The following is a 72,089-nucleotide window of genomic DNA, read 5'->3' on the forward strand; positions in this document are numbered from 1 at the left end:
CGACAGGCATGTGTAGTGTTGCCCAGAACATAACCATACCGCCAACACTAACTGTATCCAATTATAATTGTCATAAATATACTTGACGGAAGTGGACCTGATTGAAATCGAGCATCGCGTTAGTTCAGTCAGGCCATGTTAGTCACGCTTACATCAGCTGACAGTCAGCTGTTCCTGACGTGTACCAATCCAGTCTTGACACCTATCACCTGCGGTCTATTTAAATTCCCATTATTCGGTGTCTCTTCCATCGCATTGCTGCTTGCAATTAACTCCCTCGTCCAACCCCAACTCCACCAACTGAACCTGTAATCCGATTTAACTTATTCTTTCTTTAGTGTCTTCATTGGAAGCAGTCTCTATCACATTTTGTTTACAAATCATGTTATTGTGAATTGTAATTATATATGCTTATAATGGTTCTGTTCTGTACCCCAGGGGGGTTTGTCTTGCTGCTCTCCCCGCTCTGTCCAAGCATGGCTGCATGGACAGGCATGTGGAGTGTTACCCAGAACATAACCATACCGCCAAAACTAACTGAATGCAATTATAATTTTCATAAATAAACTTGATGGAAGTGGACCTGATTGAACAGAATCTGAGGTAGCCCCTACTTTTTACACGTACAAAAGAAAAAAAAATGATCTAGGCACCTCTTGCCTAGGCCTGATCCCAAATCTGAACACAAAGTGCATAAAACAAAATAATACACAGTAGTAGGCTTTATTTTAAATCACCACATGTATGATTAGGCATAACTATGCTACACATATTGATGAAGGCCACAGTTACCCTGCTGACTTAGTGGGAGAAGTGACATTTTTTGTTTTTAACGAGAGATGTGACTTTAGGCTCATAAGTTGTCAATGCAATCCAAAGGCATTGGTGGAGAGTACTGTCAGTCAGGGAGCAACGGGAGTTGCTTTTTAAGGAGTTCATGTGTAAAAAAAACTTGACTCACATGTGTATGTTGATCCAAACATACTGAGAATGACGATCACTACTTTCTTAATGTTAGGGAACTGATGTACGTTGACATCAGTCCAAAACATTGCAGGCCCTTTAGTGCAAATCTCCTGTGCCATGTTTACAGATGATTGCATGTCAACAAGTTCCAGTGTGAATTTCCCCTCGTCAATGGAAGGGACTACTTTCTTTGCTCTGATGGATAAGTCCCCTTCTATTGCATCAGTGAACGGGTCTCTGATAAAAACGGCCACCTCTGTGGGCAGAACAAGTCCATCCAATCGATCAGCAGTTCTTTATCAACCTCGCAGCGAAATCTGTCATCACATCCATGATTTGTGCGGGGGATGAGATGCATTTGCGGAGGTTTGTAAAATGCAGCATTCGGCCTGTGCTCAAATCAGTTGCGAAAAGGTCCAGTTTAACTTGGAATGCGCGCATCTGTTCCACAAGGTCGATTACAGTTTTGTCTCTGCCTTGTAGTCCCAAATTGAGATCATTCAGGTGTCTGAATATGTCGCTCAGAAAGCAGGCATCGGCCATGAAGTTGTTGTCCAGTATGCAAATCAGATGCGTTTCTGCCTTTTTTTGCTTGTTGCTGCGGAGGAAAGTTACGATCTCCTCTCTTAGACCACAGAAACGCTCCAGTGCTTTGCCTTTGGACAGCCACCTCACGTCATTATGCAAAAGCAGGTCATTATGCTCAGCAGACATTTCTGACAACAGCATGCGGAATAAGCAGTGTTGGAGGCTTGATGTGGAGAGAAAATTTTTTTTTGTAGCCATCACGCTGTCCATTGTCGTTTTGAGCTCCCCGCACAGTTTAGTGCACATGCACTGATGCCTGATGCAAAATGCAGTGTAAGGAGATCAACTGAGGCGCAACAGCGGACCAACATGCTGCCAAACCATTCACTTTCCCTGTCATGGATGGAGCCCCTTCTGTCACAAGGATGCACACACGCTTTATATCCATACCATTGTCTTAAAAAAAAAATTCTCATTGACTATATTGCCAGTTGTGTGTCCTTCTAACAGCAGTAGGCCGAGCAGCTCCTCTCGGAAGCATTTGCTGTAAAAAAAACAGACATATATGCACAACTGAGCAATATACATTTTGTCTGTGGACACATCTACTGCTATAGACATAGTATCAGCTTTCATCAGGTCTCCTAAAAAAGCTAGTTTTAATTGTATTCACCTCATCCACGATGGCCAGCATACAGTCCTTCACGGTTTCAGAGTCTGTGAATGGCCTTTTCTTTTTAGCCAATATCCAGGAAACATGAAGGGATGCTGTGGTAGCTTTCTCTTGGGTTGTGAATGACCGCACCATGGTAATGCTACTCCGGTTGTAAGATGCAATCAAACTCTGCACTTTTGGGCCAGTAAGGGTTGCTTCTGGGCCACATGTGGCCCTCGGGCCGCCAATTGAGTAGCCCTTGTATAGGGTCTAATATACATGTTGTTGGTTTAGATGATTTAACAAGTTTATACAATTACTTCCTCTCCTATAGTAGAAAATGAGTGGAACTGCTCCTCAGGGGTTTATAGTGCACTGTCTGTGATACTGTAGCTGACGGCTGAAAGGTTAAAATTTGATCTCTAGAAGTATCAATATTAGAAGAAAAGTAGTTAATTCACATAAAGTCATTACTGCTGTGATATTGGGAAATGTCAACACTTGTTGAGGCTTTATTTTTCGTTAATTTAGCCATTGTATTGAATAAATACCTGGGGTTATGTTTGTTTTCTTCTAAAAGAGAAGAAAAGTAATCGGATCTAGTTTTTTGCTTTTTTGTAGGATAGGTTACTTTCCCGCCAAGGAATACGAAATACCTCTAGTTTTGTTTTCCTCCAGCTGTGCTGGAACATGTGTTCCCTTGGAATAGAACCCAAAACCTTGTGCTGCTAACACAATGCTCTACCACTTGAACTTTTATTAAGTTTAAGTTTTTAGTTTATTTAGTTTAGGTTAGGGTGAGGTATTTTTTGTACTGTTTAGAAAAGGGGAACGTTGCCTTGGCAATTAGCATAAAATGTACTATGCTTATTTAATAGTTTTTTAAATATATTGTATTATTATTATTATTATTATTATTATTATTATTATAGCTTTACACTCACAGATTTTTTTTCTGTTATGATCTGTTGTGACGCTTTGTTGTTTTACAGAACATGTTATAAGTTCACATTATGATTTACTTATAAATTCAAATCTTGTTCAGATCATCTTATGTATGTATTATGTTATGTCTTATGTATTCTTTGACATCGTGTATGTTCATGTGTATGTTGGCAGTGAACAGTGATTAGGTAGCTTGTCCCCAGTCTTGGGTATTAATACATCAGGAATTATTAGGAATTAATACATCAGGTCTGCAGTATTTATTATTTTTTTTCAATTCTGCTTTGTGAATTATGTAAATTATGTAAAATAATGTGTTTTGTTAGAAGAATTAACATTACAGGATGAATACTTTTCCTTCATGAGAAAGTAGTGAGTACAGTATCTCACATGGTGTTTGTTCTTCAATATTTGGTGAATATGAACTTTGGTTTTATTCGGGTTAAAGCCTCGTCCGCAAAGGAGGCCCGTGAGAGACTTTGTTCAGATGGAAACACTGAGTCACATGTAGGTTTTATGTGACAGATCTCAGGGGCAAAGGTGAGCCATGGTGCATTGTGTCCATGTTTACTAATTTGATAAAACAGGTAGTTTAGAATCTAGATTCTGATTGGATGCCTGTGATGCACATCAGTCTGGTTCTTGAGGAAGCTTATTTCTGTCACAGTATAAAAATATAAAAAAGGTATAAAAATTTAACTTTTTATCTCAGCTCTGAGGGGTTTTCACACAATTGTAAGTCTATCTCTTGCAGAAATTCTAACATTTTAAACAGAATTAAAAAATATATATATTTCTTAACATTTAAACATAATGGAGCCTTCAAATATTTTTCAGAAAGGTAACTTGCTTTGGAAGTCATTAGGCAGTAATAGAATGAGGAACAAAAAATTGCAAACATGTAGTAGAAGAAATGGCAAGTCATCCCATGTAAATGAGATGTTCACACCAATTTTTCCATAATTTCTCCAAAGAAATTAATTGCGAATTATATCTGAAGAAGAGTAAAAATTTAATGATCCAGTTATAAAAAAGCCAGCTGTACCATTAGCAATGCTAGCCTTCCCATCACATCATTGTTGCTGAACTGTATTGGTTATTTACCACTGGATTCAGCTTTAGGCCTTTTTGATGAGACTTGAGGAGTGAAGCGAAGTGATATTAGTCTGTTATCAATGCATCACATGACTTTAGTAAGCTTGAAATATAGGACTTATTGACTGTTTATTTACTTTTATGAAATGTTTTTGTCCTTTTCTGTGTTTGACAGTGTAAATCACCTTTTAGTGTCATTGTCTGGAAAATGCAGCATGGACATTTTGTCCAATATCTCTTTTCTGTGTGTGTTTGACAAAATAAAGATTAAGTATTTTCAAACAGTTGCTCAAACATATTGCACACAGGTGAGACGTGTCTTACATACTTTGGACAGAAGTTCAGCCTGAAGTTAACCCAAAAGCAATGGAAGAGGTGTACTGTGTACCAGGTGAAATATTTCAAACAGGTTTTCACGATTACTAACATCTTCTGTTCTTTTGAGATGTAATGAGAAGTTGTATTTGTTATTGGAGCAGAGATTTGAGGTGTGTCAGAAATCACAGAGGCGTGTGATTGGTGGAGTCTTGGAGCTTTATAATATGAGCTTCTTAGTGGCACGGTGTTCTTTTTATCTTAAAACTAAACCATGAATGAGTGAAAATGGCCTTTGCTGTGCGTATGTTTTGTCATATACAGAGTTAGTTATTCAGGCTGTTGAAGTATTGTAGCAGTTCCAAAAATTCTCTACTTTAATTAAACATACACCAACACTTTAATACACCTCTATATGATCTTCAAATACGAAGAAAGCACACAGAGCATGCTTATGAAATGACTTCAAAGGCTAATATGTAGCAGTATCTCATTTCCATCCTTTAAGTGTTGAGGCAATGATGGAGCTTTCATAAAATGTTTGTGATTATGAGTTTAACGAAATGCATAAATATGGTAGCTATGAACGGACTTCAATGCAGCATTACTCTTTGGGTTTATGGGTCAGAGGAGCTTCAATGGCCCTCTTCATTAATCTATGTGTCATCTGATGGAGATGAACAGTTCAACTTTAAACCGTTTCTTTAGCTTGACTTTAGGTCTCACTGTGTGTGTTGACTTTCATTTTATTATACAGTTTACGTTGCATTAAAATCAGACGAGGATCCCAAATGCAGACTCACCTCTCCAATTTATCTTACGTGAATACTATATGGAAAAAAACACTTAAATCTTGAAGAAGACACTGAAGGTTAAATTCACTTTTACAGAAGTTTGCACATAAATGTAAATAAAATTAAATCCCATTTACTCCTAAAACAGTGTAAATTATTCAATGTTTAGATTTTTTGCACAGTATGGCATCATACTGCTCAGGCCACACCCACTGCCGTTGACAGACTGTCCTGTATTAGCATATCTCTACCAGTATCTCTGCTATTTTATGGCGTTTCAAATTTGGATGTAAAAGTTAATGTTTTCATTTTCATGCAGTGGATTGTTTTGTTTTTGCTGGTAGCTGCCACAGAATACACAAAAACAGAAGAGAGGGGAGGGGTGAGCAGTAGCTCATTATCATTTAAAGAGACAAGCACCGAAACGGCTCATTTAAAGAGACAAGCACCGAAACGGCTCGCTGAGAAACATTACGGTTTCTGACAAGGTAAAATGGGTGATGTTTTACATGACCTCTGAGGAATTTTATCCAAAGTGTGATACAGACATATCAGGAAGACCCTAAAGAATAATACCAAACAGTGGAAAATGGCCAGTGTCCCCTTTTTCATGATATTACAGTACATGAAACATGGATGGTTGAACCTTGAAAGCATTGTAAATTATACTTACCGAATTTATTTATAGAAATAACACCTATGCATAATCTGTACTCTGTTTGTGGTGTATGCCTGTCTTGTTCGAATGCTTTTCATGCTTGTTTTCTATTCTATTTTTGCATTTCCTATCTAATAATGTCAGACGTTGAGCCACTGCAGATGTTTTCCCCTTCCCGTGTCCCACAGCTGCTCCAGTTTGATGCGTGTCGTCTGGGGTCAGGAGGCGAGGTGATTTCTTTACCTCAGTCCCGTGGTTCACACTCAGCACACTCACACTCAGTGCCTTCTGAAAGTATTACCCCCTCCATTTGTTTCTGCTGTTACACCTCCAGATAGCAAACATGAGCAGATTCACATTCGAATTTCCTCTATTATAAAAGCAAAAAACAAAAACAAATATATGTTCTGAGGTGGATCACAGCATTTAAAGTCCCAAAGAACTCTGGGTGTCTCAGGAGGATTTATTATTCAGTTATACTTTTACCACCATCTGGTGGCAGCAAGAGTAATTTCTCCACATCAGCAGTTTTCTATACAACACTTGCAGTTAAATCAAGCACAATTGACTTCAAATGTTGAAGAAAAATGAATTCTAGTGTCCAGTTTTCACCCACTTCCTACAGAAATGGTCCTGCATGAAGCTGCAGAGAGCAGACGAGGTATTATAACTTTGCACACTGTACTCCAGATGAAGTGCAATATTACTGAACACCAAACATTCAGCCATGTGTTCTGCCCTCTCCATTTCTGATTCAGCGTTTCTTATGTGATAGCATTGAATAAAACCACTCATTTCTGAGCAGTTTATTGTGCATTTCTTTCTGAAAGCACATAAATGCATATAATCTGTCAGAGGAAATGTATTAACATGCATATTAGAATCACAATTTATTTTAAATTTAGATTTAAATTTTTTTTTATAACTTTAAAGAGTACTAATAAATAAACCACGTGTTTTGTGGAATAGTAAAGCAGGGGAGGTTTATGGTTTCTAATCTAATCTTTCAGGCGTGAGAATAACAAACCAAGTGACCTCAAAGCATCCTAAGCATGTGACCAAACTAGAAGCTCTTGTCACCACATCCGGCCCTGAACATGAAGACGTGGACGAGGCTCTTGCACTGTAACTTACTTTCATATTCTCCAGAAGCCTTGCATGCGTGTTAAACACAACCACACACACCATCACGCACTATGATGGAGGAATTAATCATGAGCTGCATTAGCAAAACGTGTTTCCTTCATGATTTATTTCATCTATTGTGGAGTATTAGCAAGTGTTCATTTGCATACAAACAAAAATGCAGAAATTAACTCTAGATTTTGGTATTTATTCAATATTCTTTGACATTAGTGTCCAGTCCCTCTATCTGGGCTGAAGATGTTTTTGGGAAGATGTTTGAACTCCTCTACAAGATCCACTTGAGACCTGAAGACATTAAGTTGTGTCCTCACCAGGGTTTTTATCTTTAACTAAAACCAAAACCACAAAGAAACATTTTCATTTCCTGTTACTGTAAATAAACATTAACGGAAATAGTATATATATATATATATATATAAACTAATTTTATTTCAGATAGTGGTCAATGCAATAATTCAAAATTCCCTTTAAAATGACAAAAATGTATAGATATAAAAAAATAATAAAATTTTAGCTAAAAACAAAAAGAGAAATTGTAAAAAATAATTTATAATTCAAAATATTAACCAAAAATTAAAATAGCACTTCAATTATATTAAATCAATTTCTCTCTCTCTCTCTCTCTCTCTCTCTTACATATAGACAAGTTTTTACATATATATTTTAATTTAATTTAGTTTGTCAGCAGTGATTTTGCAAGGCAAACGATCAATGGTCTAAATTCCCCATTAGCCTTGCGCTCAACATTAAACTTTAAAACCCCGACCTGGTCACTTATCTGAAGGGATCGTCTCATCCGAACTATTTAAAGTGATTAATTGTGTTCTGATGGCATGATTTAACTCTGATTATCACTGAAGACTCACACACATGATCGCTGGATAGAGACAGAGTCAGTGAGACACGAGAGAGCATGAGCATTTCATTGATTTTATTGTTTAAAATCTCTTATTTTATTTTTTTACAGAGGCAGACAGGATCTGATGGTGTGGAGTTGTGCGGGACGCGTCGAGGTCTCGTGAACACACACAAGCACCTGCGACTCACTGGAACATAGTGTTTCTGCTCAGCTGCTCCGATCCATTAACACCCAAGAGATTAAATATAACATATAATGCATTTTACTAGCATTTCTTCTCCATTTAGAAACTAATAATTGCACAGGGCATGTTTTGTGCGCTGATTTGTACATATAATGACAGGACCGCTTTCCTCCATAACACCGTGAGAACCCAGCAGACGAAGGCATGGTAAAACAACTCAACATGAAGCGAATCGTCCCTGTACAGGTGGGTGTGTTTGGGGAGCGCTCACATGTCCAGCAGCAGCACCCGAGGGTCCTCCACCACTGACTTGATCTTCCTGAGGAAGGTGACGGCCTCTCTGCCATCGATCAGACGGTGGTCGTACGTCAGAGCCACGTACATCATCGGCCGGATCTCCACCTGGACACCACAGAGCACAGAGACGTTCATTAGATTTGTAGTTCTGCAAAATGTGCATTTATAGTGTTGTTCAGTAGTTTGGGATAGGAAACTAGTTTTGCATTTATTTGATCAAAAACAGAATAAAACTAAGAGAAGTTTGCTGAATATTATTCTAATGTAAAACAGCTGTTAAAGTGTCATTTATTTCTGTGATGCTCCGCTGTATTTTCAGCATCATTCCTCCAGTCTTCAGTGTCACATGATCTTCAGAAATCATGAAAATATGATGCTGTTTCGCCCCTCTCTCTGATTGGTGGAGGCTGCTTTGAGAATGATTCAGCTGTTAAACATGATTATTTTAAAAATAAGTGTTAGGGTAACCACTGATTAACAAAAATGAAAGGAGTATGACTCGACCGATGTAAGGCACAGAAAACACACTAGCGTGACCTCTAACCTTCCCAGCGATGGCCACGGGCCGGTCAAAGATGCCGTGCATGCCCAGGATGGCCGACTGCGGCGGGTTGATGATGGGAGTCCCGAACATGGATCCGAACACTCCTCCGTTGCTGATGGTGAAGGTGCCTCCGTCCATGTCCTCCACGGCCAGCTCGTTCTTACGAGCCTATGCAGAAAACACAGGAGAACTAGTCTAGGAGGATTTGTTCTTTGTATAAAAGCGTCTGTGAAATGCATAAAAGTAAACCGTGCTCTGATTAACGCTCTTAAGCTGTCATTAGAGTCATGAGAGGAATAAACCGCAGCGTTTTTCAGAAATTACACCGTCCGATTTGTTTTCCCCTTCACTTGACATCAGTTTTACCAATGATACCGCTGTTTTTTTAGGTCGTGTCACATATTTAGCTAAATAAAGATTTCTGGTTAGTTGCTCCATTTGCAGCTGAATAAGCGAGTCTTCAGACAGCAGCTCGTCGCTCACCTTCTCTCCCAGCTCGTTAATCGTCCTCTCGATGTCTGTGAAGTTCATTCCCTCCACTCCTCTGATCACGGGAACCACCAGCCCCTGAGAGACGAGGAAGAGAAGGAGTTCAACACACAGGGCCCAGGAGCGTCTGCACATGACTACAGCGATGATGACTGATGTTAGAAGAGAACAAGCTGAACATCTGCACTCATGGAAATCATGTCCCCATTCTAAAGGAGGATCAGTTCAAATGTTTTTGAAAGAAGTCTCTTCTGCTCACCAAGGCTACTACATGCCTGTGATCAGAAACACAGTAAAAACAGTGATAATGTGAAATATTATTTCAATTCAAAATAACTGTTTTCTCCGTGAATATTTAGTAAAACGTGACACAAAGCTGTATTTTCAGCATCATTCCTCCAGTCTTCAGTGTCACATGATCTTCAGAAATCAGAATAATATGATCATTTACTGCTCAACAAACATTTCTGATTATCATCAGTGTTGAACACATTTGTGCTGCACAATATTTTTGTAGAAACTGATACATTTTATTTTTCAGGATTCAGAGATAAATAGAAATTTCAGAAGAACATAGAGTTATAAGATAAATGGCTTGACTGTCACTTTTGATCAATTTAATGCATCTTTGAAGAAAGGAAGTATTAATTTCTGCATAAATGTGTAGGATTTACCTTTGGTGTGGCGACTGCCACACTGATATCCACATAATCCCGATACACGATCTCTTTGGTTGTGTCATCAATGACTGCGCAGATTAAAAACAACAGTTAAAAGCTTTCAATATTTGACTTTCTTGAGTTTATATCTTGCATTTCAATACTGCTTGTAGCTGTCACTTTCTATGACTTTATCTGTGTTTCATGTAAAATTTAAATATTTCATGTAAAAATTAGGGTTGTGCTCAAAGCAGAATCCTTTATTTGGAATGGCACAGATAATGGCTCCAAAAACGATTAACGGACAAGAAATAATTCTGCCTGAATACTCGGCTGAAGCTGACACAGTCTCAGTGCAATATTATACACACAACTCTAAAGTCACCAGTGTGAAGTGAATGAAATGTAAACTTTATGAGTGAAAAGCGCGTAAATCAAACACTGCATTACAGTTTCCTCTCCATGCATCTCTCAGAAATCAGAGTTTGGCAAAAGTAATATCACTTATAATAATACACCATACACGTTATATTATTTGTATATATTTAAAAGGCAATGATTTTAACCATAGGTTATGAAATGATACGAATGAACGAATAAGCACAGCACGCCCACTAATCAAACAGCCACGCTGCGCATCTCAGTCTCTCAAAAATCAAACCAGTTCTCTCTCAAGAGTAGGCTAATAATCAACTTACAGATACAGATACATTTTCTACCTGTCCTACGTTTGCATCTTTATCTTTTGCTGGCATGCGGCGTGGCATGGAGTGGATCAGTCTGTGGCACTGCTCAGGTGTTATGAGAGACCAGGTTGCTCTGATAGTGGCCTTCAGCTCTTCTGCATTCTTGGGTCTGGCATATCACATCTTCCTCTTCCCAATACTACATAGATTTTCTATAGGGTTAAGGTCAGGAGAGTTTGCTGGCCAATTAAGAACAGGGATACCATGCTCCTTTGGTATCTGTGTGCAGGTGCCAAGTTCTGTTGCAAAATGAAATCTGTATCTCCATAAAGTTGGTCAGCAGCAGGAAGCATGAAGTGTTCTTAAACTTCCTGGTATACAGCTGTGTTGACCTTTGACCTCAGAAAACACAGTGGACCAACACCAGCAGATGACATGGCACCCCAAACCATCACTGACTGTGGAAACTTTACACTGGACCACAAGCAACGTGGATTGTGTGCCTCTCCTCTCTTCCTCCAGACTCTGGGACCCTGATTTCCAAAGGAAATGCTAAATTTACTTTCATCAGAGAACATAACTGTGGTCCACTCAGCAGCAGTCCAGTCTTTTTTGAAGTGAGACGCTTCTGACGCTGTCTGTTGTTCAAGAGTGGCGTGACACAAGGAAAGCGAAGCTGAAACCCATGTCTTGTATACGTCTGTGTGTAGTGGTTCTTGAAGCACTGACTCCAGCTGAACTCCACTCTTTGTGAATCTTCCCCACATTTTTTGATAGGTTTTGTTTCACAATCCTCTCCAGGGTCTGGTTATCTCTATTGCTTGTACACTTTTTTTCTACCACATCTTTTCCTTCCCTCTGCCTCTCTATTAATGTGCTTGGACACAGAGCTCTGTGAACAGCCAGCCTCTTTAGCAATGACCTCTTTGTGTCTTGCAGACTTCTCCATGATTGTGTAGCCTACAGAACTTGACTGAGAGACCATTTAAAGACTTTGCAGGTGTTTTGAGTTAATTAGCTGATTAGAGTGTGGCACCAGGTGTCTTCAATATTCAACCTTTTCACAATATTCTAATTTTCTGAAATACTGAATTTGGGATTTCCCCTGTCAGCTATAATCATCAAAATTAAAAGAAATAAACATTTGAAATATATCAGTCTGTGTGTAATGAATGAATATAATATACAAGTTTAACCTTTGGAATGGAATTAGTGAAATAAAATCAACTTTTTGATGATATTCTAATTATATGACCAGCGTCTATACATTTAAAATAATTTATTTTTTCTTGTCTTATTCTTTTAAAGTTTTGGAAGTAGATACGCTTATGCCTTTCAATAAACTCAAGGATGAATGAGGAATTCCTATGTCACACTTTTTCAAATACTTACAAGTTCGCTACTACAGAGTCAAATAAAATTAAATGTCCTGACCGTTGAATGTTGAACAGAATTGGGACAAGTTATGTTTTATGAAGACCTAAGTACAAACAAATTTACCCTGCTTTATTATAAATTTATTAATCACTCTACAGAAAAATCTAAGTCTTAGAGTACAGACTTGCATTGCATTTTCAGAATCAGAATGGAGTGAAGTGTGTGTCAGAGCCAAGAATTTGTCAATCAATACTAGATTTAAACTGCTTCAATACAACTGGATATTGTGCACTTACATCAAACCTGAACAATTGAACAAATTCAACTCATTCATTGTGTTTGGGAATGTGATATTATTCAGGCATTCTGGCAAAAAGTGATAGCACTAATCTCTTCAATTATTTATGTGTGTATTAGGTCTATTTCCTGTTGATATAACCGTATCAAAACACCAAATTAAAATTTGTTTAGTTCCTGCAAGACGGTCAACTGCATTCTATTGGAAGAAAATAGAAGGTCCATCAATTTGTCACTGGTTAAAAGATGTTTCACACTGTATTGCTCTGGAAAAAACTGACCTACAGTACTAAGGGTAAACAAAGATTACTATAAAATATGGGATCTTTTAATACAATTTATTGAAAACAATTAAATAAAGATACAATAAATGTTAGATTCCTCTCAATCCAGGGATTGATGTTAATATGATGTACTTGTATGTGATATGAGAATATTTGTCTCTTTTAGCCAAGATTATTCTTTTAGTTTTTGTTTAGTTTTTCACTTGTGTAATGGAATATATGGATGCTTGAGGGTGGGAAGACAGTTAAAAATCTTTTCCTTGAAGATTGTACTGTTCCCTTACTTGTTTCATTCAATAAGGCATGTTTAAAAAAAAAAGTTTTGGTAATTTTTTCATTTTTGTCTTTATATTTATTTTTATTACTTGTAGTTATTTTAGGCAACTAGCTGAAATAAAAAAAAAAGTTGTAATAATTAAATACGTTTAACATTTAATTAACGTTTATTTTATTTCAGGTGAAACTAAAAGCAGAAAACAATCTTTTGTTAGTTAACTATGTCTCTAAAGGACAGCACCCCACAGGTCTATTTCAGTGTTGGGTCAGACATGACCAGCAGGTACATGCAAGTCTCCGATGAAGAACGTGAAATGGTGAAGCTCTGGGCAAATATAGACACACACTGGCCCGATGAAACCGTGTTAAACGTGCCTGTCTATGTAGGCCAAGCCAATGAGGTTTGGAAGGAAAGAGAGGAGGGGGGCGACAGAAAGGTAATCTGTAAAACGTGTTCTTTAGATTCGAACAGACGACCACATAACCACACACGCTTAATCTGAAGTGGTGAGGTGCTGAGGCTGAACGCTGTGTGTGTGTGTGTGTGTGTGTGTGAACGTACCAGCGTTAACGGCAGGCTGCTCTGTCAAAGCATAGGCAGCCGCTTTCACAAACGCAGACATGAAGCCCAGTTTGATGCCATGTTTCTTCAGGAAAGCATCTTTATACTGTTTCCTCATGTCTGTGATGTTGCTGTTGTGGAGGAACACAGAAGAAACGTAAGAGAACTGCAACCAAGCATTACAACAAGGAACAGTTACTCGTTCTCATGTCATTCCAACTTTTTCTTCTAGAAAATTCAAAGCAGATGTTTAGCAGAATGTTCACGCTGCTCTTTATCATCCAATGAAAGTGTATGGTGATAATGGCATGTGAGTGCTGCACTATTTTCTAGGTCTCTGAAATCATGCTTTTGTGTGACAAACAGACTGAAACTGAAGTTGTTTACTCAAACAAAAATTAAAAATAATAATAATTTCAGAAGACCTAGATTACAGTGTATTTGTAACAGTTAAGTTATTTTACATTTCATTTGGGAGACTGACAGACACAGTAACTGTGCTTAAAACTGCTTAAAACACAATTAATATTCAGTAATGCACTGATCAACTGAAGTGCACTGTATGGTTTAGAAAAACTGCAATGATGCCTTGAATCAGTTTCATCATGAAAATTCAGAAATTGTGTGTTTGGTTGAGTGCTTCACTCTTTAAAATATTCAGACTAAATATAATAATAATGGACTATAACAGAAAATTAATAGTATATCAATGTAAATGCTATTTTCTTTTATTTTTTGTCAATGGCACAGCTCTACATTATTGAATATGATTGGAATATTTGAAACAATCATTAGCTTTTTGAGATGTTACCTTTTCAAAAAATTTTGGGATTTTCAAATTTTCAAATCATTTGATTATCGCCAAGACACACATACACACAAAAATGCCAGTTCCTGATTGTTATTTAAAAATCCTTGAAATGTAATGGTCGACTCTCTCGCAATGCAAATAACCCCACTAAAAACTCTTCAGCAATAGCTGTTTCCATCAAACTATTTTTGTGCACATTTTGGAATATCGCATAAAAAGAAAGCAGGAAGGAAAATGACAAGATGTGCATAAATTCTAAAAATGTGAATAAAAAACAAAAACGTATGCGCACAATAAAAAAAATAAAAATGTGCATGAACTACAATGGAAACACATTTAACAAATAAATTCAACCGTGTGCATCAAAAAAAGACATGCGACTTTGCATGATGTGACTGGCTAATTTGACTAACCTGCGGACCGACGCAAAAGTCTGTCAAAGTATTTCTGTCTGAATTATTGTCTTACATCACTGTGTTCCCAAACAGCAGAAATGCACCCTCGAAAGCAGTGACAGCATTATTGTGTCTCGCTCTCTGAGGTATATACATATATATAAATTATATAAATATTCAGTGGCTTCCCCTACTTTTCTTAGTGATATTAAGTGCCAGTTTATCAGGAAGAGATGATTCTGTTCTCTTTGACTCGTTGAATGGAAATAGTGCTTTATACTCATGTTTAGTGTGATATTTCCAGTTAAATTCAAATCTTTGGATGGAAACATAGCTAATGATTCACAACAAGCAACCACCTCAGTTTGAGCGGTCCGTGGCATTTAAGGTCCGTCTCCTGACTCAAACACTGATGTAGGATGTTGTGGACAGTCTGGCCAGGTTTTGAGTGAAAAGGGCCGAGACTGTAATTCTCTATTTTCCTGTCTCTAACACCGTTTATCCTCTCCGGTTTCTCCGCTAACGGAATTAGGACTGTCCCAAGACACGCTCTCTCAGAGAAAGGGGAGAAGACGTGATAAAAATCTTCACTTTCCAGAGCCTTCAAATCTTATTGGCCTGTCATAATAGCCCATAACGTTCGGGGCGTCTCGCACGCTCCCTCCGCAGGCGCGTCTCGAGGGACAGAGAGGCAGATGCTCGCGGGCCGCAGACGAGCGCGCTCCTTCGACTCCAGACCGGCAGAGTCTTCCTCCATCCCATCAATGCCAACCAGATTAGCGGCAGAACACCGACCCCGAGCAGCTGAAAGCTAATACGGCCATTTGCGCTGGGGAGAAATCCTCAAAGTGTCCTCTTCAGGGGTTAGCGAGGGAGGTTGTGGACATTAACGTTTCCTTGTAAATTAATAAAGCCCATTTTGCCCTTCTTATCTTTGTTTTGACCAACATTAGGACCAAATATTTACATTCGGCGCTTTAAGTGGCGATTGGGTTTCAGAAATCTCTTCCTGTAGGCCAGATTCCAATCTATAACCATTTGGATGGGCATTGCGCAGCTTCTAATCAGGTTTGGCCAGAAAGCTAAATTTCCACAGGCCTGTCAACAGACCTTTCTATGTGTCAGTGCTCTTTACTGCACATTCACAGGCAGAAGTTATGGCACGTTTGCCTGAACTGCCACTTTTTAGGCTTAAAAGTCTGTTTTGTGGACAAATATAAAGTATGCATATGCATTAGGAATGTGGAGAATCACCAATTCGCATCGGTGCATGCACCGAGTTGGAGAAGATCTAGACATAATAGTTTGAAAATATGAATTCCTCTATTTTAATCCACTCTCATTTTGATGAAACTAAATGTATGATCTTTTCAAAACGTCACTAAAACATTATTTGTAGCACGCCTGACATCTGCAATGAACTTTGTGTAGCTTCAAGTGAAATGATCACATCTTCCTCTTTACTACTACTTACAGCACCAAATAAACATTACTTAACATCAAGGGTTGATCTTGAAAGAAAAATAATAACGTCTCATGTAATCAATCAGTAAGTGTTTTAAACGCACAAAGATGTCAATAAAACAGATTATGATCAATGTCACGCTACGTCACATTTATCTTAGGAAAGACATTCAATGTCCACAAACAAAAAAAAAAAAATGAAAGAAAAATAGAGAGGATTATTATATATTATATTTTGCAACGAACCTGTTCTTCAATATTTAATGTATGTTTAAATAAATATTTTTATGATATCTGCTGTTTACATTTTTACATTTCAACAACAAACTGGAGTAGAAACCATTATATAATTAAAAAATAATTATAATTTACTTTTTATTGTAAAAACCACCTTATGTGCAATTTAAATGTTTGTTTACAAATCAATGGAATATAGTAAAGTCCCAACAGAGAGCAATAATTATAACATTTACAGCTTTAGTTCAATGCCCAAAAAATAGATCAATATCTAAATGAATTGAGATTAAAAAATGCAGGCTAATGAATGGAAATAAATGGTGAAATTTGTCTCAATACCTAGCCCTAGTGTCATGTTTCCTGAGACGGAGAAGATCCTAACGACAAAACTGAAAAGGTGAGCACCAACCTTTGACTGGCAGGGTATTAAAACACATTTCAAAGACCAGTGACTGTATAATCTGGAGTAGGCTGGTTTTCTTTTACAGGAACAAACCTCATATCCACTTCATTGAAGGTTGTCAGCATGGCACAGGTGTCCTGCGCTTCCTTCAGCCGCTGAGCGATTCGCTGTCTCATGCGGTTCATCTTCACCTGCAACAAAACCACAGAAGGGCTGAGCAAGAGAATGTGGGGCCTTGGCTGAATTTGTGCTATTTTTTTTATATCAGTTCATGTAAATAACACTGTTACTATAAAGACCATTTCAATGCACTTTTGTATTCGGCCATTGAGTTTCTTGAAGAGCACAGATTGCGTGATTAGAGACACTGATTCAACTATTAGGCATCACTCAAAATGTTCATGAAAATCTCCAAATGGCATTTAACACTGTTTCACATTTACATTGCATTTAATTTCACTCTGCACTTTTGTATTTCACTCTTTGTTTATGTACTGTTCAAGTTGTATCATTAAACATTTTGAATCAAACGGTGACAGGCACTACTTATTTGTAAGGTGAAAAAAAAAAAACATTTAAGCTGCTTCAGATCAAATACAGAGATACTGAATATCATCACAGAGATGAAGATGGTCCCAATAACATTTTTGAGCCATATTTCAGTCACAGGTGAAAGTAAAGGCATTAAAATCTAACACGATCAACTGCAGAAATTATTGTGTATTAACTTGATGGCAGAGGTTATGGCACATAAGTAACAATTAGTCTAATTCATGAATAAATTATAAAATATGTATTCTCCTTTAATTAAATTGGACTTACATAACCCAATATCCTAACAGTATGAGCACATCACTGTCTTTGTAATGACCTTAAATATATTTAAATATAAATTTAAAAACAATGGAGCGCGCTTGGCTGGACAAACCAAGTAATTACACAATTTCAAGCATTCTATCTGCATTATATGTTCTGTTAAAAAAAGTCCATATCGGTGCCATATTTGCAGATACCGATATATCGGCGTCAGGCCCATAATATTGGCAAAGCGATATATTGGTCAGGCTCTAATACACAGACTTGTAGATCACTGACAAGCTATGCAATATTGCGTTCACTGTCGCAGGCGATTCGATCTGCAATAATGAACGTGATCTTTCCTAACTGTCAATGATCTACAGCTCTGTGTAGTAAATGTCGCTCCATTTGAAAGCAGTTGATGGAGATTTACTACTAATCATGGAACCAGCTTTACTGGCGAGATGAGCAAGACAATCACATGCGATTTAATGCACAGCCCTAGAATGAACATGCTTCCTGTGTATAAAAAAGTATCTGTACACATAAGTTGCAGCAAAATCACAAGAAAAGGTTCAAATGTACTGCCAATTATATATTATTTAAAGGTATTCTATTCAATATGATACTGAAATTGGATCTGTTGTTGCCAAATAAGTGTGTATTTTGGTCCTGGTGTTCCCTACATTATAGGGTCCAAATGTCTCCACATAAATAGTAATACCAGTACATTTTTCCTTACCCTGTGCTCTGATCGGGCGGCTTTGGCTCCGGCGTCAGCAGCATCAGCAGGAGCTGCAGTGGGTTTTATGGCAGAAACTACAGACAAGAGAGTTTCAGTTAATTAGGGATGCACCAAAATGAAAATGCTTGGCTGAAGCCAAACAAAATTAAACACTGGGCCGACGGCAGCATACCAAACATATTTTTTCTCATCGTTTTACGTGTAATTTGGCAAAAATTTTCACCATTGCAAAAAGTAGCCAAAATGTGCTTTTCACTGTTTTGATTTGCTTTCCAAATATATATATATATATATATATATATATATATATATATATATATATATATATTCACACAGAGTGTTCAAATTGGGATCTGATATTGTAATTTTTTAAAACTTTTCTCATTGGCTCAATAAGGCTGAATTTATTTGTACAGTATAAAATGCATGTTAATTTAAGTTGAATTGTGCTTTGCTGGTATAATGTCTGCTAGAATGTTATACCAGACGTTATACCAACAAAGCACAATTCAACTTAAATTAATAGGTTGGTAAAACAAATAGTTTTGGCCATTTTTGAGACCCCCTTCTTGAATCAGCCATGCATTTTATACTGTACAAATAAATGCAGACTTGTTGAGCCAATGAGAAAAGTTTTAAAACATTACAATATCAGATCCCAATTTGAACACTCTGTGTGAATGTTATAATAAATGTATTAACAGAGCTGCTATGTTGTTTTTAATAGTGATAACCATTATTATCATTGTTATTGTCACAATCACAATAATATAATTTATGAATGTTGAATGAGTTATTTTGCAGAAACCCAAAATAAAAGTGCAGCTGGAAGCAGATTAAAAAAATATATATTTTTATGAATTTATGAAGATGTTTTGTTGCATGTCTCTCGCTGTCTGTGTTTTTATGATTTTTGTGTCTTTCTCATAAAGTTTTAAATGCTTTCACGTGGTTGCTGCATTAGTACACACCTCTATTAGATTGTGACACAAAAATTTGGTGCATAGCTAATGTTAATCACAATACAGCAATCTCAGCCTCTACTGAATGTACAGCATCCATAATGAGATTTATCCTGTAAATGGGGAAACCTCCTGACCTGGTTTGGACTGGATGGGCTGGGCCGGCACAGGGGGTACAGGGGGCATGCTGATGGGGATGGGTCCTCCGGCCGGAGCAGCAGGTGGAGCAGGTGGAGGAGGAGTCTCTGCTGCAGGAGGAGGAGGAGGTGCTGCTGCTGTCGTCTTAGCAGCTCCAACTGAAACACAGTCAGAGATGAAACCACCGCAGCACAGCAGCACTCGTTTATAATAATAACCACTTCCTAGCACGGAAAGACCAGACGCTTTATTTCTGGTTATGGTTATTATGAAAACGGACATTTTAAATGGGGGGTTTTCTTCAGCTAATAGTTTTCATAAAACTTAAAAGTTTGTTTTATAAAGTTGAAGTCAAAAGTTTATATACACCTTTCAGAATCTGCAAAATGGTAATCATACAAAATGCATTGCAATTGTTTATTCAGTAGTGACCTGAATAAGATATTTCACATACAAGATGTTTACATATAGACCACAAAAGAAAATAGTAATTGAATCTATAAAACCCCTGGCTCTTTTTTTTTCCTTCTGGAGCATCGATGAGTGTTTGAACCTTCAGTAATAGTTGTGTTTGAGTCCCTCAGTGTAGAGCACGACCAATGTGGTTTGCTTGGGGCCTGATGCCGATAACGATATTAGGGAGTAAAAAAAGACTCATACCGATATATTGGCCAATATATTTATGTGTAGGCTATATTATAGATCAGTACAGTCAAAAGCTTTGTTCATCTTCTGAGCACGGTTTAAGATTTTTTTAATGAAAATCAGTAGGCTTGAGACTGTCCCATAGACTGACAAATAAATAACAGTGTCAAGGTCCAGGAGAGTATGAAAAGCATCATCAGAATAGTCCCATCTGACATCAGTGATTCAACCGTAACGTTATGAAGCGTAGCGACATTTTGGCAAATCTGAGCTGTACGCAGGAGTTGTACACTCTTCTGTATAAGCCGCACAAAAACAATACATTTTTTACATGTATTTATGCTTTGTTTTGAAAGCAAAAAACACATCAGCGCAGCGTGGAGCATTATGAAGCGTATCTGGGTACAGCTAAGATTTGACAAAATGGCGCTACTCTGACTTGGAGAGACACAGAGGACAGGAATTGTTGAAAAAAGTCTTTATTTTTGTTTTCTTCTCGTTAGGGCTGGGACAACGCGTCGAGGTCATCGATGATGTCGATGCAAAATATACGTCGACGCAAAGTATGCGCATCGATTCGTCGACCTGTTTTTATTTCTCTAAAAAAACGTTGGCAAAACGTTTACCTTATGTGCGCTAAATATACGGGAATGCTGGATCAACATTCTGTCCAACGTTATATAACCAATCTAGGGGTTTTTCTGAATTGATTTTTTTTTGGCAGCTGTCAAAGCTTTATTTGATCGGTGAGTGATGTAGAATGACAGGTCGCGTACGAGAGAGAGCCCCGGCTGCGCACGCACTCACAGTCTTCAAACAACACGAGCGCTTCTTGCTCTCTCTCTCCCTTGAGCATATTAATCAAAATCATTAAACACGATAGAAAAAGGGCGAAACACTAAAGTTTCACGCGCGCTCGCGCACTCACAGTCTTCAAACTACACGAGTGCTGTCTCGCTCTCTCTGTCTCTCTCTCTCTCTTTTTCTCTCCCTCGTGCATATTAACCAAAATCATTAGACACGATAGAAAAAGGGTGAAACTCCAAAGTTTCACGTGGAACATTCAGAGATTTTTTTTTCTCCATGCCGGGCTGCTGGCTCCCACTATTAATTTTTATTTATTTATTTTTTGGAAAAGCACTCTCTGTATTAGCTTAAAGCCCTCAAGTTTACATTGGTTACTGCATTCTTTCAATTGCTCTAAACATTAGCTCTAAAGTATTTTGGGTGACCTTTTTTATTGAATGCATCAAGTTGTTGTTATTTTCATCTGAAAGGAGAACTTTTTTTCAGTAAGCTAGGCCCTATGTGTTCAGTAAGCTTGTTTCAGTAAGCTGTGTGTTTTCAAGGCTTCAAGGTTTTATTGGATGCTATCTCTATACAAGTGCAAAGTAATGCATTCTTAGTCAGTCTTTTATTTTGTAATTTTAAGAGCAATAAACATATTGCAATGTAAAGGAATTCATCTTTTTTTCATTCAGATATGTAAATCAACATGTATAAATTGTTAGTAGTCAGTTAATGGGGAGATAATCTAAATCAAATCGTTGTGAAAAAATTAATCGCTAGATTAATCGTTTAAAAAATAATCGTTTATCCCAGCCCTACTTCTCGTACAAATAGTACTCTCAACACTTCATAACGTTACTGTTGAATCACTGATGCAGATGGACTATTCTGACGATGCTTTTCATACTTTCCTGCACCTTGACACTGTTATTTATTTGGCAGTCTATTGTACAGTCTCAAGCTTCTCGTTTTTCATCCAAAATATCTTTATAATATATAATTATATAATTGTGTTCCCAAGACACATTTTCAGATTCTGACAACATCACAGATTATAATGGATTCTATTCTACACCAGAAACGAGCGGTGCACAAAAATACAATAGAAGTCTATTGCACGATGTGATAATTCTGAGTTCTGAGCCACAGCGCAGCCGGTATAAACCATAAATGAGCACTGAGTGGTGGCGATCAGCTACGGTGGCTGCAACAAAGGCTTTAATGTGCCGCAAACGAGTCATCCATTCATCATATCCTCATGCAAAACTAAGAATTAGAATCATTGTGATGTGACCATCAAATATAAGTGTGGGAGGGTGGTGGCCAGATAATTTGAAGCAGCAGACTCGGGTGAAGTTTGAGCTCATCCGCGCATCTCTACTCTACACTGTCCTGGGTAACCAGTAGCAAACAATGGAGTGAACTCTGCTGGACAAACTCAAGTAATTACACTATTCAAAGGATTTTATCTGCGTTATATGTTCTGTTAAAAAAAAAAAAAAAGTCATATCAGCAGCGTGTTGGCCAATATCGATATATTGGCGACAGGCTCATATCGGCCGATAATATCGGCTAAATTTTATATATATATATATATATATATATATATATATATATATATATTGGTCAGCTGTGAAACGATGGATCTCAAAATCATACAGTCATTTTTGGAAAGTACTGAAAAATGCTGGAAATCCAAATAATTTGTGGGAGCTGAAGGATTTTTCTGAAGAACTGCAGGCAATTTAACTGTTCAGGAAAAACAAGGGACTTGATGTATTTTTTATTTCATCCAAAGCAACTTACAAATAAAAACAATGGAAGCAATCAAAATCAACCAAAGAGCAATGATAAGCAAGTGCAATGGCAAGGGTCAGTTAGCCTAACACAGTACACATAGCAATTTGTTTTTGTTAATTATATAATAAATAAAAAGAAAAGTAGATAGAATAGAAAGAAAATAGAGAAAGGTAGTTAGAGGCCTTTTTTGAGAAAACAAGCATTTAGAAAACAAATAGAGTCCAAGTCTAAAAGAATCAATTGTTATTTTATTTTTTTATGAAAGAAAAAAGAGAAAATGGAATTAGAATAGAGAGTGCTAGAGTTAGAGGGTCAAATCAAGATGGAAGAGATGCGTTTTTAGCCGAATCTTGAAGATGGCTAAGGACTAATAGTATTAAGAATCAACTATTATTTTCTCTTTTGGACTATGTGTAAACACCTTCTATGTGAAATATCTTAATCATGTCAGAACTAAATGAACAATAACATGTATTTTGAATGATCCCTTTTATTTTGGTAAAATAATTAAAGGTGACTTTTCCAGGTTTGAAGTGCTATAATCAGGTCCCTGGTGCATCTACCAACCAAGGAAACATGAAAAAGATGAACCCAGTAACTTTGTTTTGGTAAGCCTTTTTCTGCAAGCGTCTAAGAAAACCAGTGGTAGGGCTGGGCAAATTTTATTATATATATATATATATATATATATATATTTTTATGAAATTGAGGAATTGTGAAAACAGCATATCGACGCAAGTGATTATCCGCTCGCATGTGACACGCTCAGTGAAGGACCATAATATTAGCACTAGGTGTCATTCACACAGTGCTTTAGTGTTGACAAAGATGTGATAAGGGCAGTGGAATAGGTAAAACATGCAAGAAGAGGGGAGTGAACTTCTTTTAACTTGAGCACAGTGTTTTTAGAATGAGGTTTCATGCATGAGACACTGCAAGAGACGAGAACGCAACAGTCAAAGACATGAATGAATGAATGAATGATGCATTTATATTAGCGCTTTATTGTGTATTGTTGTACGCCCCAAAGTGATTTATAATGATGTGGGGGGTCTATCCTCAACCACCAGCAGTGTGAAGCATCTGCTTGGATGACATCCATGTTTACACAGAAGAAGAAAAAAAAAAAAAACTATGGAAAAGCAACGTAACTGAATAAAAAAACCTGTAAAGAACTACTACTGTATGTCTGAAATGTCATGTTTGCATCATGGTGACAGACTGAAAGCTGGACATCTATAGTTAATAAGTGTACTGGTGTTATACCTTCAGTCATTTTGAATTAGAATTACTTTGACTTTTGAGATTTTCTAAAATAATTTTCCTTGTATTATTTCTGAACACATAATATGTTTAAGACAAGTTTGTACAGGATGTAGTTGTAGTTTTTGCATCTTTTTTGCAAGGATATTTAACAAGTGATTTGATTAACATTTACATCATGTTAACTTCATGTTGTGCTGCACTTGGAATGTACTTTTCTTCAACTTGAAGGTAAGTAAAGAAAAACCTACTTGAATCATGTTGTAGTTACACTTTCAAGCTGACTAGTTAAAAATCCTAAAACAAATCGAGAATTGGTAAAACATTCTGGAAAAGATTGTAGTTTTTGGCAAAAATCACCCAGTCCTAACGAGTGTGTCTGATTCAGCACCCCTAGTGACATGACATTGATTTATTTACTGTATATTGCTGCTGCCACACAGAGCTAAAATAAATGTGATTTATTTTCCAGCTGTTTACCTTCACGGACATAACAGACTGTTTTTACAACTCATGTGTGTTTTTAATGTAAACTTGTGTGTGAATAAAAACTTTCTTTCTGTCCATGTGCTTCAGATGTGTGCACTCAGAAACCCAATATCAGAAGTTTAAACTCATATGGTTTAAAACGCATGATTTCAGCACAATAAGCATGATAATCAGAACCAAAACAGATGTTTTCAGCAGGTCTGAACTGTAATGACTCAGCTCTATTTTGGAAAAGGGGACGTGGAGCAGCAGCTCATTTGCATTTAAAGACACAGGCCCAAAAAACAGTGTGTTTCTGCTTCCACTCAAACTAAGCATTTTCAAAATGATTTAATAAATGATCTGTGGGGTATTTTGAGCTGAAACTTCACAGACACATTCTGGGGACACCAGAGGCTTATATTACATCTTGTAAAAAGGGGCATAATGTGTCATCTTTAATATTTTGCAGATTCAGCACGGTGTATGTAAACTTTTGACTTGCACTGTACTTAATTAGTGTAATTATCCAATACTTCCAATCATAAACTGTGATCTTAGTCCATCATATAAGTCCATCAAATAATATATATTGCTTATATATTATTTATATATAAATTAAGGTTAGTTTAGTTGTTGACAAGTAAAGTTTCCTTGACTTTTAATTCAGTTCAAGTTTATTTACATAGGCTATACACATTTCAAAGCATCTTCACATGACGTTTATGTTTCTGTATTACAACAGGAAGTAATCTGTTATTGGTCAGAGTTAAAGCATCATCCATATGGCAGAAATAATGGTTAGCAAACATCATGTAATCAGTTAAACACACACAATGTTAGGAAGTGACTTCAACTTTTGATCGTAATGATTACAATATGAGATGCAATTAGTCCAGAACATTTTGTTAATATAATTTAGAAAAAAGAAACATGTCTGACCTCCTTTCTTGAGTCTGAACAGAGGAGTTCCTCCTTCCACTTTCCCTCCATCAGGAACCAGCAGCTCCTCGATGACTCCTGCAGCTGGAGAGGGAACCTGCACCGACGTCTGCAGCACACACACAACTCAACTTAACTCTACACTATACACACACACACACACACACACACACACAACTCACCTTAACTCTACACCAGACACACACACACACACACACACACACACACACACACACACACACACACACACACTCAACTCACCTTAACTCTACACTATACACACACACACACGACTCACCTTAACTCTACACTATACACACACACACACACACACACACACACACACACAACTCACCTTAACTCTACACCAGACACACACACACACACACACACACACACACTGTTCCTACTGATACATCTCTTGGTGCTGTGCTCAAACAGAATGTTTTTAGGTATATTTTTGTAAACAATGATCAGCAGAGAATATATAGAGTTAAACTCTATTTAGCTAACTACGTGTCAGATTAAACAGCATAAATTTCCAAAATGGAGTTTTGTTCCTCAAACTAAACTCTGGACATCCTTGATGTTCAATAACAGTTTCAGTCCAGTGTTAGGAACGATCTTTAGGAAGTCCTGTTGTGTTACACAGATTTAGCGTCATGTTCACCAGACGAGTGAAATAGGACACGTTCTCGCTATCAAAAACAGTCTGGAACAGAAGGCAGGTGTCCAGAGGCACGTTATTAAAGCTTGAACTATTTTCAGCTAGACACATTTTAATGCAGTGTGATGCTGCACGATGGCCAAAGATGTGTACACAGATCAACAACTAAACTAATGTACAACTTTCAGCCTTCTAGAAATCCCTGATTGAGATAAAAAAGTGTGCTTCTTACCTTATCGGTCTCAATCTCACAGACGACCTCATCTTCAGAGACACTGTCTCCAACAGCTGAAGACAGACAGAAGAGGGTTAACGGGGTCTAACGGGGCGAGACGTCTGTCCTGCACACCTGCTGAACTCCTCTTACCTTTCTCCCACCTGACGTCTCCCTCTGTGACAGACTCAGCAAACGCTGGTGTATTCACTGTGAGAACCTCATTCCCTGCAAGCACAGAAGTTACTGGTGATCACAACGGCTTTCTAGAGCGTATACACCACGGAAAAGAGTTTCTGCAGACACCTTTAAAGCCAAGTAAACTAAATGTAAGGACTAAACTGAAGGGAACACAAGTCAAGGAGATCTATAGATGTAAGAGTCTAAAGAGCAGAAAATGGGCTGCATTAGCAACACCTTGAATTCTCAAACTACAACCTCCAACAGATCTCACTGAAAAAAAAAAAAAAACTTGATGTTCTTTCTCAGTATGTATTATTATTTTGTCTTTCCCAGGGAAAATGTCTAAATGAATAAATTGAATGCCATGACTTTATGAAGAATATGTGCTCCAAGCGGACTATGTAAAGACTTTTTAAGGCCTTATGCAAATGAATACTTCTTAAGATGAGCAGAAACCCTGCTGAAGACATGACCAAACGTGATACCAATTACAATAGATCTGATTCTTTTAGAAAGCAACATATAAAGGAAACTTGTTGTGTACTTGGGAACTGATTTCTGTGTTTGTCTCTGCAGCGTGCAGCACTTCAGAGACGAGATAAGAGACGCTCGGAGTGACTGTGTCTGCAGTAGCCTTTATCTGGCAGATTTTATTATTAGAGGGAAGGGTAATGATTAATAGAGCTAATAATTACATGTCAGAATAATTTTAAAGCTGCACTCAAACTAATTCAAGATTTGCCAGGTCTTGTTTGTACTCTAGTGTCACACATTCAACATGATTCATCATATTTTAATATTCACTGCGGTTCAGATCAGTGCTGTATGTTAAACCGCTGCTCTAGGTAAATGAAAAGAGTGCTACTTTAATGTTTCTCATATCATCTGACTGGTGCATCTTGCATTTCCAGTTATTTACTAAGTGTAAAAATTGGTTTAGACCAGCTATTTTCTTTTTTCTTTGAAGAAAAGCTGCTTTAAGTAAAAGAGGAATAAAAATTATGCAAATAATCAGCAGTAAATGATCATATTATTCTGATTTCTGAAGATCATGTGACACTGAAGACTGGAGGAATGATGCTGAAAATACAGCTGTACATCACAGAAATACATTACACTTTAACACAGAAAACAGATGATGTAAACTAGCAATATTTCACAATATTACTGTTTTTATTGTATCTTTGATCAAATAAATGCAGCCTTGGTGAACAAAAGAGACTTACTACACACAAAAAAAATAAAAAAAAATAAAATAAAACTTGACTGCCTATAAATAAATAAAAATTATTATTTCAAACTTTTGGCCATTAATGTACCTTATATAAGTGTTAGGCGTTTTATCAGCAAACTTGTAATATAGATTTCAAGTTTCCACAAAGTCACAGTTCCCAGCGAGAAGCGTTCAGCCGTGAAGATAAGTACGAGATAATGCACAGATTAAAGCACATGGTAAAGTAATAGACACCAGAGAGGAGGACGCTATGCTCGACCAATCAGAATCAAGCTTTCCAGAGAGCCTGTAATAATGCTAAATACTCTAAAGTCAGTTTTATGACTGATCTCTGCAAGAAGATAAACGGCATTTTAACAGTTCTATATTTAAAGTTAAGTTTCCACAGAAACTACTCTCTTTCAGCAGCAGCCGCACACGAAGAGCACGAGCGGATACATACTGTGAGCAGCTGAGGTGTTGAAGTATCTGATCTGATAGACACTCGACCGGGTCTCTGTCCTCCTGAAAATCAGCAGCACACATCTTCATCATCATCATCTCAACCAAGAGTTTAGAGGGGACTTAACCCTCAGTCTACATGACATTCACACCGGTGTTTTAGGAGGCCAAACCAATTAGAACAGAATAATAACAGCAACAATGGCAACAATAACCATATATTGCAAAACAACTACACTGCATAATAAATGAAAAATAATATTTTAATAGGTATATTTAAACTTCAGTAGGGAAATGACAATACTTTCCTAATTTCTACACATGGAAGAGATATTTTTAATTTGCCTCATTTAAACCGCTAGCTCTCAGCAATTCATACTGCACTTCAAGCTTTTATTCTGATGAAAACACATCTAGTGAAACACTTATCATCTCTGGTGAAAATAAAGCCTAACTGGTGAGTCACAGCACGGTAAATAATCATCTGTGATACGTACGGGCTGTTCTTGAAGCTGACACACTGACTCGCTGATATACCTGGAGGAAATAAGAGACACAGGAACATCAAATCATGTTTGCACTGTCAGATAAAGAAAGATACGAGGCTGTTCAAACTTGAACCTTTACAAAAGACCTAAGACATGTAATGGAGTAGAAATATCCTCAATTATCTCACCTGAAGCAGCGCGTCTCGCGAGAACACTGTTACCCTAAAAGAAGAAGAAGAAGAACTGTTACCCTAAAAGAAGAAGACGACGACGACACCAGGGCATCAGAAGCAAGAAGAGCACTGAACAAGCAGGACACAAACACCAGGAACATCTGTCATATCTGAACCTCACATGTGCCTCTGTCTGTTTACACCAAACACACACATACACACACATACACACACATACACACATACACACACATATACACACATATACACACGCTGGGTCTCATTCATGAAACATTCGTAAATATACGAGTAAATATCTGAGTGATTTGCGCGTAAAGAGTACTTCCCGAAAATTCTTCTCCTGATTCACAAATACTTCCTAAACGTCAGATGTGATAGTGAAATGTGTGTGTGTGTGTTAATGAATTCCAATCAGTCGTAAATGGGACGCGCCTAAACGCTCATTCTCAATTACCATAAATCCTGCCCATTAAACCAGACTGACAACTATATATGAGCATCATATTATGACACCAAACGAAGGATTTCAACATGTCTTCTCAGAAGTTCTTTCAAAACGCCACGTTTTATTTTCAAGCGTATACATAGTGGCGTATCAGGTCCTAAAGAAAGGAAGCTTTGCAGCATATTACAGATGCTGTTAATGGAGTTTCATCTGTTAATCGAACAGTCCCAGAAGTGAAAAGAAAACCGTATGTAATTACTATATATAATATTTTTTTCAAAATGCTGTGTAAATATGTACCTGAGTATTAATTAAAATGCAGCCGTATTAATGAGCAAAACGTTCAGATGTTAAACGCACTATTTACGGGTGGCTGGGAGCAGGTGTAGATTTCTTTCGTACCAACTAACATTTGGAAAATACGAACATTTTAATGAATCCGAAAATTTACGCCAGAACCACTTTACACACGATTTACACAAAAATTCGTTCTGCTCGTGTTTCATGAATGAGACCCGCTGTATGTAACTTACGAACACCTGAGACCTTTGAGTTTATGACTAAATAAAAGTCAGCTTTAATTGGATCTCTGCGATTGTAAAAGATTAGGAACGGATTATTGTTTTATAGTAAAACAGAATATTTAATGTGTTAATGCTTCCACATTTTATTGTTTTCATAAACTCTATAGTAAATCTAATACTGTTATAGGCACTGGCACATCCAGCAAGAGTGCTATTGTACTGAATATCAGCACGGTTTCTTCCTCCACGTGTTCATTATACTGCGCAGGGTATTTCTGACAAAACTACCCAATGATTTGTTTGACCTGTGCTCTGAAGCTCTAATCTGAAGGACTCTATGTGATAAAAACACACTTTTTTTTTTTTTACATTAGATAAAATATACTATACATATATTAGCCTTTTTTGACAATAAGATTTAATTACACAACATTTTAAATAAGAAACGCAGATCTTTGGTAAAAAGCAATGTGTGTGTGTGTGGGTCGGGGGTCATAATTCATACACAACCTTCAGATATTATTTTGTTTCCCAAACACACATACAAACAATTCACACAACATTAAATATTAAGAATAGACAGACAGAATAGACATTTACATAAAGCTTGATTAAATTACTGCAAATAAGATGTATGAGATGTTCAAATTAAACACACTTATTTTAAATATTAAAAATTAGAAAAAAAATGAAAGACTGACATATTATGAAATATTGTCCTCTTATTGCGATTAAAAAAAAATGCACCCACTATTTTTAAATCCAGGATCTGGGCACATTTAGGAAAACCCAAGTTTAGAGTGTGAAAACCCATGTGTGTGTGTGTGAGTGTGTGTGTGTGTGTGAGAGAGAGAATCGAGGAGGCCTTCGAGCACAGAATATGTGCTGTGTGAGTATTACTTTAGATATGCTTTCATTTCTGCTGTACGTATTAGACTCATTAAAATCTTTCACGAGCGCTTTGTGTTTGTTGTGCTGCAGCTCGATCACGTCTGCAGTGAAATGCCCTCACATCTCTGAATACTGGAAGATATAATAGGAGATATGTCTTCAGATCAGACAGAACATCTGTCCTGTTGACACACATGTGTGCATTAAAGCTGCCACAGTGTGTGACCTCGTCAGTAATAACCCAACAGCAGCTGAGGACATGAGATCAACCCTGACTGTCTCTCGGACAGCACACACAAAGCAGACACGTACACTACAGAGCTCTAGATCTGTTATTACTCAGTGACAGCTCGATCACGTGATCATCTGACAGCACACCTCACTCATGAACAGTGTTTAGAGCTCGAGGAGCTCATCATATGACACACGAGAGGCTGAAGCTGATGAAGATGTGATGAAGATGTAGATGAAGATGAAGATGATGTAAACACACACTCTGTCTCTCTCTCGGTGTGTCCTGCTGCCCTTGGGCCCGCGGCCTACCGCTCCGCTGACGGTCACCGGTCTACCAGACCCCCCGCCGCACACACACCGGTCACACACACACATTACCTGCCGCAGGGCGCTGATCGAGCGGCCGAGGCTCCAGGTGACACAGCGGGAACGGGACAACATGTCTTCGGGAGGACCGCACGCACCACAGCAACGGAAACTGCGCCGCCGCCAACCGGAAACTGCGCAGAGCATACCATGATGAGTCAGAGAGGGGCGAATGGAGTGTACCATTAATTTGCCAATCGTGTTACTCGTGAGTGTATATATATATATATATATATATATATATATATATATATATATATATATATATATATATATATATATATATATATATATATATATATATATATATTCGTTTTAGTGCATCTTTAGAACGACGAACATAGAATGGCAACATCATTACTTGCATCAAAATAAATATATTCATAAACAAAGAAATAAAAGCAAATAAAATAAAAAAACAAAAAAAGCACGTCCATAACAAGTACAGATTATCCAAGAGAAAATGGTAGTGACCTATTTCTACTGTAAAAAGAGTAGTGTGTGTGTGTGTGTGTGTGTGTGTGTGTGTGTGTGTGTGTGTGTGTGTGTGTGTGTGTTTGTGTGTGTGTGTGTGTGTGTATACACACACACACCCTCACATATGTACAGTACAGACTAAAAGTTTGGACACACCTTCTCATTCAAAAAGTTTTCTTTATTTTCATGACTATGAAAATTGTAGATTCACACTGAAGGCATCAAAACTATGAATTAACACGTGGAATTATATACATAACATATGTATAAATTACTAGGCTACTTAATATTTTTAATTTATTATTTGTGATTATTTTTTATAAGAAGCAGAGAGCTAACGCCTTATAGCTTATGATTCCAACAACAAAAATTTACAAAACACTTAAATGAACAAAAATAGGATACAAAAAAATACACATGACTTAAGTGCGTGAAAGAATTTTTAATTTCTAGTAGATACAAAATAGTAGAATATATATATATATATATATATATATATATATATATATATATATATATATATATATATATATATGAAGAGTTCAGATGCAAAAGCCTCTAAGTGCCATCTGAAATTTTCATCTAAAATTAGGATTTTTATCAGGCTCCTATATTTATATTCAGTTATTTCACTTTACTAGCCTGGAAAAGGACCTGCACATCACAATTAAAGTAAAATGACTCAACCTAAGCATAGGACCTTGATAAAAATCCTAATTTTAGATGAAAATTTCAGATGGCATTTAGAGGTTTTTGCATCTGAACTCTTCATATATATATATGATATTCTATATATTTATGTGCCCTCTAGAAGCTTGCGTTCTGCAAGTGAACGTCGCTTGATTGTGCCATCCCAAAGAAGCACAAAGTCACTTTTACGGACTTTTAAATTAAATGTTAACTGAGACTTGTTATAGCACTTATATTTCATTGCTCTTTTTGTTGTTTTTGATTGCTTCCACTGTCCTCATTAATGTAATATATATATATATAACAAAACAAACCTATTTAGACTTTGTGATATAATATAGATCGGTTCTAAGCCAGCGAAAGGTTCTAAGTAAAATTAAAATAAGGAGGCGCTCTTTCTAGTTATTCACATTCGTGTTCCGTGTCTGATTGGCTGGTATATTAATGAAGGGCGGCTCAGCCACGCCCACCTGACTGAAGTGAGAGGAGAGCGCGCGCCGAGCACACACTGTCAGTCAAGTGTCTCCAGAGCAACAGGTAAGCCTCGTCATCTCCTGAAGTTTCTCTCATTTAACTGACGCTTTTACTGTCTAAGCTCTTTATATATATATATATATATATATATATATATATATATATATATATCTTTGCTATATGATCGGTGTCATTCTTTATTATAATACTAATATGAAGAGTATAAACATATGAAACGACAGACAGAAGACACGCACTCAGATATGTAAGTTTCATATTCTTGTTTACATTGAACATTTACATTAAAAGTATGAAGAGAGTTAGAAACCGTATTGATATAAGCTATATTCAGATTAATATAAAGAGAGCATTAGAAAAAAAGTATTAATGTCACAAGAAGTTTTAATTGAAAACGAAACTTGTTTCTTTATATATATATATATATATATATATATATATATATATATATATATATATATATATATATATATATATATATATATATACGTTTTGTTTTCAAGTAAAACTTATATATACTTTTGTATTTTTAATGTTTTTTTATAGAGTTTCTGATTGATCCGTTTGTAGAGAAATCATAACGTGAAACAGCTGAAAACAGTTAAACAGGATAATTTTAATATATAACACCAAAACACTGAATGAATATGAATATATGTTTGAATATGAAATCTGTTTTTGCACCACTGATCTTGCATACATTAATACAGTTGATAATAATGTAGGAACTACATATGAGGCTTAAGGCAGAGTTGTAATGTATTTTATTTCAGATTTTATTTTTTATTTTATTTTTTACAAAGTATTAGATTAATGTAATCTAGGAGCTAGATATGAGGGATTAATGCACGGTTATTGTAATGCCTCATTTATTTCAGTTTTCTTCTTCATATAGTATTACGGATCAGCTATTTCTGAGGCTCATTATTGTGTGAAAAAGATGAACCTGAACCCATCTGAACACAGCATGGATGGCAGCAAAGCCGAGCACTTGCTCCCTTGTTTCCGCAGAAGTGCGTTCGACGAGCCTCTGGCTTCCTACCACAGCGGCTCCATCATATCTCACCTCCTGCGTAAAACCCTTCACAATAAACTGAGCTCCCTGGACAACAGCCTCCTTTACCTGCCCTCCGCAAACACCAGCGGGCTCGATCCCGAGTCCAGCAGCACCGATGGCTTCGCTCAAGAGGAGCAGAGCAGAATGTCCTTCAAAGACGAGGATCTGTCTGTGAGCGAGCACCTCCAAGCCAAACGCGCCCGGGTGGAGAACATCATACGAGGCATGGCTGCTTCACCCAACGCCGACAGAGAAGCGGAGAGCGAGAGCGAAGCCGTCCGCTGCAGAAGAGACCTCCTGAAGGAGAACAAACGCAAGCAGAGGCTCCCGCAACACCAGGAGCCCAGCCAGTCCAACACCAAGACCAGCAAAGACCAGGAGTGCCACAGACTCAAGGAGCAGCTCCAGAGCATGCAGCGGCTCCTGCATCAGCTCCAGGAGAAGATCTCGCACGTGCACGACCAGAGTTACTCGGAGAACGAGGAACGGGAAGACGCGAGGTCAGAGCAGTCGAGTCTGAGGCTGGATGGGGGGTACAAAGACCAAGTCAAAGTAGAAACCGGTGGTTTGGGCTCCGACACGGCGATGGAGAACCTCAAAGAGACTCTGAAATGTGAGCTGACCAGGACTGTGAGCGAAAGCATCGATACGGTCTTCAAGAAGCTCTCCACGACTCTTCTAAACCAGTCATCCCCGTGCCACAGTCCGGACTGCTCGGGAACCGAGAAGCGGATCCCAGAGGATTCCCCTTTGGATCTGTCGGATTCTGAGGAACACGTGAAGAGCAGGCACTGCTTTGAGAGCCACGTCCCGGAGCACCAGACCGAAGCCTTGTCTCTAGTGGTGCGGAAACCGTCCCTGAGCCAGGCTGTGAAGAGACCCCACCCGCTGCACCAGACGCCCTTCCAGATGGGCTACAGCGCTCCTCTGCACGACAGCCAGATCCTGGAGCACCTGCTGAAGTACGGCCCTCACTCCTCCTTCTGTCTGGAGAGGCCCTCGCCGGACTCCATGGAGCGCCCCTGGGAGAGCCTGGCCCTGAGATCCAAGCTGAGCTCGGGGCATCTGGGTCAGCACCAGACGGGTCTGGTGTCGGTGGACGCGCTCTGCCTTCCTCACGTCAAGATGGAGTGTGGAGACCTGCAGAGCATGGCTGAGAGGAGCTCCTTCATGACCCTCAATATATCCTTTGTGTCTAGCATCGCATGCAAAAATGATCATTCTGTCATCGTTTACTCCAAACCTGCAGGACACTTTATTTAATGGCAATTCATCGTTATTAACTAGCTGCTTATTAGAAAGCATCTGTGTCCCTGGAGCACAAAAGCAGTCTGAAGTCTCTGGGGTATATTCTTATACATTCTATAGGACAAAATTATAGATTTTTATTTTATGCCAAAAATCATTAGGATATTAAGTAATGATTATGTTCAATGAAGATATTTTGTAAATTTCCTACTGTAAATAATATATCAAAACTTAATGTTTGATTAGTAATATGCATTGCTAAGAACTTCATTTGAACAACTTTAAAGATGATTTTCTCAATATTTAGATTTTGTTTCTCCCTCAGGTTCCAGATTTTCAAATATTGTCCTCCGAACAAACCACACATCACTGGAGAGATGATTTATTCAGCTTCAGATGATGTAGAAGTCTCAATTTACCCAATTTACCCAATGACTGCTTTAGTGCCCCAGGGTCACAGATGACATTGGTTGTATATTAGTACTCATAAAGCACATATTAATGCCTTATTGTGCATGACCATATTTTAGATCCCTTAATCCACCCCATACCTACACTAATTATTCATAAGCAGTTTATTGAGGCAAAAGTAATAGTTTATAGACAGTTAATAGTAAGAAAAAGTCCCCAAATTATAATGTGTGACCTTTTTTCCTTCTGAGGAACATAGAAGATGCTGTTACGAGAAATATTTCAGTGTTGGTTAGTCTGCACAGTGGAAGTAACGTCTAAGAACATCCTAATACTATCTTAATTAATATCATTACTGTATTAGGGTGAACTGTCCCTTTAAAACCAAAACACCACAAAAAATGTCAAAACCAATTCAACTAATTGAAAGTACAAGAGGAAAGTGGTGTTGCTCAGAGGTCGCTCTTTCATATCTCATCAGAGTTCTTCGACTTTTGAAGTGTGTTTTTTCCCTCAGATATTTATTCTGAAATTCATTAGTAAAAATAAAAATGGTAACACTTTACAGATTATTTAATGCATTAACTAACAATGAACAAACTATTTTAACGTGTTTATTAATATCGGTCAATGCAAGCAAATAGAAATACATGCATTGTTTGTTTGTGTCAGTTCACAGCGATTAATAAATGCTGAAGAAGATTTCTCACTGATCGTTCTCATTTAGTTCACTAATGTTAAGTGTTTCTGTGAAAACAGACACAGATGAGTCAGAGTCGTCGTACAGTGTGATTACAGAGTAATAAACAAGTGTGGAGAGCTCGGATGAGAAGTGTCTGTAATAAACCGTAACAAACACTGTCGAGATCCGAGAGAAACGTCTCTATTGAATCTCCATTCAGTGATTTTTCTCTCCTATAGCTACAGTATCATAAAGATTTGTTCCATGCGAATGTGTTCAGGAGTCAGAGGAAGGCTCTTTATTCTGTGGACTGTGTTCTTTGTTTAGCTTCAGCTGCTATTGAAAAATCCCCCTCTTTGTTTAGTTTTTATTTAATATCTAGTAGTTAACATTGAGATATTGCTGAACACACCAGCAGCTCTGGAGCTCGGCGAACAATCGCTGAATTGAGTGCAGCGCTGAGCAGTTCCACTCACGCAGACTTCAAGGAGAATTTCTGCTTTGATCTCCGTAACCCCAAAGAAAATTGTAGCATCTTCTTTAATCTGGGCACGGTAATGACTTTAAGTCCAGGAAAAGACAAATAAAAAGGAATACAAGGCTTTGATAAGAATTGTTAGGAACAAAAGCCAATTTTCAAAGGCAGAAAAAGCAACAGTTTCTCTTCTGGAAACTCTCTGATTTTGGACTTGAAAAGGTGCGTGATATGTTTCTGCTCTCTGGATGTGATTGGAGTGGATGAGAGAGGTCACTGTTGGTTGTTTGTGAAAAGCAGGCTCTCAGCCGTCATTATACACCATCATCAATGCTCCGAGTGTCGTCTGTGAATGTGATGAAATCACTGCATGCAGAAAGCTTGGCTTTTAAACATCATTAGATTTATATAATACGCTTCGGAAATTATGTGAATTCTGTGGCTCTTCTTGAGGCAGAACGATCGTCTCATTCAAAGCAAAGGGTTAGTAATAGATTGCATAGATGCTGTCAATGTGGAGACGCTTTTCTAGCATTGTTTGCTTGTGAACTCGCAAACTGTGGCTCTGTTTTAAGAAAGAAACTTTGAAAAGAAAGGGCGTAAGCTGATCTCTCCATCCTCGCCTACAGGAGATATATGGAGCAAACTAATTCAAGTCCCAAATCTAATTTGTTGGGCTGTTTTTCTGGGAAGCACATGCCGTCGTGTCTTATTCGACACTGAGCTGTTCATTTAGACTGATGGATTGACCATACTGAAGCTCATTTGTTTGGGGCTGTGTTAATGCTGTTTGATTGTTAAAATGCAGGTGAGCTCTGTGAGTTCATTTATAAATGAAGGGGGAGCCGGCTTTGATCGGCAGATCTTCAAAGAAGGTTTGTGAGGCCTTGACTCTCCTCACATCCAGGAAGGTCTGAGCCCAAACCACCTGAAGAAAGCCAAGCTGATGTTCTTCTACACACGCTACCCCAGCTCCAATCTGCTCAAGAACTTCTTCCCTGATGTCAAGGTCTGTGCTGTTTACCTGATGAATCTCTCATGTTTCTGACACAGGCCTGTTTACTTCAGCTCTTTATATCTGGAGCATTTCTGCCAGCACTAAAGTGATCTTGATAGGACAATCTGTTTAATATGATAAATACTCAAATTTCATTATATAATTCATAGTTATTATTCTTAAATAATATTATTATTTTATTTTATTTATTTGTATTATTATTTATTTATTTATTTATTTGTATTATTATTATTATTATTATTATTATTATTATTATTATTATTATTATTATTATTATTATTATTATCCTAATAAAAAGTTACAGTCAAGAGTCAAACTAAAAATGTTTTTAATGTCTACAGACATTTATTATAATTTTTTTATATGAAATGTAAAAAATAACCTTATTTATTATTTTTCACAAATATATTCTATCCTAATAAACAGTTACGATCTGGGGTCAAATCTGCCTGATTATTTGGATAAATAATATTTGTAAATAATTAAGTATTATTAATGTTATTTAAGAACACTAAATAAGATAATCAGTTATGTTGTGGTAATGGATTGTTTCGGTGTGAATTCAGAAACATGGATTCTGTTGCTTTGGGAAGAATAGGACATATGAACATGTATTTAGACGCTTGAGCGAATATTTCTGAATGTTGGGGTGGCAATTCCTGAATTGCTGGTTTAACCATAGACAAAGTTAAAAGAGGAGTTTCTCAAGTCAGCAAAAGGAGACAAAAGAGGCGGCGGAGAGGAGCACAACCTCCTCTATTCAGCGTTAACCCTTCAGCTCGCCAGCTTTCAGCACACACAATAGCAGAGCGCTGAGCGCAGGACAGACCTACAACAACACACACGTCCTGTGAGTGTGTGACGTGTCCTGATGAGTCCACACAACAGGACAGACCTGAGCGCTCGCCTGTTAGCTCATCATTTTAATACATTAATTATTGCTTCAAATATACCCCAGAGACTGCTTTTGTGCTCCAGGGTCACAAATCTTAAATATGTACTTGCTAAATACCATGAATTATTACATATTATATAATTACTAACCCTAAGCCAAAGCCTTAAGCGCTACATTGTGTAGCATTATGGTTCACTTAGATTCTGTGCGTCTTGCAATAAAATGCACATAAAGAAAGCAGTAAATTTTTGAAAGTGACCTGTTACTAGTAAATGACCTTAGACAGTAAATATCACTAAACCACATCCTAGTGATAATTTGGTGTGAGGAAACTCAGTGTGTGGTTGTGACTGAATTACTGAGCTTGAGAAAACATGTGTAAGTCTGAACATGAATATTACTGATGAAGTCTAGAAGATAAATCATCTTTCTACAAAACTATCTTTTCTAAGTGTATATGAAGCACAGTAAAACTGCTAGACTTTTATATGCAACCAATTCAAATTCAGTTAAAATCACTCAATTGTCCTCTGAGCAACCCCAAATGTTCTTACTGGTGTATTACATGTTTATTTGAGAATGAAGGGGAAATATTATAGATTTGGAAATTCTCTCTGGGTACTCTTTGCCTTACTTTTTACATTTTACATACATTTATTCTAAATACTCTTAAATTTTAATTGGAAAAGTATTTTACTATTAATTTTTTAAATATTAATTTTAATTTAATTTTTTAAAATATTTATAATTAATAATATTTATAAAACTTTAACAAATTAATAATTTATTAACATTTCCATGATTATAGGCCCCTGAAAGTTTTTGTATTTATTATTATTATTATTATTATTGGTGGTGGTGTAAAAATTGGTGGTTAAAATTTAATAAAATTAAAATTCTTTAATATTTAACTGTTAAAATTAAAATGTGGAAGAGAAAGTGTGATATTATTTAAAATAAACCTTTAATTATTGTATTATTATTATTGTTATTCTTACACAAAAAAATGGTGTAGAAAGAATATTAACTCTAAAATTGCTAGAAATTAACACTTTAAACAAATTAAACATTAATTCTTGAAGACTGAAACTGTCTTGTTAAACATACCTCAACAATATTTAAATGTAAATTGATATTTCCTATAGTTTACAGCAAAATAAAGAAATAAGTGACTTAAAACCATTTTTTATCTGCTGAAAATACTAGTGCTCTAATCATTTTGGCCACCACTGTATGTCCCTACAACAGTGTAGCATAAAGTAGAGAGCGATACAAATCCATGATGTTTCAAATAAGGCAGAAAACAATCTCCCAGTGAATCAGGATGACTGCAGAAGACAAATGTGGAGGTCTGTGAACGCTGGTCTCCTGTGAGACCCCTGAGATCTGAGAGTCACAGCACACAAAGCCTGGGATAATCCCAGTGTCCGATCCCATTCCCGTCAGCCGAAGTCACTCAGAAGGACGTCTCGCGCTCTGCTGTTTCTCACACTCTGCGTGAAGAAGCGTCTTTGATCCCCTGGGCAGGTGTTAGCTCGTTCTGCCCCTGTGTTATCGGATGAGCAGTTATAATAACAGCGCTGATGGGAAGACAGAGTTTCGTCTGCTGTTTGGATAGATGTGATTCTAAGAGCAAGACATCGACTGGGAAACACTACAGCTGATTAAACAGACATGTGTTGCTGAAAATGGTTTAGAAAGCAAATGATTTACACCATCATTGCCAGAATAAGAACAATACAAATCGACTTCTTTACTTTTTTAGCTCCACTAGGTTGTTTCTGCACCAGAGACTGATTACTCAGTTATGAGCTTCAACCCACAGTGAACCAGAATGTATTCAGACACCTTCAACATTGTTCACATTACATCACAGTTTATTAGTTCTAGTTCAGAAAATGGTAATAAAATGTGACGAGAACTCAAGAGCTGAACTGTGTCAGAACAGATTAATCTTGATAATGTCAGGTAACTTTGATAGAAAGCTTTCTTATGGATTCGGTAGAATAGCTGTCAGCTGTTAAATTTAATTACAGAATTAGATAAAACCAATGTAGCTCAACCATTTACCAAGCAATGCTTCACTTTGTCCAGTCTGTGGTGTAAAAGATCGCATTAGCAATTCAAGATAAAACACTGTATGATGTTGTTTTTAGGATTAATATGTCACTCAGTTTACTTTATTTGCTATCCTCAATTACATAAATTAACTATAGTGTCCTGCACCAACTATTAAAAAAATCTGGTGTCTGAATAATTGTTGGTTTGACTGTATGAATCAACATATGGATGGTGTTTGTGTTGTTCTTTGACATGAACATTCATCTGTTTTCAGTTCAATCGCTGCATCACGTCTCAGCTGATCAAGTGGTTCAGTAACTTCAGAGAGTTCTACTACATCCAGATGGAGAAGTTCGCTCGCCAGGCCATCGTAGACGGCGTGAATGATGTCAAAGACATATCTGTCACCAGAGAGTCCGAGCTCTTCCGCTCCCTCAACATGCACTACAACAAAGCCAACGACTTCCAGGTACTTACACCTCTACACCAGTCGCCATGTCGCACAGCAAATACCTACATATTAATAATAGAATAACTCATGTGTGCTAGAACTAAGCAGGTCAAAATCTGAATATACTGCCTTGACTTTCTGTGGAGTAGATGTCAACATGGTGAGAGAAATACAGTCTTGGCATGATCAAATGAGCTGAATTAATAAAATAGTCTAGTACTAGTAAAGTTCAGACAGCATTTGTTATATCATGTTGATTATTATTTTTATTCTTCAAGGTTACAACTGAGTTTAGGTTTTAAAAAAGCACATATTTATTATTTAAAAATGAATTATTCTGTTATAACCTGTGCTTAAAGCTGTTTAAATCCTCATTTTCATGGTTATTTCAGGGTTTACGGCATTGAGTAGTCATATAGTAGTAAAACTGGATATAACTTTACAGAAATGTTTTTCAAATTATTATCACACTAAAAGAGTATATACTTTGTGCATTTTATGGCCATTCTACTGAAATATTGACTATCTATCCTTCTTTCTGATGTGGAAGTAAGCCGTTTCTGTAAATGTGCAAGACATCTGGTTCATTAGCTGCTGTATGGAAATAATGAGAAGAATAACAACGCTCAGTAAACAGTAAAACTGTTTGCACAATAAACCAGTGTTCATAATTAAGATAATACATTGTACTGATATGGCAAGACAAATCAATTTTCAAAATAAAGCAGCTAAACAAGCTGTTTTTCACAGGTAAAAATAGCTGGAAGCAGAAGCCAGGACCATAAAATTTACAAATGGTCACAAAAAAGCTGGATATTGATGTCTACATATTTGCTTCTTTTACTGTAATTGCTAATACCCCATTGTAAACAGATTTTTGCTTGTTTTTTTTTTTTTTTTTTAAGAATGCATGAGCCAAAATTAATTCAGTGTAGTAATCATTATGAACCATGAATGCTGTCGACTGAGCTTAACTCGCACTGAACCTGGTTGCTTAAATGAACATGCAAAAGTCATGAATGCTGATCTGCATCATGTCATGCTGGTGTGTTGGTGATCCCAGCAAGGCTTCTCAACCAGCTTCACATTATGGTGAATTTTAGCTGGTAATCTGGCATAAACCAGCCTGGACAGACCAGCTGTCCTCGCTCTGACCTGTGTGTGGAGCCGCACCTGTAGCTGTCCGGCCGTAGACCCCATTATCCCAGAGTCCGGCGCTGCTGCATCAAACTGTGGGAAGAGGAAGCTGCAGCATCTGCTAAAACAACTTGAGATTACGGCCAGGCCATGCCTGACTGCCGTTTGGATTGCTACTGATGCGAAAGAAGCCAGAAATCCCAAGAGTGACGGGCCGGCCGATGGGAACCAGCGGAGACAGTTGTCTTTACCTCAGCACCAAGACATTCCTTTCCCAGGGCTCGCTTTTGTGTCTGGAGATGCACGAGAGACAAACGTGTCAACAGTGAGCGGAGCTACTCTTGGGGAAATAATGCCAGCGGATAGATCCACTCTCACACCCAAGCCGGGTCCTTCAAAGGGTGTGAAGCGCTGCCTGAATTCCTGCGATGGGAACCGGGTTCTTTCATGCATTTTCCGAGCAGTTAAGTTCGAAGCAACAGGCTGCAAAAAAATCAAAGCGTCCATCCACAGTACTCTCCTAATGATTCTGACACTGTATTTGCTTTATTGCCACTGAACAAAGAAGCGTTGCACTTTAAAATGAGAGCATTAAAGATGCTGTGTTGAGATCAAGGGCCTGACAATGTTGACTCGGGCAGTAAGTGTGCGTGATTCTTCACATCGCTGTACTCGATCAGCCGTTGGAAGGAAATGCACAGATCTCAGTGTGAGAGTGTTGTTCAATTAAATTCAAATCAATTCAAGTTTATTTGTATAACGCTTTCCATGATACCAATCATTGCAAAGCAGCTTTACAGAAAATATTCATATTTCTACATTGTATTTAGGAATAGGTTATTAGTGGTGACTATGGCAGAAATTTAAAGTAAGAATCATGCAGTTAGTTACAAATGACACATAATCAAAAAGACGGTGAACACTATTAAGTGCAATGAATTTATGGTGTAAGTAATGATAATTTGTAACTGATACGTAACTTAATAGGTAGCCAGTGCAGAGACTGTAAAATTGGGGTAATATGATCATATTTTCTTGACCTCGTAAGGACTCTAGCTGCTGCATTTTGGACTACCTGTAGCTTGTTTATTGACGAAGCAGGACAACCACCTAGAAGTGCATTACAATAGTCCAGTCTAGAGGTCATGAATGCATGAACTAGCTTTTCTGCATCAGAAACAGATAACATGTTTCGTAGCTTGGCAATGTTTCTAAGATGGAAGAATGCAGTTTATGTAACATGAGAAATTTTATGAGAAGTTGCTGGCTAATATAACACCCAGATTTTTGACTGTAGAGGAAGTAACAGTACATCCGTCTAGTTGCACAGAGATTCTGTGTACTGTTTTTTTTTTTTGGTCCAATAATTAGTATCTCTGTCTTATCTGAATTTAATAGGAGAAGATTATTGGTCATCCAATCTTCTACATTTTAACACACTCTGTTATCTTAGATAATAGTTTAATCTGTTTTTTTGATATATATATATATATATATATATATATATATATATATATATATATATATATATATATATATATATATATATATATATATATATATATATAGTTGAGTATCATCAGCATAACAGTGGAAACTAATCCCATATTTTCTAATAATATTACCAAGGGGAAACATGTATACTGAAAGTAGCAGAGGGCCTAGGGCAGATCCTTGCAGCACTCAATATTTTACTGGTGATAATTGAGGTGATTCCCCATTTAAATAAACAAAGTGGTAGTTATCGCACATATAGGATCTATTCCATCTCAAAGCCTGCCCTTGAATACCGGTATAGTTTTGTAATCGATCTATGAGTATGTCATGATCTGTAGTGTTAAATGCTGCACTAATCATTAGGTAAAACTAGCGATGAGATGTAGCCTTGATCTGACGCAAGAAGCAAGTTTTTTTTTAATTTTAAAAAGTGCCATTTATTTGCTATGCTATAAATGCTATGGTCAGACTTAACCTAAAGATAACAACAAGTTAATAATATTGAGAAGTGTTGTTAGGTGGTTTCTGAGTTATTGTGTTCTGGGTGGTTGTTTAGTGGTTGCTAGGGCATTATAGGTTACCTGGGTGATTGCTAATGCACAGTTAGGTGGTTTCTAAACTATTGTGTTCTGGGTGGTTGTTAAAGCATTTTAGGTTGTTGCTAGGGTTTTCTTGGTGGTTGCTAGGTGCTTGCGTGCTGTTGTTCGGTGGTTGCTAAGGCATTCTGGGTGGCTGTTAGGTGGTTGCTAGGGTATTCTGGGTTGTTGTTAGGTGATTGCTGTTTTCTGGTAAAAATGGTGTGTCTAATCACTTAGTACAGTATCGGCAGACTCTCATTAACATGCATGATCTGAGGAATCACTCATATCTGGAGCTCAAACGCTGCACTTACACACTCGCTGATAGGGATTTCATCACATCACTATAAACACTAGTACTTGTGAGGATTAACTAACAGCACTAATTATGGCTGTGTGTGGTGTTTCAGTCATTGATATGTGTTGTTAATGTCCGTCAGGTTCCAGACAGGTTCCTGGAGGTTGCTGAAGTCACTCTTCAGGAGTTCTTTAGTGCCATTTCCCTCTCCAAAGACTCGGACCCGTCCTGGAAGAAAGCCATCTACAAAGTCATCTGCAAACTGGACAGCGATGTTCCTGAGGATTTCAAATCAACTTCCTACCTGTAAACAGAGAGCACCACCTACAGGACGCTTCATGTGTGGACACATGCTGTTTATTTATCGTAAGCATCAATCATAAATGTTCCTTTTTATAAGTCAATTGTCAGGTTTAGATGAAAAATAAAAAAAATATTTTGCTGTTGACTGAAATGTGTGTGTACGCCAGTAAGTTTGTTTCATGTTGTCTTTGGAATAGGCTTGTTTATTAATAGTTTGGATTTGGGGTTTTAATGTAATATATTTTGATTTCATAATGCCACTGTAGACAAAAGTGTGCTGTGTTTTTTGTTCAGATGTTCCAAGTTATGAAAAGCAGTTATGATTTGTGTTTTAATGTGGATTTGACTGTTGCGTTAAATCACTGCGTTTCAGATGTGGAGTGTCTCATGAAACATCTGTAATAATGATCTTAAAAAGGTGTAAATAAGTATAATTTAGCTGTATATTAAGTGAAATGTTGACTTTTACAGATAAAAAAACATTATATTGCATGTAAAAGCAGTTCCCTCACATTTTGACAATATACTTATTTATCATGTACATTAGTTTGCATACTATTGTTTATCATTATATCTAGCAGTGTGTGGTTTTCCATTTCATAATAAAATATTCATATTGTAGCAGTTTTATATTGTATGTTTTTATGGTTCAGATATTATACTTTCTTTAAATATAATTAAATAATCTACAAAAAAATAAATAAAATAAAATAAAATTCTGCCATTATTTCTTATCACAATCCAAATCTGCATGCTGTTTTTCCATGCAAGAATTCTACAAATGTAGCAAAAATAACTTTAAAATGATTCAGATAATAAAAATGGTTCAACATTCACAGTACATGCACCCTAATAGTCTTTTAATAATAGAATCGACCACTCACTCAAACTGAAAAAATCGTAATGTAAAATGCCTTTAATGATCTAGTTGAGCTTGATCCAAACCAAATTTCAATCAGAATGAAATGGGTGTTGTAGATATTAAAAAGAAAAACATTTTAAGCATATAAACCTTTGAATCTGACTGCTTCATTGATCATTTTCAAACATACACTGTGCACATACAAAGTGTAGAAATAGAAAGCCTTTTCTGATATTCTGATGTGTATTTTCTGATATTTTAGATGTCAACAAGACATCAGTATACTCAACAAGACTCAACATATGTAAAGCACATGTAAACTATTTGAATTGGGTTGCAAGGTTTAGGGCAGATCTAAACAGTGATTTCAAAATCTGCAATTGGACTGGATTCATTCCAACTGAGTAAAATAAGTTCATGTTAACACAGCCATTGTAGTGAGTGTGTTTTAGAGCTGGACAGTCATGGTCACTCTGGCTGAATGAGAAAGAGCTGCATGAAGATTCTGTCCTTTACACATCACACAGCAGCATGTGTGTTTGGCACAATGACACGTTTCCATGTTTGGATGAACTAGACTTCCTTTACCCTTGTTTTCCCGGTATGCTAACTGGAAGCCCCCATGTAAGTGTGCAAAGCTCCACTGAAAACATCTTTTTCCGATTCCAGGCCACTAAGGTGAAACTAATCCATGAAATAAAGGCCGGACAGGAAAGTATGCTGCTCACATTGTTTCCTGTTTCCAATTCAAGGTACATTTCTAAGGCCGCATTCATTGGGAGGGACACGCAAGCTCTCGCACTGGCCGTGTCTTAAAAACAACAACAACGCATTCTCTCCTCATGAGTAATGTGCACCATGACCTCATAGCAGAGATCTGCAACCACTGCAGAATTTTAGCCACGCAGCTGCTCTTCCTCAGTCAACTGATCACTGTTGCCCAATGCTGTCTGTGTCTGCATCTTGCTGGTTCTGGAGCAACAAACTGCATACACTATCTGTTATTTAGATTTGAGGTGTTCTAGCAATAAACTATGGAAGAATTAATTTTGAAATATAATATGCAAAATGGCAATGCATTTCTGTATTTAAATGTACACTATCCCATATGTGCAATGTTTAGCACAAAATGAAAAAGAAATTAAAAAGTAACACTTGCCATTTCCTACACTAGTTTTAATATGTATATTAAATCCACAATATGTAATTTTTTTGACACTAGAGGGTGCATATTTAAAATAAACAAAGACCTGGTAGAGTAGTTTGATGACGCCATGACTGAGTGTGTAATCAGTGTTGTCTTCATCCCCACAGCCGATGCAATCCGACTGGAATCATGTTCATGGATGAGCTACTGATTTATTAACGTAATAGAATGAAGCAGGTTGAGGCTGAAAGCCTTTGAAGCGAAATGAGGCCGCAGAATGAGTATGACTAGTGTGGCCATTCATGCCATTTTTCGCAGGACACATCCTGGCCAGGAATTTTATATCTCCAAAAATATCCACATTTTGGCATTGTTTGCACTGCACAGACCAATGGCTTCTTGTGCTTTTGAATCGCTTTCACGTTACTTTGATGTCATTCACCAATCAGGCTGCTCAGTGCTGCTTTCCAGTCCAACAATAAAATGTACGCGTATTTGCATCGCTTTGACCGTTCTTTATAAATACCACCTTCTCTCGCACCACGATTGGTCTATTTACGTACAATGTCTGCAGGTTATTGGTCAAGTGATCATTACCGTCATTAAGTATGTAAACAGGAAACCAAAGCCAAAACCTGGGTGTTTTAGGCAATATAGAAATCCTGGCCAGGACGTGTCCTGCGAAAATGGCACGAATGGCCACCCTAATGTGACACATGGTTTGAAAGCAGCAGAGCTTTTATTATGCCACAGTTGACTGCCTCCGCTCCTTCTGGTCAGGTGTATGTGATGAAAAGCAGCACTGTTGTATCATACTAGATACATTTGAGAATTCTGTTATAATGCTACTCTGTGCGGTCGTCACCGGTCTATTAAAACATACAACGTATTAAAGAGTCTTTGGTGTTTCCATATGTTTTCTACAAAACAAAACCAGAAATCGAGGGGTTATGATGTCATTGGCAGGTGACACAATGACACTATGGACACATTCCTTGTCACTAGTTACAATTGCTTATTTCTCTGGATTTAAACATTCTTCAAAACATTTGGGATAATATAAGTACACAAGTCAGCAAAATATATAACACTGTTCGAGTGGTTTTTGGATAACGTCTTCTTACATATGGTAACCCACGTTCCCTGAAGGAGGGAACGGAGAGATCACATTGGTGACTGATGAATTGGGATTTCGCTTAAATAGACCAGTCTACTTTGAGTATAAACTAATGCATACTAGGTTTTCACTGAGGAACCGAGCCAGGTGACCCGGTCGTTCAGCGGTGGTACAGCAGCTGTGGTGACGGGACGTGATGTATCCATTCTCTCCTTTAGGGAACAAGGGTTACCATAGGTAACTGAGATGTTATTGGGATACCCTACCAAATGCCATGGATGCTGCACCTTCCAGTGCCCTGTGAAAGTACTTCCGTTCACCATTGTCGAAGCACTACCCACTCAGTGAGATTGAATAACACTGGGAAAACATACCCATTCCTCTTGGAACAGGGACGCCGCGGGAGCTCCATTCTTCCTGAAGGAGGTCTTGGGAGCAAATACACATAGGAACATCCGTTTAGGTGCATATGGAAAACTGGAGGTCATTGAAACCCTCTTGGAAAATGGCAGAAGTCTGCCAGGGAAACACAGGCTCTAAGGCTATACCGTGGAATTTACACATATGGAATCCACTTAGGTCTCTCAATGGAACCCAGCCTTCTACCGGTTCATCGAGTGAAGACCTGGCACCGGAAGCTCTGCCAAATCTTGCTGCCGAGGGGACAGAGGAGCTCGACAGGGTCTAGGATATGGACTATTTGGAGTGGTTTTAGCGGGCCTCTCAGTGCCAGTACCCGTTTGAGGTGAGAACACAGGAGGATACCGGTTCCACACAAAGGCTATAGAATCTAGCAAACATGTTGTAGGTCACTGAGCCTGCAGCTCGACAAACATCTGTCAGCAAAGCTTCATGAGCCAGCACCAAGGAAGATGCAACACTTCTTGCAAAGTGAGCTTGTAACCTGAGTGGGCAGGGCAAACCCTGTCCCCTTATAAGCCAAGGTGATGGCATCCACAATCCAGTGGGCCAACCTTGGCTTAGAGATGGCATTCCCCTTCTGCCATCATAACAGACAATGAGCTGGTCTGATGTCGTAAAGATTTGTGTCCAATCTACGTAGCATCTCAAGGCTTGGACAGGACAGAGCAAAGCTAGGACTGGGTCTGCCTCCTCCGGGGGCAGTGCTTGCAGGTTCACCACCTGATCCCTGAAGGGAGTAGTGTGAACCTTGGGCACATAGCCGGGCCGGGGCCACAGGATTACCTGGGGGTCAGACTGCCCAAACTCTAGGCATGGATCGTCGACCGAAAAATGCGTGCAGGTCCCCTACCCTCTTGATGGAGGCCAGTGCAAGTAGGAGCAGAGTTTTCAATTAAATACATTTTAGCTTGACTGAGCAAAGGCTCAAATGGCCCTGCTTCAGAGATTTAATTACTAGAGACAGGTCCCAAGAGGATATGGAGGGGAACCGGGAAAGACTTAACCTCTTGGCCCCTCTAAGGAACCTGATGACTGGGTCATGCTTACCCATTGTCTACCTTTCTACTGGGTAATGGTACGCAGCAATAGCAGCAACCTGGAATTTGAGTGTGGAGGGAGACAGCCTTCACTCCACCCTGCTGCTGGAAAGGAAAGCATGACCCTGATTGGGCATCTCCATGGGACTTCTTGACGAGAAGAACACCACTCAACGAACAGGTTCCACTTCAAGGCATAAGCGTTAGGGACCAGACATGAAGTTTCCAGAGATCTGGATATGGGAGGAATCCATCAGGGAGGGGCTGTGGGAAGGAGCACTAGTTTGGGGAATCAGGAGCGAGTGGCCCAATATGGCACCACAAGAAAGACCTGCTCCTTGTCCTCCCTGACAATGCACAGTGTCTGTGTGAGAAGGCTCACTGGGGTAAACGAATACTTGCGCAGGCCACACGGCCAGCTGTGTGCCAGTGCGTCCGTGCCAAGCGTTCCCTCAGACAGGTAGTAGAACAACTGTCAGTTACTAACTGACTTAGAGGTCTCTGGAGAAGCAAACATGTGTAGTTGAGCAGCTCCAAAACGTCTCCAAATCAGCTGGACTGTCCAGGGATGGAATCACCACTCTCCCGGGAGCATAGCTCAAGACAGCTCATCAGCCGTACTGTTGAGCAGGCCCGGGATATGAATGGCATGAAGTGACCGCAGAACGAAATGCGACGGGAGTGCAGAACACCTTGCCAGTTTATGTACGCAACGGTCCCTGTGTTGTCCGTTCAGACCAACATGTGCTTGCCTTGCCTAAGCACTCTTTGAGATGCTCCAAGGCAAGGCATACTGCTAACAACTCCAGGCAATTGATATGCCAGTGCAGATGGGGGCCCGTCCATACCCCAGACACTTGCATGCCTGTTGTACGTTGCCCCCCAGCCAGTAGTGGAGGCTTCTATGTAAATCATAGCATGTCTGGAGACCTATTCCAGGGGCACTCCTGCCCAGAGGAATGTAGGATCTGACCATGGGGTGAAGGTTTGGTGACAGGACAGTGTAACTTGGACCCTGTGAGTGCCACAATTCCACGCCCATCTCTGGACTCTGCCTTGAAGCCAGTGTTAAAAGTGTCTCATATGCAATAGCTCTAGCATTGTAAGTGTTGAACGAATTCAAGCAGGTCAGCACCGACCTCGCATGTTCCTTTGTGAGGCATGCTGTCTGTTCAACCGAATATAACTCCACACTGAGAAAAGAGATCCTCTCTTCTGAGAAAGTTTGCTCTTTTCCCAGCTTACCTGAAGACTAGATGAAGTGAACAGGATGAAGTGCCAGAGCACTAGGTCTCTCTGTTCACACAACTGACCCCAAGACTGTGCTAGTATAAGCCAATTGTTGAGATAGTTGAGGATGCAAAATTCCTGCTCTCTGAGGGGAGCAAGAGCCACCTCTCTGACTTTTGTGAAGAAACGGGGAGACAGGGACAGCCCGAAGGGAAGATCCTTGCACTGATATGCTCGTCCTTCAGTGCAAGTGGGACCAGCAGAACACAGGGACCCAACTCAGGCATCTTGTGCTTGTGGGAGGACCGGAGAGGTGTCTGAGTGTGTGGTGCAACACTTACCTGGTTCCACAGGTTGACAGAAGGTGCGTGAGTAGAGCCTTTGTTGACACCTTCGAACCACCCACACACATCTGTCAGACACTAGGTGGTGCTTTATTACGAACTTTTGCATTTTAGTTCAGACCTATGCAACCATAAGGGCTAGAATCACAATTACGCTTTCCTCTGAACACTGCAAGAATTCTTTTTTTTTCCCACTGGAATATTTTTAATCCATTTTAATGAAGCAAATTCACAAACAAACAAACTGAAAAAAAAAAAATTTTTTCAACCTCCATATAGGCTTCTTGGTTCAACTGGCATGAAACATCACACACATCGTCCCAAGAACCTGATGACAAACATTTTTCCAAGGAATTGTTATTTAGGGAAGTGTTGTGAAAAAAAAAACAACAAAAAAAATAAAAATAAAAAACAAGCCAGTGATTCAGTTTGGCCAATATCTGCTCAATGCAACATAAAACAAACAAAAACAGACAATTCTAAGGATGCATGCCAAGTTGCATCAAAATGCAACAAAACAATCTCTCAAAATTGCAAACCAAGCCATAAAATGTACAAATGGTACAAATGGAAAACAGCACATTCTGAAAAACAAAAACTAAATTTCTCACATTTTCTGATGCTAACACATTTAATTATATAGTCCTTATCCAATAAACAATAATAATGTTTATTAAAAAAAACACAATGGTCAAGTACTAAAGCAGACATGTTTTTGTGTGTGTGTGTGTGTGTGTGTGTGTGTGTCTGTAGAAACACTACCAAAAACAAAGTGGAGTCAAATCAGTGTGACAACTAGCCCTGGTCTATATGAAATGTATGTGTACATTCAGAAGAACCCAATATGGTAATGTTTTATTCATACTGGCAGTGGAACATATTAAACTGGAAACCCTGCAAGGGAATCGAGCAGCAATTACTTCACAAATGATAAAATTAAAGAAATTAAAACATTAGTTTTAATTGGTTTGCGAGGAAGAGTACAAAACACAAACATGGTAATTATTTAAGCGGCATTCTCTTCCAATTAGATCAATCTACTACACATTAATTGATTTGTGCTTCCAATTAAAATGAACACAGTTGTGTCGAGGTCTCTCACATTAATTTATTGAGTTTGTGAACTTCAAGACGTTTGTCTGATGAGTTCAGCAGGCATTCTCGTTCTCATTAACAACAAAGAAGATCTGCCAAGTTAATAACTGAGCACAGTACAATTATGGATTTCTAGACATCAAATATTTATTTAATTTGCACATAAAGAACTACATGAGTTGCATCAAGGTCTGGTTCTGAGTTAATAAACTTAAGGTAAACCCATAAAAAAAAAAATATATTCATTAGGCCTACTGAAATGAAGTAAACCTTAAGTGGACTCATTTTCATTTAGTTTAATTGATGCACTTCACTAAAACTGACAGAAAATAAAAATAAAAATTATTACTTATAAACTGTATTGATATATACATAAAACAACTAATAAAAGTGACAAAAAAGACCAAAACTTTTATATATAGTATCTCAATTATACTAAACACTTTATTTTTTGGCAGCAAATCTAGAGGGAGATATTCAACTGGATATTTAACAACTGAATTTCACTGAACTGCACAGGAGACATGAAATCAGAGGAAAACGAGATGTATGTGTCTAAACCAAGAGGGTTCAAAGGTTATACTGTAAATGAAGAAAAAAATCGATTCTGCCTATCAAGAACCGCATGATCCTCTGATGTTACACATCACACAAACAGAACAGCGCCATCGTGTGGATCACACACATACAACCAATACGGAGTTAAGAAAGAAAGATAGAAAAAAAATATACATTTTTTTTTGCACATTCTACTTTTTTAAAAATATGCTTGGGTTATGATTTGAGTACACATTTCTATAAATGCATTTATCAAACGTTCAGAAATCCTGTCAATCTGATCAAGCCAAGGGTTATTGATCAGACTTCACAATAAAACAAGCAGGATGGTGATGAAGAGCTGCTGGAAAGTCTGTCATCGCTAAGTCAGCATATATATTATAAATATATATTTGCTAGCATACATTTATGTGAATACATTACAATATAATATAAAATATAATACAATAAATATTTGTTGTATATATTTTTGTAATGTATTTGCACTTTAAAATATATTTTCAAACACACACACACACACACACACACACACACACACACACAAATGGCCAATTGTTTTTTTTTTCTAAAATATGTTTACAAATATATTTACGTAAATATTTATTTTCTAACAATATATTTTCTAACAGTATATTTTTCTAACAGTATAAAAACTAAAAAACTTCAGCAATAATATAATATATCATGGTATGAATGTTGAAACTAAATATAATTTTTGGCTGAATTAAAATAAATACAAAACACACAAACCAATACAAGTGCAACCCTGGTCTTGTGCTTCATAACTTTGGCCACAAGAGGGAAACACTTGAATATGATTTGATTGTGATGTCACTGCAGCATCAGCATCAGGATCAGCATCAGGATCAGCATCAGCATCAGGATCAGGATCAGGTACAGTGTGAGTGATCAGCTCGATCAGCTCAGTGATTCATCCTCATCAGTCTGTATCTGCATCTGATAGACAGATGCTGCTCTTTCTGCTCTGAAGAGAGCAAACACATCAGTTTGCCTGAACACAACACTAGAACACAAACAAGTCAATCATAGTTGAAAAAAAATATGATGTACAAACTGTTTTAACTTAGACACTTATAGTACCTTTCACAGAAAATTACGGCAAACAAAATTACCATTAAGTAAAAAAATAAAAAAATAAAATAATAATAATAATATTAATAATAATAATAATAACACTAATAAGTTTAAAGATATATTTATTTTTCTTCCAGACTTTACTCTCAATGATCTTTGTTTCATTAATAAGTAGTGTTGGGCTGTGACTAGTTAGAGTAATAATAGTAGTGTAACTAATAACTAGTAAGATTTCAGTAATAATATTACAGTTACTATTCATAAAACAGCTATTACTTTGATGACACAAGCCCTACAGACTTCAAGTCCAACAATCTATTTTCATGATTTTCACAACTCACACAGCCACATGATGTCACCGGTGCAGCAGGAATATGGATTATGAAAAAGCTTACATTCAGCGGAAGGAAATATTGCTATTATATAGACTATGTCTTATATATAAAAGAAGATCTGAACGCTGAAGTGCAATTTACTCTGGCATTACATCCCTTTGATCCCCATGAAAATTACATAATATCTTTTTTTAAAGAATACAACATTTTCTTATGAACTTATATGATTTATTTTGATAAAATACATAATGGAATATAATTGTGTATGGAAAGAAATTAGAGCTACAATTCAAGCTGCACATGAAAATTAATAAATTAAATTAAAATTGCTAATGTCATGTTGCTCAAAATGTATTATATAGTTTTCAGTGCAATAGTCTTACCCCTCAAAACATCTGTTCTTTAGTTCATCGTATAAGTCATTAAATGCCAAATGGTTAATCTAGTTGTCATAAACTGCCAAGCACACTTTCTATTTTTATTTGTACACATTATTATTAGACTTTTTGTACATTTGGCATGAATTGTGCAAGTGAATCTTGACTAATGAACAGAATGTAGATGATAAACCAATGATAAACCATTTCTCTGAAATAGCTCAAAGGTTCATCTCATGAGTCTTCAGTTGGAAAGTTTATACTGTATAGACAGTGGACAACACAAGAGTTACACATTCTGACAATGGACTTATTTTCATCTTTGTGCCCATATTTCCTTTTCCTTTTCTATATCACAATGTTTTTATTATTATTTTCTGGGTCAGACCACTAGTAAAACTGTGAATTCTATCCAGTCTCTTTCAGTCAATATCCCACATACAGTAATGTGTAAATGTGTACGTTTGAAATGGATATATGGCATGCATAAGCATATGGCATACTGTTCAATACAGTAACTATCATCCAAAATGTTGCTATAGTTTACATCAGAACATCCCTCCAGAGTACACTGTTATATTGACAACATGACTAAGTGATTTGACTGTCTTATCCATTAACTATGACACAAGGACTTGTCATTCTGATGGCCCTGACGCTCATTGACACAGATATTTATGTTGTTTTGAGAGATGAACTAAGGATTTTGAGCAAGAGACTGGCTTTTGCAGGTAATCCATGGTGTTTTGTTACTTGTACGAGTTGTTTTGAGTTGCAAATTTCAAGGATGATTCGAGAAATGTACCAAAGCGACTGAGAAAAACTGTAATCACCACTGAGTGTTTGTGTGTGATAATATCTGACTGCGATCCAGTGTGGATTGTGGTCAAATAATGAAGCAGAAATATATTTTTAGTAACATTTTAGAAGATTTTTTGGAGGAAGATATGCAAATTATGTGTGCCGTGAAAGAAAAGTCATGTAACTAGTTTCCTAGTGTAACTAATTACTGTTGCCAGAAAGTAACAGGGTGAAGTAAAGTAATAATATTACTTTTGAAAGGAGTAACTAATGAGTAATATATGTGACCCTGGAGCACAAAAGCAGTCTGAAGTCACTGAGGTATATTTGTATCAATAGACAACAATACATTGGGTCAAAATGAATGATTTCTCTTTTATGCCAAAAATCATTAGGATATTAAGTAAAGATCATGTTCCATGATGTTTGATTAGTAATATACATTGCTAAGAACTTTATCTGAACAGCTTTAAAGATGATTTTCTCAATATTTAGATTTTTTTGCTCCCTCAGATTCCAGTTTTTCAAATAGTTGTATCTCAGACAAATATTGGCCTATTAAAATGTGAAAAAACTGACACTTAAGCCTGGTTTTGTGGTCCAGGGTCACACTGTTTGCAGGTTTTGCGGATGGGTTTGCTAATCCTGCTGTGTCTGTGGCAGAAGTGTCCCGCGAGGGTCGCTCTGAGACGCCTGACTTCTGCCTGTCCTTCAGACACAAACTCCTCCACGAGGTTCTGTGTGATCACCGCTAAATCTTTATTCATTTTAATTGGGGCCTCCATTTAAAAGAGCAATTAAAGCGGATTAATCGAGCCCATCCCGTATAATGTCTTCTGTTAATTAGTTTGTCAGCACTGTTTTAATATCGCCTAATGACTTCATATTTCAGGCCTGACATTAAAGAGATGCTGCAAGAAAAGGAATGGGCTTATCTGAATGCAGTGCTGTAATGGGAGAAGTGGGCAAGGTCAGGGGTCACAGAGATGGGCCCCGTCCCCTCAGTAGCCACGGCAAAAACCCCAGGCATCCACAACGACAAAACAACAACACAGATCTGTCATTCTTTACATTATTTACTGAACTCATAGTAGGGTTATTATAGATAACTAAATACTAATCTAAAACCAGCGTGAAATGAAATTTTTAGGTAAAGTGGGCCACTTTTTGCAAACGTGTAATTTAGATACCTAGATGTTTTTATTTTATTTTTTACTTTTGTTAACTTTAAAGTCCAGATATAATTTTAATACAGTTCACAATAATAGTTATTTGCAAGATATATATCAATAAACATTCTGAGGTCATGTACTCTAAGAGCCTTCCCTTATTTATCAACAATTATTTTATCTTCATTAAAAATGCATGACATATTAACACATATTATCAGACTATTGAACTCTACAATATGTTAAAATGTGACTATTACACAAGCAAAAACAAATAGTAAAAATAAATTAATGTTAACTGAAATAAAGATTATAATATTATTAATAAACATGTCTGTCAAGGCAAAGACAAAAACACCATTAAAGCACCATATTATAGCAGAAGCATCACAACATATGTACATTACTGTAAATCACTCTCAGCTCTTCTGAAGTCACATGATGGGACAGGCTTCAATATAGTCTGAGTATTACCTTTCCTTTTGATTTACATCAGTGAAAGTCATAGACGTATTAAACAACATGAGAGTCAGATACAACTTTTGACAGTGTATTCTAATAGTGTATTAGTAAATGCTAAAATTAATTTGAAGAATTAGAATAGTTTAATAATTGTTCATGTTAAAAAAATGAGCTAATAAATGAAACCACTTGTCCTATTGTCACAGCCACACCTTCTACACTCCCGGAATCGGACACTCACGCCACACCCACTCGTCCCCAATCACCGGAATTCTGAACACCTGTGCGTCATCACCAGTGCCACATATAAAGCCATCCGTCACCATCACCCAGTGTCTGGTCTTGCACCGATCTCCTCACCCTTACCTAAACACTATTGGACTATCCTACCTGATCCTCAGTATCCTCGTCCTCATCGTCTGTGTTCTTGTGTCCATTGTCTTCGTCTGAGTTATCATCTGTGTTATTATCACCTAAGGAAAGTTATATCATCACTGTTTCATCTACGTGTCAAGATTCACCTGTGTCTGAAACCTCTGTGTCACATTAAACTATTGCACTGATTCCTCTGTGTCCCCGTCTGTGTCTGACAGAAGACCAGACCTCATGCAGAGCTCTTCAGATACAGGCGGGAACCGCCCCGAACTGAACGCAGTCGAGTCGCATTCATCATCAACCTGCTCTCAGGTAAAGCTCTCCAATGGGCTCAATCTCTCTGGGAGTCGACCTCATCTGCCACTGGATCAGTTACTAATTTCTGTTCTCAGCTAAAATCTGTCTTTGGTCAACAAACTTCTGTATTATCTGTTCATGATCAACTATTTACAATTCGCCAACAGAGAGATGAATCCGTGAGTGATTATGCCGTACGCTTCCGTACACTCGCTTACATAAGCGGCTGGAATGAAACTGCCTTAATTACAGCATAACGCCACGGGTTATGTGATAAAATACAAAGTTTGATTGTTGTATATGAAGACTCACTGGGACTTGAGTGTCTTATTCAGAAATCCATCAGAGTCGCCCAGAGACTCACTGCCTGTCATCAACTCACTCCCGCTGTACTTCCTCCGCCCTCTATACCATCTGTCGCTCCTCCAGCACCTGAACCCATGCAAGTGGACTCAAACCACCTATCCACATCGGAACGTCAGTGGAGGATTAACACCGGGCTGTGTCTCTATTGTGGGGGAGATGGACACCTCTTACCATCATGTCCAGTACGGCCTCCACGCCCAGCGGTGAGTACCATCCATATACCACCTCAAACTGCTCCTCTGACTAAAACCTGGGTTACTCTAAGACATCTCCATTCTTCTGTTTCAGTACAAGCCATCACAAGGACATCTACTTCCCCAGCCGCTTCCAGCTTTTTCTTCGTGGCCAAGAAGGACGGAGGCTTGAGGCCGTGTATCGACTATCGCCATCTCAACTCTCAAACCGTCAAATTCAGTTATCCTCTTCCCCTGGTCCCAGCGGCGTTAGAACAACTACGCGGAGCCAAGATCTTCACAAAACTGGACTTGAGGAGCGCCTACAACCTGATCCACATCCGGAAGGGGGATGAGTGGAAGACTGCTTTCATCACTCCTTCCGGGCACTATGAATAGAGGGTCATGCCATATGGGTTATCCAACAGTCCATCCATCTTCCAAAATTATATGAATGAAGTCTTCAGAGAATACCTTAACCAGTACGTAATTGTCTACATCGACGACATCCTCATTTACTCCACATCCAAGGAGGAACACATCCAACATGTCACACTCGTCCTCCGAAAACTCCGGGAACACCATCTATACCTCAAGTAAGAAAAAATATGAGTTCCACAGGCCCTCAGTCCAGTTCCTGGGATACATCATCGACCCATGTGGTGTGAAGATGGACCCGGGGAAGGTGGACGCCATCACACACTGGCCTCAACCTGGTTCCATTAAAGAACTCCAACGCTTCCTGGGCTTTGCCAACTTTTATAGAAGATTCATCAAGGATTACAGTTTACTCAGCTCCCCTCTAACTTCTCTCCTCCGGAACCGGCCCAAGTCTCTGTCCTGGAACCCCGTGGCCACTGAAGCTTTCCACCAACTTAAACAAGCCTTCAAGACCGCTCCGATCCTAGTCCACCCTGATCCCAACCGACAGTTCATCGTGGAAGTGGACGCCTCATCAACCGGGGTCGGAGCAGTACTTTCCAAGTGGCAGGGGGATCCTCCACGACTCCATCCATGTGCCTTCTTCTCGAAGAAGCTATCCCCGGCGGAGCAGAATTATGACATTGGTAACTATGAACTACTGGCCATCAAGCTGGCTCTGGAAGAGTGGCGTCATTGGCTGGAGGGAGCCCAGTTCCCTTTCGAGATAGTAACAGACCACCGGAACCTGGAATACCTCCGTGAAGCTAAGAGACTGAATCATCGCCAAGCTAGATGGGCCTTATTCTTCACGAGATTCGACTTTAAAGTCACTTATCGCCCTGGCTCCCAGAACAATAGAGCCGATGCCCTCTCCCGTCTTCATCAGGCAGATCCAGAACCCGAATCTCCTGAACCAATCCTCCCTCCAGCCATGATTGTAAGTCCCATTCAATGGAATATTGATCGTCTGATTGAACAAGAAAACCTTCAACACCCTGCTCCGCCGGGAGGTCCAGAAGGGAAACTTTTCGTCCCTCCTCAACATCGGATTACCCTTCTGGACTTAGCTCATACCTCTCCGGGATCTGGACATCCAGGCAGGAGGCGAACCCTCTCGCTCCTACAACAGCATTACTGGTGGCCATCGATGGCTCTGGATACTGTCCGCTACCTCAAGGGATGCTCCGTCTGCGCCATAGCAGACACCCCTAGAAGACTCCCAGAAGGTAAACTGGTGCCTCTGCCCATTCCTGAACGTCCATGGACCCATATTGGCATAGATTTCATGACTGACCTCCCTCCTTCTCAAGGCAACACCTGTGTGCTGGTAGTGGTCGACAGGTTTTCGAAGTCATGCAAACTCATCCCTCTCAAAGGACTTCCCACTGCGTTTGAAGCGGCAGAGGCACTATTCCACAATTTATTCCGTCACTTTGGCATTCCAGAGGACATCTTCTCCAACAAGGGTCCCCAATTCATTAGCATTCAGCTTTCTTCCGTCTTCTAGGGGTGTCCGTCAGCCTCTCTTCAGGATACCATCCACAGACCAACGGCCAGACGGAGCGTAAGATACAGGAGATTGGGAGGATCCTGAGGGTATACTGCCACCGTAACCAGGACTGTTGGAGCCAGTACCTACCCTGGGCAGAATACGCTCAGAACTCCCTCCAGCAATCTACCACCGGGCTCACCCCATTCCAATGTGTCCTCGGATACCAGCCTCCACTCTTCCCATGGTCAGGTGAGCCCCCGGAGGTCCCAGCGGTAGATCACTGGTTCCGACAGAGCGAGAGGGTCTAGGACTCGGCTCACGTGCATCTCCAGCGGGCAGTTCGGAGGCATAAGGAGCAAGCGGACGCTCGTCGAAGACCTACACCGCAATACCAACCTGGACAGCAAGTCTGGCTCTCGACAAGGGACATCAACCTCCGACTGCCCTGCCGTAAGCTGAGTCCCCAATGCATCGGACCATTCACGATTGAACGGCAACTGAACGAAGTGACCTATAGACTCCAGCTACCTGCACAGTACAGTATCTCACCTTCATTCCATGTTTCACTCCTCAAACCCTTCACTGAACCTTTGTCTCCTCCATCCACAGAGCCTGGTGATGATGCCGTACCTCCTCCTCCAGCCATCGAAGAAAACAACGACATCTTCCAGGTGAGAGCTATCCTCGACTCTCGACGACGGGGTCCTCAACTGGATTACCTTGTAGACTGGGAGAACTACGGCCCGGAGGAGCGTTGCTGGGTTAATCGTAATGACATCCTGGACCCCAGTCTTCTCACGGACTTTCACCCAGACCATCCAGACCGCCCCGCTCCCCGTGGCCGAGGTAGACCCCATCGTCGCACAAGATCCCAGCCGTCAGGAGCCGCCTGTGGAGGAGGGGGTACTGTCACAGCCACACCTTCTACACTCCCGGAATCGGACACTCACGCCACACCCACTCGTCCCCAATCACCGGAATTCTGAACACCTGTGCGTCATCACCAGTGCCACATATAAAGCCATCCGTCACCATCACCCAGTGTCTGGTCTTGCACCGATCTCCTCACCCTTACCTAAACACTATCGGACTATCCTACCTGATCCTCAGTATCCTCGTCCTCATCATCTGTGTTCCTGTGTCCATTGTCTTCGTCTGAGTTATCATCTGTGTCATCATCACCTAAGGAAAGTTATATCATCACTGTGTCATCTGCGTGTCAAGATTCACCTGTGCCGAAACCTCTGTGTCACATTAAACTATTGCACTGATTCCTCTGTGACCTATAAGCAGTTAAGAAGTAACAAGTATAGGTTATTTTTCATTGCTTGATTTGATCAGCTTATGCATTCCCTGGGAATGGAGCCCATGACCTCAGTGTTTGAGCTACAGGAATGCTTTAGTGCTACGATACCAGTCATGTGAATAAAGTAAAGGCAGAGTGAATAAAGAAATCAGTTAGAAACACTAAATATTATACCATGGTATCATCACAGTAATTCCTCAAAAGATGCTCTAGAATTTATACAATTCAGATAAAGAGTAATACTTTATTTAGAAGACTAGAAATAGTACACTTTATGGGATTAATGCTTAAAACTAGTACTAAAAGCATTGCAGTTTTGAGCAGGTATACTGCTGAAGCATTTATGTCTTCAGATGTTTCTGTTTTTCAGAGACCAGTAGACTTTATTGAGTGCTGTGTAATGAATGAGGAGAGGCAGAGATGCTGGGTGAACTGAAGCAGCATCAGGACCAGTTTCTCCATCTGCTGAGATGAGTCCATGTGCTCACTGCAGTCATTGTCTCTTCTTACAGCTTTCATGACCTGCTCCTGTTCACGGCATCATTAGACAGAGCAGACTCAGTCCAGCACAAAGACCATTTACACATTAGCCATCGACTCAACAAGCCGTGAAGAGACAGCAGGCTGAGACCTAAACTCTCCGGTCTCACAGCATATTTACAGGAAAACACTTACTAAAAACTACTGTGCTGGTAATAATGAGTGTCATGTTAAAATATTAAGGCATTTACATGCTCATTCACATATTATTATTATTATTATCATTATTTTGTTTCTTACAAAATATTTTAAATAAAAATAAACATTTTGCTAAAACAATCTCTCTAACTTTTATACCTATAAAGTCTGCTGTGTCCAATTTGATTTATAATGTCACTAAATGACAAACACGATCAAGGCCCGGTTCCCCGATAACGCTCACTCTTAGCGCGCTAAGAAGACCTCGAAAGATATATCTTACCAAAGTTGTTTATGTTTCTAAGTGTGTTCCCCGAAGTGTCCCTCAGGAAGCTTCTCAGCACGCTGCCTCTTACGTCCGACGTTACAAGAGCGCTGTCCAAAGTCAGGGTGCTGAATTAGTTGGCATCGATTGCTCATGAATCGAAGGTGCAATACAGCGTTAAGAAAGACAACGCGTTCTATGCAAATGAAACATTCCTCAAATTATTACATAACATTTATTTCAACATAGTTTAAGTTATCAGTAAAATATAGACTATAAATTAAATTATCAAATCGTCAGTAATATGTTCACACAATATGTTGTGACGGTTAGACGAACCGGGTATCCCTCGCTAATCATCCACCCTCCTTATCCCATTGTGCCACTTGTGCCGCTTCTTGACATGGGTTTAACGACTTATAAAAATTATGTAATACACTTTTACACTAATGGTAAGGTACTTTACAATCAGAATTGGTATTGATTGTCATTGGTTAATGTTTTCAATAAAGAGCAACCTATCTACAATGAACAGAGAGAGAGAGAGAGAGTTAGATACAGAATATGCTGGGGAAGCAACGTAAAAATGGGCACCAAGCTTTTGGTCAGAGGAACTTGAAGTTTTGCTGGACCTTGCCACCAGGTCAGAGATCACACCTATAGTCCACTATAACCTGCACGATTATGGCCGCGTATATCTTTCACGATATGTTCGCCTGATCAATCACTGATGGATTGGTGATAGTGATGAGTGCCATCCACCAGGCCCAAGACTCTGGGGATGCCAGGAATGGCATGACAGCCCTGGTGCACCTCCTGGACCTCATGACATGTTGCCGGCAGCCGGATGTAATCCCCTGCATGGTGCAGAAGGGCATTGGTGACAGTGTTGACGCACCTCCACACCGAGGTCTTGCTTAGTCCGTAGCCCTCTCCTACGACCTCGATGAAGCTTTCTGTAGCAAAAAAACGTAGCGCTGCAAGCAGCTGGACTTCAGGTCTGAGAAGGTCCAGCAGCTCCACAATGAGTTGTCTTGGGAGGCGATTTTTTTTTATATAGCCACGTAGGGCGAAATGTCAAAAGGGCTTAAGTTTTGCCGAATAAAAAAACTGACATGGACTAAATGGCTCCACATTCGGCTCCGTCTTTGATTCAATACAAGGACAAGTTTGATCGCTGCCATAGTTGGTCGCTTACTGGACACCACCATGCTTACCCATTTATTAGAATTTAGCCAATTTAAATACTTTATTTACATTACGAAAAAGCCTAGGCTAATTACCACCATATTAGTTCTGATACCACATAAAGTCAACTTCATAAATAGGCCTGTATCCATTGTGAACATATTTTATTATTAGTCTTAAAATGTCCATAACATAAAATCATTGTTGTCATACCATATATTGACTTGTACTTCGCCACTGGTTTCTAAAGACTGCTGTACAGTAGCGTCATGAGCTCAAACAACGCTAAGAGAGAGCTTATGAATGGTCCAGACCAACCTTACGAAAGTGTGACTTACAGAAGATATACTTAGTGTACGAACGTGTCGGGAATCGTGCCACAAGGTTAAGAGAGAGGTTAAGGAATAGGTTAAGAACTACTTAGCAATAAGAACGTTTTGGGAAACCGGGCCCAAAACGTTACTGTAAAACCTGTTTCACACTCATCTCCTGAAGGTCTCTGTCTCTGATTGATAGTTAAGAGTCAAATCTCTTCTAGTGTAACTGTAGAAGTGTCCAGCTTCAGCTCGACTCAGATCTTGTCTGATTTTGATCAAGTAAAGGTCAGAATAAGGTCAGTAATATCTCCAGATGAACTCTTACTGGACTGAAGCAGCTCAGCTTTACTTGATTCTCCATCAATCATGTTTTAGAGTCTCAAATCTGATCCTCAGGATCTTTTGAGGAGCGTTTGTTTCCAGAAGCTTTACTTTCACTGTTCCTCAGCGGAGGAATGATCTTCACAAGCCTCCAGAACATCTCACATCTTCTGAGGAGCCTTGATTTCTTCAGCTCTCCATCACTGTGTTATATGTGCAGATCATCTCAATTTCATTTTACTGACACACATTACTGGAGATATAGAGCACAGACTCATATTCACATCAGTTTATGTCAGTATCTGCTGCACTTTTAGAAAGATCTGTGATTTACAGTACAATCAGCAGCATTTCATCACATAAATATCAGCATCTGCACCAAATTCATATTTTGTTCAGTTTGAGTCTCTAAATATTTGTTTTCATTAATATTTTCACTGTATCAGACTGTATGAGAGAAACCTGATTTTTATATATGTATTATAATTGCTGTGATGATTATCTGTAGATTATTTTAATGTTTTGTCTAGGGGTTAATAAATGATTCTGTTCAAACATGAGATTTTTCAGGGTTTTTTTCATACGCCAGGCTTACCGTGTTAACACATGTTATTGTGACATCTCAGGCTGATTTATATGTTTATGCAGAATGCACTTTTACACTTACAGACACATTTTAAATTTTATCAGTCCATGGCTTCCCTGAATCAAACGCATGACCTTGGCATTGTGAGTGTCTGAATTACAGGAGAAATGAGCAATAACAGGGCTGACAGGCTAGTGCTCAAGCGCAGGGCACTTTAAGGTGTTTGTGTGAAGGTTAATGCTGATAAGGGTTTTTTCTACAAATACCAATTTTAGTAATCAGTAAAATTCTCTTAAATATCTAGTTACAGTAATATAAACACTATTTAATATATATATATATATATATATATATATATATATATATATATATATATATATATATATATATATATGTAGATTTTCCTTGTCCTTGTCTTGAGTGAATAGTAGCTACATTATGATCAATGCCTGTACTTTCTTTATAACATATATCTTTTATTACAGTGTTCAGCATCATGAATAATTAATAATTATAAAATAATAATAATTATAATAATATTAAAGATAATTTAGCATCAAGGTCAAACATAGACATTCAACTAAACATGTTTTGTTGTTGTTAAAGCTGCGCTGTAAGTGTTATTTGGTTTTACATTTAGGTCTCACTCTTGTTACCAGTAAAAAAAAAAAAAAAAAATTGTACAAAGATTTGCACATTTTTGTGTGTGTACTTGGTGTGTACCTGGTATTTATCATGCTATGTGGACCGAATGTCCCCACAAGAACAGTAATATCAGCCAATTTTGACCTTGTGGAGACATTTGTTTAGGTCCCCATGAGGAAACACACTTATAAATCATACAGTTTTCAGAAAATCTAAAAATTCATTTTTTTTTTTGTAAGGGGTAGGTGATCATTTGTTTTTGTTTTTTTGCATAAAAAAACCCTTACATATATAGAATTTCCCCATAAAACATGGAAACACAACATGTATGGATGTATGGATAGATAGATAGATAGATAGATAGATAGATAGATAGATAGATAGATAGATAGATAGATAGATAGATAGATAGATAGATAGATAGACAGACATACAGACAGACAGACAGACAGACAGATAGACAGATAGATAGATAGATAGATAGATAGATAGATAGATAGATAGATAGATAGATAGATAGATAGATAGATAGATAGATAGATAGATAAATTAACAAATCACTTCACAAAAAAAAAAAGAAAAAAAAAAGAAAAAAAAAAAGGGAAGTCGTGGCCTAATGGTTAGAGGGATGGACTCCCAATTGAAAGGTTGTGAGTTTGAGTCTAGGGTCGGCAGGAATTGTGGGTGGGTGGAGTGCATGTACAGTTCTCTCTCCACCTTCAATACCACGACTTAGGTGCCCTTGAGCAAGGCATCGAACCCCCAACTGCTCCCCGGGCGCCGCAGCATAAATGGCTGCCCACTGCTCCGGGTGTGTGTTCACAGTGTGTGTGTGTGTGTTCACTGCTCTGTGTGTGTGCATTTCGGATGGGTTAAATGCAGAGCACAAATTCTGAGTATGGGTCACCATACTTGGCTGAATGTCACGTCACTCACTCACTCACTCACTCACTCACTCACTAGATAGATAGATAGATAGATAGATATACAGTATAGATGTGGATGGGTGGATGTGATGGAGGGAGGAGAGAAGTTGATTAAAAACAACAGTGTGGTGAGGAGCTCAGTGCATGTATTGTGGCTCTGGCGTTCATCCCTGCTCATTTGCAGAAACACCTCAACAGCACCGGATTCATAAATCTCATTCCCATTATCCCTCTAATTAGCCAGGATTACAGGAGCATGTAATGCCCTCGTTTCCCGATGGATTGATTGGAGGACGGTCTCTTTGTTTTGAAAGCACTTTCTGATTGATGTACAGAGCCCTAGTTTGCAATTGTAATGGCCCAGATGTTAACAATCAAATGTGTTTCCGCTTCAGGAGGTAACAGTCTGTCATGGACGAGGAGCTAGCCGAGTGTGTTACCACACAGAGACAGAGACAGACACGGGAACGGGACGCTTGTGACCGATTCACATGAAGGAAATCTTTCTCCTGTCTGCTGCTGGTGTGTTTTACAACACGTCCAGTGTCTTCACCTCCATGCAAGACTTGATGGAGATTTAAAGGAGACGTCTCATCAGGAATCACTTGCACACGACTCATTTACTGTGTCACTATTCACATTATATTTTCAGCAAGACAAAATGTATTAATGCACATTAAAATGTCACTGTAAGCTATTAATCATTTGACTTCCAACAAGCAACACACTTTCAAAACACTGGTCTGATAGTTTGACAGGTCCTCTGACCATTCACGTGAGCTTGGAGGTGGGACTATCTGTTTGACTGACCAATAGAAGACAGAGATGACACACTTCATATTACAAACATCCCATGCAGAAAAACAAAAAGAGGAGTCAAAGCATTTGCTGCATATTAAAAACACGGGCGCCATGATGCAGTACACTGTAAAATTTTTCCAGGATTTCACAAGATATAACTGTAATATTTCACAGTTAATTACATTATTACCACTTCACAGGCTTTAACTGTGATAATTCACAATATAATACCGTATTTAGACTTTTACTGTGAAAATAATGCAGGCGCAGGGCTTTTACAAGAAACTACTGTGAATGCCGTCTTTTTTGAGTGGCAACTGCGGCAGCGTCATCAGAGCGTCATCAGAGCTCTCTGATCTACATGGTCTCATTCGGTGGATTCAGACAGCGGTAAGTGTTTAAATGTCAAACTTTATCAATTTGATGTTTTTTTTATGATAGTGCATGTAATTTAAAAGTATGAACCAAATTAGCGTTAGTTGTAGGTTCTGTTGTCATGTTTTTGTAACTTAGCTGGAGCAGACTCGCATCGACGTTTAAGCGCGCAAATTTGAATGAAAAGACGTTGGTTGTAGTGTTAATTATACCGTATTAAGTTAACTGTGAGATGTCTGATTAGATACACCGTCGAACATTTAACTTTAGCTTTACTTAAAGCTTATCTTAGTTACTCTAACAGCGTTCTCTCTTTTACCACAGCATTTTCTACATTGACCAACGATAAATAAAGTTATAAGGTAAGATGTGGCCTTAATGTGGGTATTATGACAGTTATTATCAACTAGATAAATTATGGTGTTTGTGGATTTGGGCAAAGGTGGATTAAATTCATCTCAAATTAGTAACTTTATAATTTTCTTCCCTGCTGTGTGTGTGAAACGGAGCAACCGTTGTCTTTCTCGTCAACAGAAAAATGAATGGGGGGCTTCATCCAGCTGAGTTCACGCAGCATTTTCAAACCGCCATTTTTATTCGGATAATTTTCAAAATATTACTGTTATTGTGTCATGAAATGTAGTTTTAAAAGTATTTCAGGCGAGAATGTAGTTGTTTTAAACTCAAATATGCGGTTTATTTATAATGACAGCGTCTATTTAAAAAATGTGTTTCGCCGATCTCGGAGATGAGCTCCATGCGATCAGCGGGAGCTCCGTCATCATGTATCCGCCGAGAGTAGCCTTACCTCGGCTAGATCTTCTGACATTTGCCGCTGGCTCTGATGTGTCTTTAGTGGTTCAAGATAAAATATAATTCGTTTGGGGTAAAATGAAACGTTTCTTATCTTTGGCCTATATTCAATTTATCTATTAATATGTTTTATATATATATATAGGTCATTTTTATTCCTGTCTCTATAGAAATATGAACTTTTTTCATTTAGCTCCGGTTGACTGCTCACTGACAACATCAGTCGTTCCTCCTTGTTGAATGAGTGGAGAAGGGTATTCCTGCACAACCGGAGGCTGCAGGAACATACTGTTGAGTTCAAATTTTTCAACTCGGGCGGCAGACGCGAATTCGCGTCAAACGCTAAATGCACAAAAAGCACCATTCGCGCTTAACGCGCGTTTCGCGCGAAGCGCTCTATTCGCGCGTCAATTCGCGTCTTCCGCGACGCGCTTAACGCCCCATTCGCGCCGCGAGACCTCCAGACGCGCGTAAACGCGCCTTTGCATTGACTTAACATTGAAATCATTCGCGCCAGACGCTCTATTCGCGTTTGGTGTGAACACAGCATTATACGCAGCTAAAACGCTGGTGTGGACGGAGATATTCGTTTTAATTCTCCGTTTCTAAACGAAAACGCAGTAGTGTGGACGGGGCCTTAATTTGTGTGTCTGTGCTGGAGACCAGACCAGATTAGACCAGAGACAAAGCTTAAAAAAGTCAGAAACAACTAGAAAACTGGGTGCTTTATTGTGAAAAAGATATAAGAAATGAAATGTTTATCACATCATCTGTGAACGGGTAATAATTCTAGGAGGAAGAGTACAAGTAGAAACAGCCATAGGGAGATGGACAGGCAACAGGCTCTTACTCCATCCTCTGCAAACGGAACATGTAAATTATGTAAATTGTTGTGTGCCAATGCTTTGCCTAGGTAAATCACACACCTCTACTTTGGTGAAGGTCTATTCTTGACTGTGTTTGTGATGGAAATGTTTTTCAGTTCAGTTCCATGCATTTTTTTTCTGAATTGCAGTACTTACACCTGAATTACACCTTTGTTTAAACTGAGCTAACTTTAATTTGACTCTGTACTGCAAAAGCAGTGACCCACTGAAGGTGGTGACTGGGAACTGACACCTTTTTCATCACACGAATTAAACTAACAGGTTTCTTCTGTCTTTTTGTTTGTAGGTGCTTCTTGGGCATCAACCCAGAGCGAGGCACAAAATCTAAGAGGCAGAGAGGTCACATGAACCAGCAAGTCTGCACTCTTATCAGGAAGCTCATTGACTTCGAATGGATGTCAATCTAATGTAAGCTGTGTTCCAATTTAAGAACGGACTAATGAAACACAGTATCTGTGTTAAAGGAACATGCTGACTTTTTGTGACAAGTCTATACATACCCTTCTCATCTCCGTGCTTGCCGTAAGTCTGTCTGAGGCACCCACTGCTAGCCTAGCTTAGCACAAAGACTGGAGGTAAACAGCTCCAGCTAGCATACTGCTCCCAATAAGTGACAAAATAACGCCAACATTTTCCTATTTACATGTTGTGATTTGTATAGTCACAGTGACTCTAACCATCTTCTAACCGTATACATACTGGGAACTATATTCTCAGAAGGCGAAGCACTGCTACTTGGGGAGTGATTTTCTCACAGCACCTGAGAAGCCCTGTGGTGAGGAGCAGAGAGTTTGCTCAGAATTGGAGTAAATCACTCCAAAGAAGTAGCAGTGCTTCGCCTTCTGAGAATATAGTTCCCAGTATGTATACAGTTAGAAGATGGTTGTGTCTCATATGACCTTGTTATTTGTACACACTGTGACTATACAAATCACAACATGTAAATAGGAAAATGTTGGCGTTATTTTGTCACTTATTGAGAGCAGTATGCTAGCTGGAGCTGTTTACCTCCAGTCTTTGTGCTAAGCTAGGCTAGCGGTGGGTGCGTCAAACAGAGGCACTCAAGGAGATGAGAAGGGTATGTATGGACTTATCTAACTCTGGGGGATACGGTGAATAAGCTAAAGTCCCAAAAAGTCGGCGTGTTCCTTTAAGCTAGATGTAGTTATGCAGTAAGAAGTTTACTGAAGCTATTAAAGGGTTAGTTCACCCAAAATTGAAAAATCTGTCATTAATTACATCCCCTCACGATGTTCCAAACACAAGAATTTTGTTCTACACAAATTAAGAAAATTTTAAGCAATATGAGAGCTTTCTGATCCCACCTATAGACTACTATGTTATAACCATTTTCAAGTCCGAGAAAGGTAGTAAAACCATCGTTAAAATAGTCCATGTGACTACAGTGGTTCAACCTCAATGTTATGATGCGACGAGAATACTTTTTGTGCCCAATGCAATCACATGCATGATCGAGAACACATCACGTGAACAGCATCGGATACTGGCACAGAAAGGAAAAATGTTGAATAAAGTCGGTATTCTATTTTGTTTTGTTTTGTTTCTGCGCAGTAAAAGTATTCTCGTCGCTTCATAACATTAAGGTTTAACCACTGTATACATATGGACTATTTTAACAATCTTTCCGGGCCTTGAAAGTAAAATAATTGCTGTCCATGGAGGATACAGAAAGCTCTCGGATTTCTTAAAATATCTTAATTTGTGTTCCAAAGATTTTTGGGGTGAACTATCCCTTTAATGTGTTCTATAGTGTCTCCTGATTCAATGTAGAGTTTAGACAGACTGCAAAATAAATGTGTAAAATTAATTGTTTTTACGTTTATTTGATTTTAACATGCCTTGACGTCTAAAAAAACGTCAAATTTACAGTACTTTACAATAGTTTTAAGTGTAAATTTACATTACTTGCTACTGTGTTGAATTACTATGCAATTTAGCATGCAATTTTTGCTTAAAGGGTTAGTTCACCCAAAAATGAAAATTCTGTCAGTAATTACTCACCCTCATGTTGTTCCAACCCCGTAAGACCTTCTCTCATCTTCGGAACACAAATTAAAATATTTTTGATTAAATCTGAGAGCTGTCTCACTCCTCCATAGGCTTCTAAGGGATTGAAACTTGCTGGCCCAGAAAATGTATTAAAAACATCATTAATATAGTCCAAGTGACTACAGTGGCTCAATCTTACGTTTACCAAGCAACGAGAATACTTTTTGTGCGCAAAACCCCCCCAAAAATAATGACTTTATTCCACTATTCATTTCCTTCTCTCTGGGCCTCGGGTGAATTCATGTAGTATAACAGCGTAGCGCTTCTGTGTTATACGTCACATGCATCACACACATGACCAGCGTCGGCCAATAGTGAGCCTACGTGTGACGTATAACACAGAAGCGCTACGCTGTTTTACTACATGAAAAAACTCAAGGCCCACAGAGAAGGAAATGAATTGTGGAATAAAGTTGTTTTTTTTTTTTTTTTTTACGCACAAAGTATTCTCGTCGCTTTATAAACTTAAGATTGAGCTACTGGAGTCACTTGGACTATATTAAAGATGTCTTTAATACATTTTTCTGGGCCAGCAAGTTTCAAACCCTTAGAAGCCGATGGAGGAGTGATCCAGCTCTCAGATTTCATCAAAAATATCTTAATTTG

At 38.5% G+C, this 72,089-nt stretch overlaps 2 protein-coding genes and 1 long non-coding RNA gene across 6 annotated transcripts in view; 2 read left to right on the forward strand and 1 right to left on the reverse strand.

The window, feature by feature from the left end:
* Nucleotides 1-8,018: 8,018 nt before the first annotated feature.
* Nucleotides 8,019-31,516, reverse strand: LOC113116932 (dihydrolipoyllysine-residue succinyltransferase component of 2-oxoglutarate dehydrogenase complex, mitochondrial-like). Its single transcript, XM_026285237.1, has 15 exons — nt 31,370-31,516; nt 28,892-28,925; nt 28,713-28,752; nt 28,217-28,278; nt 26,511-26,585; nt 26,376-26,431; nt 25,477-25,585; nt 19,569-19,727; nt 18,467-18,543; nt 17,020-17,117; nt 13,617-13,747; nt 10,150-10,223; nt 9,470-9,553; nt 8,987-9,154; nt 8,019-8,547 (listed from the first exon to the last, which is right to left on the reverse strand). The coding sequence occupies exons 1-15, from the start codon at nt 31,502-31,504 to the stop codon at nt 8,413-8,415; spliced, it is 1,437 nt and encodes a 478-aa protein (XP_026141022.1). The 5' UTR covers nt 31,505-31,516; the 3' UTR covers nt 8,019-8,412.
* Nucleotides 31,517-32,983: 1,467 nt separating this feature from the next.
* On the forward strand, nt 32,984-45,748 carry LOC113116934 (prospero homeobox protein 1). 2 transcript variants are annotated; one of them, XM_026285239.1, is made up of 5 exons: nt 32,984-33,061; nt 33,912-35,253; nt 37,789-37,898; nt 41,138-41,332; nt 44,967-45,748. In XM_026285239.1, the coding sequence occupies exons 2-5, from the start codon at nt 33,957-33,959 to the stop codon at nt 45,132-45,134; spliced, it is 1,770 nt and encodes a 589-aa protein (XP_026141024.1). In that variant the 5' UTR covers nt 32,984-33,061; nt 33,912-33,956; the 3' UTR covers nt 45,135-45,748. The 2 variants fall into 2 exon arrangements, with proteins under 2 accessions (XP_026141024.1, XP_026141023.1); XM_026285238.1 differs by lacking the exon at nt 32,984-33,061 and having other exon boundaries at nt 33,855-35,255; nt 37,791-37,898.
* A 21,715-nt stretch (nt 45,749-67,463) lies between these two features.
* Nucleotides 67,464-72,089, forward strand: part of LOC113116935 (uncharacterized) — a 5,187-nt gene continuing 561 nt past the window's right edge. Inside the window, exons 1-3 of one of the 3 annotated variants that reach the window (XR_003294103.1) lie at nt 67,464-67,728; nt 68,038-68,075; nt 69,700-69,821. This is a non-coding gene — a long non-coding RNA (uncharacterized LOC113116935). The other 2 variants (XR_003294104.1, XR_003294102.1) reach the window with 2 other exon arrangements.

Source organism: Carassius auratus, chromosome 17 (assembly GCF_003368295.1).
Source record: "Carassius auratus strain Wakin chromosome 17, ASM336829v1, whole genome shotgun sequence".
Classification (NCBI taxonomy): domain Eukaryota; kingdom Metazoa; phylum Chordata; class Actinopteri; order Cypriniformes; family Cyprinidae; genus Carassius; species Carassius auratus.

What these genes read in the sequence shown, in the direction of transcription:
- LOC113116932 (XM_026285237.1), bottom strand. Translation starts at nt 31,504, where the DNA reads ATGCTCTGCGCAGTTTCCGGTTGGCGGCGGCGCAGTTTCCGTTGCTGT. An exon ending in CGATCAGCGCCCTGCGGCAG is followed by an intron (nt 28,926 to 31,369) that starts GTAATGTGTGTG and finishes TTCTTCTTTTAG; the next exon opens with GGTAACAGTGTTCTCGCGAG. An exon ending in CCGTGGCCATCGCTGGGAAG is followed by an intron (nt 8,548 to 8,986) that starts GTTAGAGGTCAC and finishes TGTGGTGTCCAG; the next exon opens with GTGGAGATCCGGCCGATGAT.
- LOC113116934 (XM_026285239.1), top strand. Translation starts at nt 33,957, where the DNA reads ATGAACCTGAACCCATCTGAACACAGCATGGATGGCAGCAAAGCCGAG. An exon ending in GAGCTCCTTCATGACCCTCA is followed by an intron (nt 35,254 to 37,788) that starts ATATATCCTTTG and finishes TTGACTCTCCTC; the next exon opens with ACATCCAGGAAGGTCTGAGC. An exon ending in ACAAAGCCAACGACTTCCAG is followed by an intron (nt 41,333 to 44,966) that starts GTACTTACACCT and finishes AATGTCCGTCAG; the next exon opens with GTTCCAGACAGGTTCCTGGA.